This window comes from Daucus carota, chromosome 7 (genome assembly GCF_001625215.2).
Source record: "Daucus carota subsp. sativus chromosome 7, DH1 v3.0, whole genome shotgun sequence".
In the NCBI taxonomy this organism is placed as follows: Eukaryota; Viridiplantae; Streptophyta; class Magnoliopsida; order Apiales; family Apiaceae; genus Daucus; species Daucus carota.
The window spans coordinates 27,717,344-27,789,432 of record NC_030387.2 but is presented as its reverse complement, the minus strand read 5'-3'; the positions used below and the strand labels follow the sequence as shown (position 1 = coordinate 27,789,432).

The following is a 72,089-nucleotide window of genomic DNA, read 5'->3' as shown; positions in this document are numbered from 1 at the left end:
TATCAAAGATGCTGTTCAGAGTTCTGAGGTTGTGGCAGGTACGCTTTCTGTCAACAACATCCATGCTAAAGTGCTATTTGATTCTGGAGCTACTAGATCTTTCATATCTGAATCTTTTGTTGGCAAGTTGAATTGTGCAATTGAACCGTTAGTTGAACCCTTATCTATCATTGTTGCTAATCAAGAACAAGTATCTGTTAGAAGTATTTGCCCCCGATGTACGATAGAGATTTCTGGCTTTAGTTTTCCTGCTTCCCTTATACCTTTTCGATTAGGAGAGTTTGATGTTATATTAGGTATGGATTGGTTAGCAGAAAATGGTGCTCAAATAGACTGTAAGAAGAAGAAGATAATCCTTAAGTCTCCACAAGGCAAGAAAGTAGAATTCAAAGGGCAGAAACAAACCAAGACATTTTTGACGATAATTGAAGCTAAGAAGTTGTTAAGGCAAGGTTGTGAAGGTTATTTGGCTCATGTAGTTGATAGATCTAAAGAGACGCCGAACATAGAAAGCATTCCGATAGTTAGTGAGTTTCTTGATGTATTTCCTGACGATCTTCCTGGATTGCCTCCCGACCGTCAAATTGAGTTTTCTATTGACTTAGCACCCGACACGGAACCAGTTTCAAAGCAACCGTATCGAATGGCACCGGCAGAAATGAAGGAGTTGGCCAAGCAATTGCAAGAATTGTTAGACAAAGGAGTTATAAGGCCGAGTGTATCCCCGTGGGGAGCTCCAGTTCTTTTTGTGAAGAAAAAGGACGGAAGCATGAGATTATGCATCGACTATAGAGAATTGAACAAGTTGACAATCAAGAATAGGTATCCTTTGCCTCGAATCGACGACTTATTTGATCAACTCAAAGGAGCAACTTACTTTTCGAAGATTGACTTGCGTTCGGGATATCACCAATTGAAGATTAAGCCGGAAGACATTCCAAAGACAGCTTTTAGAACTCGGTATGGGCATTACGAGTTTCTAGTTATGGCATTTGGATTGACAAACGCACCAGCCGCCTTCATGGATTTGATGAACCGTGTATTCAAGAAGTATTTAGACAAGTTCGTCATTGTATTCATCGACGATATTCTCATATACTCGAAATCTGAAGAAGAACATGCTGAACATCTGAGGATAGCTTTGGAAACATTAAGAAAGGAGAAGTTGTATGCAAAGTTCTCAAAATGTGAATTTTGGCTACGAGAAGTGCAGTTTTTAGGGCATATTGTTGGAAGTGAAGGTATTCGAGTGGATCCAGCAAAGATAGAAGCTGTGATGAATTGGGAAAGGCCAAAGACCCCAACTGAAGTGAGAAGTTTCATGGGATTGGCCGGATATTATCGAAGGTTTGTGAAAGATTTCTCGAAGATTGCAGTACCGTTGACAAGATTGACTCGGAAGAATGAAAAGTTTGAATGGACCGACAAATGTGAAAAGAGCTTTCAAGAGTTGAAACAGAGGTTAGTCACCGCTCCAGTTCTAGCTTTGCCAGATGATCAAGGAGATTTTGTTATCTACAGTGATGCGTCGTACAAAGGATTAGGTTGTGTCTTAATGCAACACGGGAAAGTGATAGCCTACGCGTCAAGACAACTCAAGCCACACGAACAAAGATATCCGACTCATGACTTGGAATTGGCAGCAATTGTGTTTGCTTTGAAGCTTTGGAGACACTATCTTTATGGCGAGAAGTGTGAAATATTCACGGATCACAAAAGCTTGAAGTACATTTTCACGCAAAAAGAGTTGAACATGAGGCAACGAAGATGGTTGGAATTGATTAAAGACTACGACTGTACGATTAGTTATCATCCCGGAAAGGCGAACGTGGTAGCAGATGCGTTAAGTCGCAAAGAAAGGTTGAATATGTTGACTATGGCTCAAGAACTATCACAAGAATTCGAGAAGATGGGAATTGAAATTCGAGCTCCAAGTGCACCTACAGAAATGATTTGTACCATGACTTTTCAGCCTGAATTGATGGAGAAGATAAAGAAATGCCAAGAAGAAGTGATGAATGAAAAGATCAATGAGTTGACCGGAGAAGAGATTTGTACTCAGAAAGACAATCAAGGAATCTTGAGGTTTTCATCAAGAATTTGGATACCAAATGTGGAAGAATTGAAGAATGAAATCTTGAAGGATGCTCACAATTCAGAATTTTCTATTCACCCCGGAAGCACAAAAATGTACCAAGATTTGAAGCAAAACTTTTGGTGGCCAGACATGAAGAAAGAAATTGCTCAGTGGATCAGTAAATGCTACACTTGTCAAAGGGTAAAAGCTGAACATCAGAAGCCAAGTGGATTGATACAGCCGTTAGAGATACCAGAATGGAAGTGGGAGCACATTGCAATGGACTTTATAGTTGGATTGCCAAGGACGAAATCTAATCATGATGCTATTTGGGTAATCATTGATCGATTGACCAAGTCGGCTCATTTTCTGCCAATCAACGAGAGATTTTCAATGGACAAGATGATTCACATGTATTTGAAAGAGATTGTTACTCGTCATGGAGTTCCAGTATCTATTGTGTCAGATCGAGACCCTCGTTTTAACTCGAGATTTTGGAAGCAATTTCAAGAACATTTGGGAACCCGACTCAAGATGAGTACTGCCTATCATCCACAAACGGACGGACAAAGCGAGCGTACAATTCAAACTATCGAAGACATGTTAAGGTCTTGTGCTTTGGACTACAAAGGAAATTGGGACGAGCATTTGCCTTTGGTTGAGTTTTCATATAATAACAGTTATCATGCCAGCATTGGAATGCCCCCGTACGAAGCTCTTTATGGAAGGAAGTGTAGATCTCCGATATATTGGGATGAAGTTGGAGAAAGAAAAGTAATTGGTCCAGAATTGATCCAGCAAACAAAAGAAGCAGTAGATGTGATTCGAAGCAGATTGATTGCAGCTCAAGATAGACAACGAAAGTATGCTGACCCGCACAGAAAGGATGTTGAATATGAAGTAGGAGAAGCCGTTTTGCTAAAAGTGTCACCTTGGAAAGGAATAGCCAGATTCGGAAAGAAAGGGAAATTGAGTCCAAGATTTATTGGTCCTTTTGAGATTTTAAGCAGAATTGGGAAAGTGGCGTACGAACTAGCCTTACCGCCTCAAATGCAGCACGTTCACAATGTTTTCCATGTCTCATTGCTTAAGAAGTTCAACCCCGACACCAAGTGCATTATAGAGAATGAACCAGTTGAGATGGAGCCCGATTTGTCTTATATCGAGCAACCGGTTAGCATTCTAGATAGAAAGGATAAGGTGTTAAGGAATAAGACAGTTCCTTTAGTTAGAATTTTGTGGAGGAATCCCAAAGTTGAAGAATCAACGTGGGAATTAGAAAGTGATATGTTAGATAAGTATCCTCATTTGTTTACTTAGATTCTGGGGTCAGAATCCTTTTAAGGGGGGAAGGATGTAACGCCTGTAATATTTGACTTATATATATTACAGTATTTCATTTTGGTGATATATTAAATTTCGTGTTTTAATTGCCAAAATATGTGAATTTGACTCGTTTATCGTTACATGACTTCCGTATATCGTTAGAATGTATTTATATGACTTTCTGTGAATAATTCTCGCTACGCGATTAAATAATATTACTAGTTGCGACGGTTTTGACTTTATATTAATAAATGTGATCGTTGCCGTTACCCGATTAAATAATAGTAAAGATATATGCGATTTAGTGATATTTGATAAATTGCGAGTAGCCGATAAACTTTAACTTGTAAAATAGCGTTTGGTGTATATATTTTTCTCGAGATTTTACGTGTATTATATTCGTGTTTTATATTTATGTGAAATGTGACTATTAGAGCTCTACTTGTAATATTTCTTTTAAAATTCATTTCTTGTCCAAAATTTGTGAAAACTATTTTATTAAACTCCTAAAATCTCATATTAATTGTGATATTAATTTCATGATTTATAGATTTGTACTTTATTTACTAAAACTCTTTCTTTTAATACTTTTAATCATACTTTTATTAATTATCAAATGCCTACTCTACCCTTGCATGTTAGTATTTTGATGTTATATGATGAGATAAGGCTATGTATAAGAAACTCTAGTGATGCATGTTGAGTTATTTGAAAACCGAGTGTTAAGCTTTGGAATTTGAGTTTTGTACATGATTTTGAGTAATGCATGCCATGTTCTAAGTGTTAAAATGATAGTTTATGGTGTGCATGATGATATCTAGTAGTAATCAGTAGCTATTATGTGAATACCATGTTGATATACTCGAAAATTTGCTCATATATGCTCCCTGAAATTCTGCTCTGTTTTTGCTCTACAAATGCCTCGGGTTTATGCTTATATGAGGTTGGATTTTGTGATATCTTGCTTGGAGTAGCTAGTCAGTAGGTGCATGTATATTGTAGGGTAGGATTTGAGGCTTGGTTTGTTGGTTTGTGGTGTTTGGAGGGTGTTAAGGTGGAAGGAGACACACACACACCATGGCAGATTTTTGCACCCTAGAAACCATGAGAAATAGATGTGTCATGCTTAGGCCCTCATAGGCCCAAGTCTCCTGGAGTTGGGACTTGATGTATACAAGTCTCCAGTAGCTTTAAAAGTCACAAAAACCATCATTTACATAGATGCACACACACATTTCAGAGTACACCCCAGAACAGGGCACAATTGTGTCATTTGCACTTTTGAGTGTTAAAAACCTTGTCAATGATGAGACCCTCATGGGGCCTTGATTTAGATGAGCTTAGGGAAGTATTAGGAAGCTATTTGAGTCATTAGTTTGGTGTAGTGAGTGAGTTTAGTGAGTCTCAAGTTGTTAAGTTCATGGCAGTCCCCACAGCAGAGCAGGGTGCTCTGTGCCAACTTTGTTTAGAGGCCCAAGGAGGCCTGAGCAAGGCCTTAGTGTCATTCCAAGTGCACAACTTAGATTTAAGTCTTAAGTATCCAGTAGAGTCACAATTTCACCAAGGCACATAGTGGAAACACTTGTTTTTGCCAAAACCCCCAAGAGGTGCCAAACTGCCAAGGCAGAATGGTCACTTTGGTACACTAGTTTTTAAGGACCCATATAGGCAAGACCTTTGAGTCATACCACTTCATAATGTTAGTTTAAGATTGTGTCAACCTTTAGAAATTGGTTTGGAGTCAATACCCTAAGTGGAGATGCCTCATTTCCACTAAAGAACACAAGTGTCACACATGGAGTCACATTCTAGTACCAACTTAGGGTGCATTGCATTTTAGTGTGTCATCAGTGAGGCCTTGACCTCATATTGAGTTCATGAGTTAGTTTTAAGTCATATTAGAGAGTGCAAGTTAGTTCAAGTCAAATCACTTAGTGTAGATGCATTCTTTTACCAAGGCACCCAAGTGTTGCCAAGGTAAGCATATTAGTGAGTCATTTAGGTTGCACTTCACTTGTAAGTCTTGGGAGGTGGGGCACAAGTGTGCCTTACTATTAATTTGTTAATTGGAGGTCAGTAGGGTATAGTTAGGAGGTATTGGTCTTAGACCTTATGTGCTACTTGATTAAATGCTTAAGTGACTTAGGTGTAGTTAGAGATTCTTAAGTGATAATAGTTAAATGATAAAATGCCATGCTTAACTTGTTATGTGCATTACTTGATGAATATGTTACTTGTTTTAATTAAGTTTAAGTGTATATTTAATATATATGTATATATATTTATTTATATATATGTATATATATATTTATACGCGAAAGGGTAGTTAGTGACGAGGATACTATTAATTATAGGTGCAAGTAGGAGGCCAGGCAAGGAACCCCTAGAAGCATCTATACAGGAGTTTAGTAAGCTTTATCCAGGCAAGTGAAACTCTTCCTTTATACTTGCTTTATAATTGTATACCCTGTGAACGTTGAATTACTGTTATTTAGGGTTGAATTACCTTATTACCCCTTGTGATCATGACTTTGGATTCCAATAATACCCTTAACACATGAATTACCTTTTTCATATGTTATTACCCTACACCCACATGATTATGCTCCAATAGTCCTTGATGAATAATGAGAACTGATACCCCACATTAACCTGAATTATCTCATTTGGAACCCTGATCTTAATAACATCCTTTACTTTTGAAAGATCACTTGTATTTTGAAAACATCCTTGCTTATAACTTGTCTTTGATCAAGACCCCTTCTTTTGAAAATGATTTGATTTGAAATGACCTTAAAAGGAATTGGATAATAATTTTATATTAAGACTGAGGCGCCAGTCAATTATTGCAGCATCAGTAGCGGGGAGCCAGATGTCTGTTTATGGCCAATGTGTGCCGAGGATCCTCCCTGGTTGAATCACTTTATGTGGTTCGGAGCTTGGTGTGGGCTGATCACCCCTCAATGCTCGTAGCGCTGTGTGTTTCCAATTCCAATAAATTGATATCCCACATTGCACCTTTACTTGTGTTTATACCTTGTGATATCCGTTGTTGCTTTTGCACTTGATTATATTGCATATTGTGAACTGTTTTATTTACTGCTTTCACTTGCTGAGCTTTTTGCTCATATATATTGTTGTTGTTATAACCCTTCAGTGAAACCCGAGAATGGCCCGATTCAAGCAGACCGCTCGTAAGACCACCTCAGGCAACGGGATTGCTTTCCGCCATATGATGGGACAGGTTGGGAACTCGTAGTTCCCTAGTTAATTTCTTTTAAGTTTTTGGGATTTAAAAACTGTAGTATGACTTAGACTTAATTTGGATTTCTATTTGGGATTGTAATAACTTTAGATGTTGTTCATACTCATTCCTGGTGATTCCGGGATTGTGGATTAGACTGTAGATTAATCTTTATAACTCTGTAGTTTAATTATATATATCGATATGCATGCTTTAGTCGGTTATTTAAGTTGGGTCCGTCACAAGTCATCCTTGTCAAATGGAGGTACTTTGATTCTTAACTTGTGTGTCGACATTGTTATCAGATAAAATTACGATTGTACGGACAGCTAGCTTTTCAGATTGGTTACGGATCTCAGATCTGTATATCGATCAGCGTGGCTCTGGTACCAATTGTTAGGTCCAATCAGACGTAGAAGGGGGGGGGGGTTGAATACGTCTTACCAATTTCTTCGATTTAATTTAATTGCGGATAATTCTGTTTCAGTCCATGTTAAATCAATCGTAAATAAATAACTCCAGCAAGTCGGGGAGTATTCTTGTATTAGAAATAATCCTCGGGTGCTACAAATTCCAACACAAGTGTCGGCTGCAGAGACTACAATCAGTCTATTACAAACTCTCGATAAAAACGATATTCTAATTTAACTCTCGAGAATGTGTATAGTGTGTGCACTTACAAAGTGTGTAGTTGTTTTCAAATGAAAACATCAACCTCTATTTATAGGCTTTCCAACAACTAACCATGGTTAACGAGTCCGTCCTGGACGACTTGAGTTCGTTCGGGATGAATTCGATTTATAAAAATAAATCTAACTCCAAAACACCAAAGCTGCGCCTGTAAGTGGGTGGTCAAAGTTGGCGCCCCCTTCAGTAAAACCTTGCGCTACAGTGTACCATAGTTCACAGTAGAGAAAAGAATACTTAGAACAATTTCTAAGTATTCAACTGAGTAGAGGAAGTCAAAGATGGCGCTTCCTTTAGTCAAACCCTGCGCCATACACTGTACCACTGTATGGTGACTTAGAAGAATTATAAGAAAGTCAATTGTTGCGCCTTCTTCTCGGTCAAACATGGCGCGACATCAGTGGTAACAGATATTGAGACTTAGAATAATTTCTTCTAAGTTAAATTACTGTGTCATTGTCACTTGGAGTCGCAACCTTTGACTTAGTCAAAGTTTGCGCTCCAAGTTGAGCTAGTATGGACACATTGATTTGTACTTAGAAATAAAACTAAGTATGTTTACTGAGGTTGACCTTGGTCAAACATTGCGCCGTGTACCTCTGTAGTGTGTCTAGTGACTTAGACAAAACTCAATGTCTTTCCATTTTGCACAAGAATTAAATATACATATATATATAATTAATTGTGTTTAATTAATTACTTGAATTATTTAAATTCAAATAATTCACAATTAATATATATATATATATATATATATATATATATATATATATAATTAATAAGTTCTTTGGCAATATATTCTGGAGCAGCTCGATTGACTTGATCAATTAATTCGTTGATCTAATCCACTGAATACTTTCGTACGTTCTGACGTCCTGTGCACTGGTCTGGTTCACGAACGACTCGAACTGAAATGATTCCTTGAATCCTTTGTTTGATAATATACTTGATCAGTCATTCCGGGTTAGATGTTGCTTCGATAAATTTGATTATAAATAATCAAATTAAATATACTGGAATCTTCTGGTCTTTGATACTTGATCTTCAGGCAATCTTAATAGCAGAAACTGATTGTGATTTATTCTTCACTGAGGCTTGAACATGTTAATGAACTTCTTCCAGTGGACGGATGCTTGTCTCAGATATCTTGATTGTCTTTGTCTGTTCGTATCGAATCTCCAACCTGTAGATTCCTGTATAATACTTACGTATTGTTTCCTGTCTTTCGTTGTGTTGAGTTATCGTAATTACATTTATGTTACGTTATGCTTTACATCGGGAATGACGGCTTGTTGTCTCTGACCGGAAGATCCACCGGCTTCGCCTCTTGTTGAATCCCTGTAACGTGAGGCGAGAGTCGGAATAAGTTGACTAGCACGAGCCTCGGGGAATCCAACAAGATAGTCCTTCTTAGGCTTTTTGCCTTCGGGAACTCCGGTTGCTGACAACCACCATTCCAGGGGTTCGTCTCTATCCCCTGTTTGTGTAACCGACACCGAAATGCTTTCTAGAATAGAAGCATATCGTGTCTACAGAGAAATGTGCATCAATCAGTATATTAAACAACTTAAAAAGTAAAATGGACATTGAAACTTTAAAAAAAAAACACAAGACAATCATTTAATTACCGCTATGGCCATTGCAGCCGGCGTGGTATACACGGGGTGCTCGGGATCACTTCCAACCCTTGTATGCGTCCGGTTCCATACTTCAATGCGAGTTGGATTCTTTCCTCGTTCTTTCCTTTTCATTTCCTTCCAAAAACAATTTAAATCATCAATATAATATATATGTGAATTAAATCTTAATTAAGAAATTAAGGTGTGTATGATAATAGATATTTATATATACCTCCTTCACTTTATTAAAAGACCGGGCACCGGCACTATGCAACCGCTCGATGTTCTTGCGGTTCGTAGATCCAACAAATGACCTATGCAAGTGCCCCTCATTCCTTTCCCAATAATTTAATAAATCCTTCCAAAAAAGTTCGGACCAATATCCAGGTCTTAAACTCAGTTTTGATTTTCCGCTTTCCTTTGATTTTTGCTCAATATTTGTCTTGAGCTCATTCAACGTCCTCTTTATTGTGTTCTTGATATGCTTCTCAATTATATTTTTTGCTTCGGACCGGCTTTGTCCTTTTTGTTGCTTGAAATATAACTACAATTATAATAAAACCAAGATAAATTACATACATATGGTTAGACTATTTACACATAATACAAATAAATTAAAAAGCATGCATACAAATCACAATGTGATCATAAGAAGAGTAGCTTACATTAAATTCCTCGACTACGTGTTTTAGCCATTCATCATCATATTCAACAATGTCGGTGAACGTGTAATGTCCAACCGGCCACCTTTCACGAACAATAGCAAGCAAAGTCTTCTTTGCTTGATCATCTTCAATACTACCAAAATGTGAAAAAAGATTATATGTACATATATATGTATGTCAACAAAATTTAAACAAGTGCAAGATACAGATATATATATAGATATACATACATATATATATATATATATATATATATATATATATATATATATATATATATATAGGGTCAAGTTCCGTGGAGACGCAGCTTATCAAGAGACGAGAGAGACGCATCTACAGCCGTTGATTCCATCAGTACTCTAGCAACCAATGCAGGGGCACGCCGGGAAAAAAAAGAATTATACACGAATCTAATATGGAAACATACGATCTGTATACGTCCATTATAAGGCAACGTTAATATGCTACTGATTTAGAGCTTCAATCATGGATTTTATAATTTTGGAAGCTATGTAGGTCTTATTATATGATACATATATAACTCAGAATCAAGAACAGAAGCATCGAAAAGCTTTTCAGAGGTTTTTGTAACAGCAGTGTCAATGGAAGCTAGCATGGGCGAACTAAGGTTTTGTTCTTGTTTTTGATCTCATCGATTCACAATATTTTCAGGAATTTTTAATAGAACACTCTATAGAACCCTAACTTTTGATTTCTCTGTCTGGTTCAGGCATCAGAACGATAGCGAACAGTTGCAGAACACGTCGATGTCAATTCATCCTGAAGTTCATATCTCAAGGTTAGTTGTGCTTCTTAAACTCTTTTCAGAATCAACTAAGTATGTAGTTGTTATTTTTTCTAAAAATATGACGTAGAACACCAACAATTTTTTTGTTCTTGATGTTTTTTTTCCTCAGACACGACAAGTCGATTGTTAGAATCAAACCTAGTATGCTTGTTCGTGTGTTGTCGTCGCTTTCTGATGATCAAAAATCATGGATTTCTTCAACCGGCTTTGATTCTATAATAAGTTTTGAACTTAACGAGTACCCCGTGAAGCTTTCTGAATATCTGTTATCATCTTTTGAACCAAATCCTTCGGTTTTAAGGATTAATGAATAAATTTTTGAGATAGGCGAGGAAGATGTACATGAAATCATGGGTTTTCCTCGAGGGCTGGTAGACGTCGATTTTGTTAACAATGTATGTGTGAAAAAAGCTTGGGCACAAAATTTTGGCCCGGCAAAACAATGTTATCAAGTCACTGCTACCGAACTTTGCAACTTTATTATTTCAAACAAAGCTGCTGATAATCAGTTCAAAATGAACTTTATGGTTTTGATTAGCAATGTACTGATAGTGGGGTCATCAACTCCTTACGTGAACACGCACATGGTTGAATTTGCTGGTGATTTCGATACTTGCAAGAAGTATAATTGGTGTAGGTATCTAATACAATGCTTACAAGAACAGTTTGTTATCTAGAATCAGAATAGGGAGAAGAGATTCTTCAAGGGTTCACTTGCTTTCCTCATGGTTCGTGTTATTGATCTGTTGTTTTACTACAAAATTTACTTGTAGGGTTTATTACACCTTGGAAATCATTGTTGTCGTGTATTTTCAGTTTTTTTCCTTTGAAAGGATTCTCGGTAACAACAAGCTACCCAAAATCCAACCATCATTCAGAAGATGGCCAAACACTATAGTGTCTGGCATTACTTTGGATGATTACATTCTTCAAGAAACACATGGGGTCAATGATATTGATGCTGTTGTAACAAATGAGAAGGTAAGAAATTTACAATTTGAATAGATTTTAACATCTTCCCTGTGACTGTCAATTATTTAATTTGTATTTATATTCTTTAGGACAATATAGATGATAATTTGGTCAATGGGATAATTCGCGCTGTATGTGCAGACATTAAGAAGGAATTCGAGGGTGATCTTGATGCTACACCTCAGGTTACAAACGAATGTTCTTTCCTTGATTCGTACTTATTAAAGTTTAAATCTGTTAAAATTTTAACCTAGATTGTTTTTTAAAACAGATTCCGATATCAAACCTCAAAGAAGCATTGGAGGAATATAGTTCAAAACTAGACAACTGCATGAAGAACTTAATATACATTTATGAACAATACCCAGAGAGTGAGATTGTTAGGTTGATGAAAACTAGGTTCATTGAAATCAATGAAAAAGCAACTGGTTTCCTGATCAAGAACATATTCCATGGAGATTTGAATAAAGAAAATTCACTTTCAGAAAAAAACGATGAAAAATATGTTGGTCCGAGGAACAAGTCCACATTATTGTGGAGTCTGGTGAATTCTGATAAAGGAGATGACAAGTAAGAACTTTTAGATGATGTCATTCTTATATGAGATTTGTTGTATATAACTCAATGACAAATTTTTTAAATTTTTTTACAGCATGATTTTTTTTAAATGTAAGTCAGTGTTTGCATGCAAGTTAGATTCTCAGTCTCTAAATCCTGGAGAAATGGTGTTGACATCTATTATCGATGTCTAGAGTTGTATATTAAACTTGATGTATGGGAATCCGGAGAACTCTTCAGTGAAGCGGATGTTTTGCTTTACTTACAATACTGTATGATTCTTGTACATTATCTCTGTATATTCTAGTAATTTCTTTTAAAACAGTGAATATGTAATGTTCATTTGCTTATTACCTTTTGTTTATACAGTTTGGAATACTCAATGCAACCACAAGTATTCCTTTCGAACGGCTAAACCAGGTTTTCATGGAGAACATGGACAATGTACTGAGCCTGTATAATGTTCGTTTAAGTGATCTAAGCATGGTACTATAAACAATTTATTCTACATCTTTTTGATTTTATAACTATTTTGTTTCACTGACATTTATGTTCTTGCTAAATCTAGATCTTCTTCCCCATGATTGCATTAAACCATCACTACGTTGTTACGTATGACTTACGTAATCCGAGTATGGAAATTCTGGATAATAGGAAGTCAGATAAAACTTTGAATCAGTTATATGGTGATCAGATTCACAATTTGGTAAATACTGAACTTGTCCATTGTCAGTTACTAATTAAAATTTTTCACAAGTATTTTATTGTCAGTACACCGTTTTTTAATCATACAATTTTTCTCGCACTATTGTTGGTATTCAGCACAAGCACTTCTTGCTCTACCTGAGGACCAAAAGGAGTATAAACCATATGGGTTATGTTTCTATCTTGCCAGAACGTCTTGTTATGGATTGGCAAACTGTTCATAATGATGTGGATTGTGGTGTTTTTGCTATGCATCATATCGGCTCGTATTATGGTGGTGGTGATTCAGGCTGTAAAGATAGAATAATTTCCGAGAGTGTAAGTAACGTATTTATGGTGTTCTTACGCTTATTCTTTTCTGAAGTCCTTTTTAACATTTCTTTTAAACTGCAGCTTAATCAAATGACCCAGCTGAACGATATCAGACAAGATATACTGCACACTATTCTAACATCAGTCCATAATGAAAAAAATAGTGAACTTCAGAAGATTGGAGATATTTTTCATGCAGTTGGAATGGGTGAAAATTAGAACAAATCTGTTCTTTTTTTTATTTGTTTCACACTATGTTTTAAGTTTTTGTGGAATTATCTCGTGTTATTTCATTTATCTCAAAGGTTTGACGTTCTGAACTAAATTATTATGGATAATATATGTTTTTGATAGTAATCTCGTTGTTTTACTTGTTGATTCTTTTTTGGTTCCAATAGAAACTAATAAAATATGATGGACAAAATATTCATCATTTATTATATCATGAAATGAGTACGATTGATTCAACCATGTTCGTTCTGGTATTCAAAAATATGTTCCTTTTAAAAAAACTTAGTTCAAAGAATCATTTTCAGTAGGATGTGAGACGATTTTGTAAAAAATTTAAAAACCTGGTATTATGAATCAATCGTAAGTTTTCTGAATATACTGTTAAACTGTTCTCGTTTATCTCATTTGTTTCCTTAATGGTATTCGAAAAACTAGAATATTTTGTTTCTAAACACTGTGTGGGTATAGGTAATGGAATATAAAAATAGGTACAACATTACTCCTTTGACAACGAATCTTTACTTGAATTAAATTTTTTTTAACAAAATCATTAAAACAACCTAACCCACTTTCTTAAAAAAATTATAAATATCAATTTTGATGATGTATAGAGTTTGATGATATGTAGAGGTAAAGTAAATTTTTTTGGGATTATTGGAAGGTTTTTAAGTTTTTCTTAAATGAATATATGTGGCATAAATCACTCATTTTATACATACATAAAATATCAAAAGACTTTTGTAGACTACCATGTTCATTAAGGGTAAAAAAATTAAATAAGACTAATACATACAAGCACAAAACATTTATCGAGAAAAGGAGAATCTTGAACTTTTTATGGATGAACCAATGACAGCAAAAAAGTTTGATTTTTCTAAAAACGCAGCAGGCTTTTGTTTATGGAACAAATGAAGATAAAAACCGAAAAACCGTTCTTCGGTACCAGAACAAAATAAAATATCTCAAGAGATCAGTGTCATAATCACGTTTTATTTATTTTCTAAATAGATTCACGAAGAACATCTTCCGGAGGGACTAAGGTCGGATCCTTGATTTCATCCTTGATAATCTCAAACATCCAGTTGCGTTTTCTTGAAATCATTTTGTAAGTATATAGCAGGCGCATCCTCCTTATTTGAATTTTCTGTTGGTGCTATATATACAATGTAGAACAAAAAATAAAAAATAGATAAGGTGTAAGTTGGAAAGAATATGAAAAATAATATGAATAAAATTGCTAGTGTCTTACACTTTCAGGGAAAAATTTGGACTCCCAGTTGCGCACACCTCCTCCGAAATATGTTTTCATATCTCACATTGCAAAAACACCACAGTCAATTCCATTTTCTTTGGTTTGCCATTTCATTTTAAGACGCTGAAGGATAATCTTGGATAATTGAGCAGCTTTTACGTGGTTTTGTTCTTCCATGTATTGGCCAAAATGCTTTTGCTGATAGATTAAAAGAAATTCTGTATGTCTACATTCGTTTCAAAAGATTAAACAACCAAAATAGAAGTTATATTTCCACAAATCTTACCAGAACCATAAGTTGCTGACCATATAAATTCTTTAATGGTCGATCTGACACTCTGTTGTCAAGGACTTCAACAGTTGGATTCCTCATGTTGAAAAAAACAACATAGTAATGATTCACATGATGTATCGGGAAGAAAACCTATAAGAACACATTTTTATAACACAAAACCAGTTCAATAAAATCATTATCAAAAATTTGTAATCTATAACAGTACAGACACTGAAAATAATTACCAAGTCATAATTACCAATCTTCAACTTATATGTTGCAAAAATATGATCCAGGTTCTCTGCAAATGTGTTGTATTTTTTTTCTATAGAAGCTTCAGTGAATGCATTAAGTGTTCCAAGCTGAACCACATAAAGATATTAAATCAAAAAATTTGGTAGATTTTAACAGCATCAGAAATTCAATAAATAAAAAGATAGAATAATCATTCAAACTAACTGTTGTTTCTGTGTAGCAAAACAATCGGTTTGGGGATGTTGGAGATTTCAACTCTTCATTAAAATTAAGATAACATGACCATGCATCGATTGCTGAAGTCATAATCATCTCCCCTTCTTTCATGGACTGGAAATCAGCTTTAAAACACATAATATCTTCCCATTTGAATAATATTCGACTGCATTCAATAAAGTTAACAGAAAATTAAATTCAATAATGAACTTCGCAGTAAAACGTTAAAAATTCATCTTACTTTGGATATTCCTCGTTGTCATGTAACCACCGCCATACATCTGTTTCTTCCCTGCTGTAATTCTTTCCATTGATATTTGTTATCCGATCAACATAAGGTGACTTGTGTATATTAGAAATCTTCCTATCTCTCTCTGTTTTCTCCAGTCCCAGGTGATTAACATCTTCCATTCGTGTTATCTCATTATTTAAACCTTGTTCAGGGATATTGACGTCGCAACCTAAGTCAAATGTTGGTATTGTTGCATCAAGTTGTACTTTAAACAAACGTCCATCACCAGGAGTCTTCAAATCTGCAGACGAGCAATTGTTCTGGATGTTAAGAATTTTGGACTGTGATTCCATGCTTCTGAATAGTTCTTTTCTGGATTCAATACTCCTGTCATTTGTGCAAACGACATTACCAACAAGTGCACAACTGTTCACATCTGATTTATTGGCATTGCTGTCAATTCCTGTATTCTGATTGGATTCTCCACCGTTGTATTGCTCTTTAGATGCCAAATCCTTAATTAGGATCTTATAGCTTTGACTTTTTAACTCCTTCTCCACAAACTCACCAGCTCTGACAATTAACTCAACAAATCTTTTCTGTAATGTATCAACAAGGTTGTTTTTTGCGAACAGCTCCTTTGAGGACAACATATACATGATACACTTCCCTTGGATGTTCTCATATCCAATAATTGATGTTTCTAGCTCATTGAGAATAAATTGAGGAATCTGATTAAGAAAAAATTTAGGTACAGGACTAGTTGTTTTTCATATTATATCGAATTAAGGATTAGAGGATTTTATATACCTTTTGCCCCGAGATCTCTTGTTTTTCTAACGATTTCAAGAAAGTATCATGTGGTACTTCAACACTGGGATTCTGTCCATTGATCAAATCATTTAAAAAAAAAATATTTATGTCAGACATATAATACAATTTAAATAAAAAATCATCATTATTCTAATACGGACTTAAACAAATGTAAAAAATTGAATATATATGCCATCAACCTTCCCCTGTTGTCCTTCCATAGACGAATGTTTCTTGGGCAAGCAATGATCTACAAGCATGTTTGCTTCCATGTTATTTTCTTCAATTGAATAATTCCTATCACACTGCACCTCATCTTCATCGGATATTTCTGTAGCAACCATGTTCCATGTATTGTCCTGTGTTGACAAAAAAGAATTCACTTTAGAATATTAATTGGTTACACACATATAACAAATTCAACAACTGTAAAGCATAGTTTCAAAAATTTAACTAGATCACCTCATAACTGCTCTCATCGTCCGAGTCTTTGTTCCTTAGAGGTAACGCAACACGACCATTAAAAAACGCCGGGAGGGTTCCTGATGCCAATTCTGAAATCTGTCTATCAAGAAATAAATAGTCCGACCATCCAACAAAGGTTGGTTTCTTTCGCCTTACCTGCCGCTTGCCGTTCACAACTCGATCAACGTACAAGTACTGTGAGAAGAATCTTTCTCATAAACCCAAAAAACATATATATAAATCAAACTAAACTTAGAAACATTTGTAATAATGTTATTAACTTACAACAAGCATGGGAAGTGATCCGGTGAAATACTTGCTATCTGGTTTTTCATTCCATGTCAAAACAGCATCTCTCAACTGAGCCACCAAATAACTACACCAGTTGTAGTTACTACACTGGTCTAAGTTTCCCGAGAAGCCTAGAATATTTTGCTTAACGTATGGGTTTGTTGGACCTTCGATGAGTATATTGTACATCAAAACCATAAAATTAAGCTTAAACAATCTGTCAGCTTGATTGGAATTCTTTATGGCATCATAGACCATATTTGCTGTAACTTTCCAACCATGTTTTATATATTCCTTAAACTGATCTCTCCATACATCCTCTATGTGCGAGCTACGAATCACTTGAACATTATGACCACCAAGTGGAAGGCCAATAACCTCATTTACATCTTCCTCTGTAATTGGTATAGTGACATTGTCAAACACCAGGGCTGACAGATTGACATCAAAACAAGATGCTATGTGGTAGCACAATGCTTGAGGATATTGATTCATTCTAAATGACAACAAAGAAGAAAGTCCTGTTGCCTTCACCCATTTCTTTTGGATTGGGGAAAGAGAACGCACAGCATCAGCAAACACTTTTGGTTGATACCTCACTAGTAACCAATGTTCGAAATCTTTTTTGTTTCGTTTTCTCATTCTAGGTCTTGCTCGTGCTTTTTCTTTCAGTTGTTTCTCTGTAATCTGAATTCAAATATCACGTAGATAATTTATTCATCCATGGTATATATAATGCGGAAAAAACTGTTAAAAAAGGTTAGTGTGTCTTACCTCTATAAATTTTTCAGTCTCCATATCTTCTATTTTTGTATCTTCACTTTGTAGGAGACATCCTTCTTGTAGTTCATCATTGAAAAGTTTCTTCGGCTCAGATCGTCCAGTTGTGAGATTCGATCCCAAAATTGTAATTTTCCTTAGTTCAACCTCCTCTGGAGGTGTTATGATCCTTACTTTCTTTTTGGATGGAGTTGTATTGTTATTGAAGTTCAATGAAGAAGAATTCTCTTTGTTTTCATCGCTGTGTACAATAACTCTTCCACGTTTGAGAATTGAACCTATGTAAAGGTTGAAGTTCTTTAATTAACTAAAAACAGTTCAAAAATTAACACTTGCATACCAATAAAACTTTAAAAACCTGAAAGAGATAGTTTGCTGTTAACGTGAGGGGCATCTTTCAAACTCATACGTCCATTAACAGATGTTTCAATTGGTTGATCTCGCATAACATTCGGAACTATACTTGATAGTACTTCACGTGTAGCTCTGTAGGAAGTTGCAGGGGAAAACACCGTAATTGTTTTGTTATCCTTGATCTCGTTCTCCATTTCGAAAATTCTACACATAACAAGAGATTGATAGAAACACCATGTAAACGAATATCAACGTGAAATATGATTAGACTACTAAAAAAAGTAAAGCATACAATGAAATACATGTCTTCGTTTTTACCTTGTCTAACTTAAAATTTCAGAGAGAACACTCCAGATGAAACTATTTCCGAAGTTGTGTAACTATAGACCAACTTGACTGTTATACAAAAAACAATCACCCGTGATCATAGCTATAATACGATTTTTTCAGAATCGATCAGTTTTATTATAAAAGGTAATAGGTCTTCAATCCTTTCCTGATGTATTACTTTTCAGTAATAAGTGATTCCAAATATGATTTAATTTAGGAACCTTATCATTCCTAATTAAAGCAAATAATATGTATCAGTTATGTATGGTCAAAATTCCATAAAAAAGAATTTTGTAATCTCTTCGGAGTAGTTGTTTTTGTTCACAAAAAAGTCTAATTATGAATTTAATGAAATTAAATAGGATGAAAACAACTGACGAACACATTAATATCATTTAACAATTCGGTTTAAATTCAAATAAAAAATTAAAGATCTAATGTAATCACACAAATTAATTAATATAATTAATAGTATATCTTATCAGTTAAAATTATGTAAAACAATTCCTCGTGACTAGAACCTTTCTTTTTCGGTAAAAATTTGACTTTAGTTTATCTATCAAATCTTTTTCAGGAAATATTTATATATAATCCTTGTTATTCTGATTCATACAAAAAATAAAATTTTTCTAGAGGTTCAAATCACTAGTATGTGGAACGGTACATTGAATATGCAAAACGTTCATTTAAAAGCAAAAACAAGATTGTTTTAAAAACCATTTAGACAATCAGATTGGTTTATTTTATACTACAGACAAAATCAAAATTTTTTTATTTGCGTGGTATTTATAATCTTGATTAATTTTTTCTTTAACTACTTAATATGATTTAAAAATAATATGAAAATTTGTTGTAATTTAATTTATGTAATTCAATTATTTATTTTTTTTGTTTTGTATGGCAATTTTGACAATATAAAATTATTTATGCTTATCTAAGGTGTTCCTTTAACTTATCATCCCATGTTATTGATTATTTTCTCGTTTTTAGATTCTTTATTATATAATAGTCAAAAGAAGCCTCTATCAATGCATTTCATTGTTTTAAATTTAATAGCACTCCTTTTCAGATAGATGATATAAATACTCCTCATTAAACTATGAACAAAAAATAATAATTGTCCCGTTAAAACAAAAATTGCAACACACCAAATACCTTCTTCTATTCCTCTTTTGTTTCTAAAAGAAATATCATCCTCCGCGGAACTCCTAAAAGAACTTTACCAAACTTAAAACAGAACAAAGCTTCGGGAGGAATGGCGAGGAACTTGCGTTCGTCCAAGGCCATTGATATAGGTACAATAACTATTGAGCTTTATATGTTACCCAGTTCAGTTTTTTTTGTAGCATAGCTAATTTGTCTATATTTTATTTCAGCAAGTCCGATTGATCCAAAGAAGCTTAATGACGATCAAGCTGAGCAGTACTTGAGGTAATGAGCTTGTTGTGTGTAGGTAATTAACTTGTTAAGCTAAAAGATGTTGTCATCCTCTTCGTATTTCTTCATCTTATTAGGCGTTTGTGGCTATTGCTCGGAAGAGAAAAAGCAAAACACTGTCTCTATATAGATCCACTCGTCATCGAAGATTACCATGACAACATAAAAGGAAGGGAGAAAGTGTTGAGGTGTATGGTGAAAAATAGGTTTTTTGAGAAGAGATATGTTTTTTCCCCATATGCTTGTGGTAAAGTACTAACTTATATACAAAACTGTAATCGATTATTTTGTACTCTTTCTTACTAACTTAATTGAAAACTTTTTTTCAAGAATCACTGGGTTTTAATGATTTTCTGCAACCCCTGTAATGATCTCGAAGTAGAAATCGAAAAACCGACCCTTATCCTCCTTGATTCTTTAAAGGATTCTCTTACTAAAAATGTTGTAGATTTCATCCATGGGTAGTGTTTTCATTATATATGAGTACTTTTTTCTTTATATAATCTTACTCCTTTTGGCATATTAATAGAATAGCATTTTCTTAAAAAATAGGATGTTGGTATGTCTTTACAAATTTGCTAAGATTAACTGTTCAGCGAAGATTGTGAAGAAGATTCCTGTATTAATCCCAGAGGTATCTGTTATGGATCGAAAATCGAGGGGTGAGCTTTGTGCTTTTTGACTGATCTCGCAAGTCGGAACTCAGACGGGTCCTCACGCGGTGCCTACGTATCTTCAGCGGGGTGAAGAATCAAGTCAAAAAACGTAGTTCTATTTTGGAGGGGTAGAGCCCTTCTCAGGGTTAGAGACTGATTAGAAGTAGGATCCCTGGTGTTAGAGTCCTAGTAGAAATAGGTATTTGAGTCAGAGACAGGATAAGACTGATCTCTGATCCTTATCTTGAGCTACTGGAGTTTATCTAGGACTCTAGATAGTTATCCACGAAATTCAGAGTTCTTGTAGGACTCTCGGAGTCCTGGACTCGTCAGCCAGACTCCTAGTAGGACTAGGATTCGAGTTCTGGGCCCTGACCGGGCTAGGGGCTCGTGCCTTGAGTTTGGGCAGCCCACGTTTCTCAAACATGGATGCCCAACGGGCTTTTTATAACCTCAATCTGCTAGCCACGAATTTTGGGTGATAAACCCAGAATTCGGGCCTTATATTCTGGCCTTTAATCAGACCTGAGCTCAAAATAACCCAACAATTTTTAGGTCCAATTTCGGAGCCATATCAGTATCTAAAAGTGCCGAATCATACGTTTTTGTCTTTTAAACAATTAAGAAACAAATTGATTAAACAAAAATCTTTAAGCAGGTCCTGAAACAAAATGATGACAAGAGCTGTGGATTCTTCGTGTTGTTTTATGCAACAATGTTCTTAAAAATGTGTCCACCAGTGTTCTCTGTGAAAGATCATTATCCAAGTTTTGTAAGTCCTTTTTGGTGTTTACTTATGTTTTTGATCTGATGTAACAATGTTCTTGATAAAATAGTCCATGCTATCCTATTCCAGATGACGAAGAATTGGTTTTCAAAGAAAAGAATTGAAGAATTCCGCAGATCAGTCATCAGCATTTTCTCAAACATATGTACGGTTTGCCTGTGAAGAGTAATAATACATGCTTTCTGCTGATTGAAATTTTTTTATTGCTGTTTTTTGACACCTGAATTTTTGTTTTTTCTAAGCCATGTTTGAATCCTCATCAACCCAAGACTATACCATCCAGGTATCTAATGCAGATACACAATTAGACATGCTCATAGAGTCATTTGGTAGCAATTGTAAGTGTTTTCATTTTTTTTTTATGATTAAGTGTGTGATATGTCATAGTTAAATATATTACAAAAGTTTTAACATCAAACTGAAGTTTTTACAAGAACACTTTTAATGTAGCTTGTGCTCCTTTTCAACCTTCTGATGAAATTAATATTAAACGGAAGAAGGGGCAAACAGCCAGAGTTGAAGATTTTGAGGTGTGTTTTCTTGATATAATTTTCTACATCCAGTTTTTTTGTTTTCAAAAAATTCACATAAAATGCAACAAAAACAGGCTACTGGTATTAAGAAGCAGAAGAAAGTTTCCATGGAAAGTTCTGGAAGGGAAGAAGTTGAGATACAGGTTGAGAACAAGGCTGTTGAAGGCCATAAGATTTTTACAAAGCTAAGTCCTTCATTGTTCAGCAGTGTGGTTGAAAATTTAACTCAATCTCAGAGAGAATGGGTTACTAGTACAGGTTTGGGAAGTATTCTTGATTTCAAACTTACTAGTTATCCAAAGTATCTCGGATACGGTGTCGTTAAGAGCTTCGTTTCAGATGATTGTTGCATTTTGGTTGACAAGAGGATAATAAAAATCACTGAAATCGATGTTCATCGTATTCTCGGTCTACCACTTGGGTCAAGTTCTATACCTTTCGTTAACAGCCAATCACTTTCTAAAGAGTGGAGAAAACAGTACAGAGACATTAAGGGATGTTTCAGAGTTAAAGTTATAGATGTAGTCAATGCTCTGAAGGAATCCAAGATGGTTGATACGAACTTCAAGAAGAACTTCATACTGGTTCTTATTTGTTTTTTTATCCATGCACCGTCAAACTCTTATGTGAGGCAAAATTTCCTCGGTCTTTGTTTTGATCTTGACAAGTGTTCTAAGTACAATTGGTGCGAGCTTGTTGTTAGGTATTTGAAAGTTTCTTCTAAAGTCTGGTTATGGAACACAAAAACAAGATTCTACACAGGGTCGTTGTCTTTCATGCTGGTATGTTGTTTCAATTCTTCAGTTCTAAATCAGCAATTACCATGTTAAAAAACAATTTTTGTAAAAAATAATTTTTGCGTGGTAAAAATGTTTTCTCAGTACTTCTTTCTGGATACCTTCGTCGGACGAAGAGCTTTCCCTATAAACACTGGTCCCAGGTATGTATCATGGAACAACTACAATTTGGATACTCTCGAAGAAATCATGATCCAAAAAAGTTTCTTAACAAATGGAGAGCTAAGTATACCTGAGATCGACAATTCTGCACTAGAATCCTGCCAGAAAAAGGTTTAATAACATATTGCGTTTATTTTTAAAATTAAAATGATATCTGTTAAACAGAATATCACTCTGAAAACAACTATCTTTAAACTACGCAGAGTTTGTCTGCCTTTTCTGAGGAAGAAGATTATGACAAAACGCTATTGCCTGAGGTGAACGCTTTTTACATTTATTTACACCGTAGATAAATTATTCTTATTTATATGAATGTTTTGTTTTCTCAAATGATTTGTGTTTCTTCCTAAAGCAAAAAGAAACCACTGTGTCTTCAAAGGAGGACGGGGAGGAGCTTGTGCGGGACAGTCTCCCTAAGGTTCTTTATCATTACATTATAATTCTTTCAAAAAAATTTTGTCTAGTTTTAATGATCATTCCATCGGTATAATTTTCAGAATCCAGTGCGGGGGATAGATTGGATAAGCTCTAAGAACAAATGCCAGGGTGGTTCGAAAGAACAATTTGATCAGGTTTCGCGTAGTCACATCATTTTTTTGTTTCTTGAAGAAATCTTAATACTACGATCATGATCTAATGATTACACTATTCTCATTTTCTTATAAAAATTTACTAGAAAGTTAACATTAAATACTATGCAAATAAGGAATGTAAGACCAATCAATTAAGTTTTAAATAGGATGTCTAATTACCTTATTAATTCAAAAATACTTTATATGCAGGGAAATTTTGTTGTAATGGAATCTTTGTTACACTCATACCAAACACTTCAACAAACCTTCATCCTGCACATGTCATCAGCAACCAATGAAGCGAGAGGAGACTCAAAAATTGAAAGTATAAGGAAAGCTTTTATCGACATTAATGAAAAGGCAAACAAGTTGATGAGTTAGTTCAACCATTTGTTCAGGAAAAAAGCTCTGACTCTTCGATGTTTTAATCTGTTTCTTAGAATTATAACATTCTGGTATCGAAATTCGATTTTCAAGTTATTTTAGTTTGCGACATGTATTCTAAAAATTGCACTTGCTCCATCTTTTGGAAATCACATATTAACGTTTTTTGTGGCGATTCTATGTGCCTAGACGATTCCTTATTTCAAATTCAAGTTCCATGTTGTGTTCCATCGTTTAAAAATTTATCTTTAAAAATTCAATCTGTTTGATTTTAAAAAAAGGTTTTGATATTAAAATAAAATATTTTGTATTGGACTAAAAAAATTCCATGTTTCTTTCCCTAAGTCCTGTACTAATTTTTAACATCAAAAAGTTTCTTCTAGTACAAACCCCTTAATCTTAAAAAGATTGTTTAAAGTGATCCTATGCTAAACAAGGACAAAAAAAACCGTTAAATGTTTAAATATTTTTTTAAATTCAAATTTCAACAAATCATTATTATTGTTAGAATTAATATATCAAATGGGATTATTAATTTTTATCCAAGTTTTTATTTTCATTATTCTGTGTACTGTTCCAGACATTACTGAATCTTTGTCTTGTAATGACCATTTAGATTAGTCAGACATGGTTTACAAGGGAACAATTTGAAGATTTCAAAACTGCTTTGATTAAAGTTTTTAGAGATGAACGTAAGCCAAGTAGTTTGCATTATAATTACATTATCATCCCTTAATTTATTATTTAAATCTTAGTTCTTTTTTAATCTTAAAGATGAATACCAAATGGAAGCTAGTGAACATAGCACAGAGGACGAAAGACGTTTTGATTCTTGTATACTTGAGCTGATAAAGCAAATATGTGTTAACTGTGAGTTTTTCTGTGCAGTTTGAATATGTTACATGTCCTCGAATTCAATTATATTTAATTTTTTACTATTTGATTATTTCTTTTCAATTAATACAACAGGCAATCATATTTCATCAGTTGTTGGTAGTAAAGATTCAATGAATGTAGTCAGGGATTTAACGACAACCACTGTTTACGCAGTAAGCATAGTTAAAACTTTCACAGTTCCAATAAAAGATTTCAATAACAATAAATGTTTATGTTTGATGTTGAAACTAATAAAATATATATTCTTTTTTTACATAGTCCTGCACCGGTAAGAAAAGAAAGAGTAATGAAGCTGCCAACGAGCATTCTACTGTGGTGCATGAGGGAGAACATAAGCTTGTTAACTTAGAACACAGAATACATATGAAATTGAGTCCTGCTTGTTCTGTGACATGATTCAGAACCTAACTCTTTCGCAGAAAGAGTGGGTAAGGAGCACGGGTTTTGGCTGTGTTCTAGACTTCTCATTATGTGACTATCCAAGATATCTTGGATTCTGTATTGCAAAAAAATTTGATTTTCCTAATTGTTGTATGATGGTTGATGAAGCCACAGTAAAAATCACAGAGAACGACGTTCACTGCGTTCTTGGTTTGCCACTGGGAGCAAACTCGATAACCTTCGTGAACAGTAAATCATTGGCGACTGAGTGGAAGAAACAATTAAAGTTTAAAAAGAATTCTTTGAGAGTAGCTGTGACTGATATTATACAGTTGACCAAGAATTCTACTACTGTGGATTTAAATTTAAAAAAAAAACTTTGTTTCTGTATGATAAGCTTCCTGATCCAGGCACCATGTAATTCTTATATCCGAAAGAAATGATTGGGCTTCTGTTGTGATCTAGATAACTGCTCAAACTATAACTGGTGTGAGTTGGTAGTGCGAAGCCTAAAGAACTCAGGAAAATTCTGGTCAAGTGATGGTGAGACCAGATACTACACAGGGTCCCTTCCTTTCATATTGGTATGTTTCCCTTTTATTAAATGAGATGAATCTCATTTAAATAATATGCTAACAACTTTAAACAAAAATGTAGTACTTCTTTCTGGACTTTCACTTTGGACGGTGATTTTTTTCAAATGAAATACTTCCAAGATTTATCCCCTGGAATAGTTATTGTTTGAAGATGATAGAACAATATATGATATCAAATTCTCTCATAGTAAATGGAGAACTCCATCTGTCAAAAGGTCCAGATCTAAATTTAGAAGTCTGTAGGATTAATGTAATTGCCTTTTTTTTTATAGTTAATTAATGTATATCATGTGAGATATATATATATATATATATATATAAGATTTTTCGTTTTGCAGGGTAAGAAAGTTTTGGATGAATGCCCATTATCTGTGGAGATTCCGAATGTGAAAAAGAAAAAAAAGGTTGCATATTTTGACTTATTAATGTAAATATATAAATATCATACTATTTTCAGTTAAATAATCTAATTTTTTTTTTTCAAAGATGATGATCATTTGTATTACTACAGTACCATGATGGCATGAGAGGTCCTCGAATGTCTGAAAAGAGTACTGCAGATGAATATGATTGGGATACAATAAAAAAGGTATAAATTAAAAATGATACTGTAGAATTCCTTAGATTTTTCTACGTTATTCTTAAAACGTTTAGTGAATTTGTTAAAGAATACATTTGCTGGGAAGGAATGGAACACTACTGGCGTGCACCAAAATCAGGGGAAGGAATGGAACACTACTGACATGCACCAAAATCAGGTATTTGTTCTTGTGTGAAATGTATTAATTAATGTCGTAAAAAACCTAAACAATCACACATCGTTCATTTTCCTTGTATAATTTTGTGCTGTTTTTTATATGAACGAGCAATTGGAATCTACTTTTCTTTTTGGTATCTAGTATCAGATAATGTTGATAATGAGATAAACTTTTTGTTCTTATGCAGGGCAGAATCTCAGATCATGCAACCAAAGATCAACATGTTTTGAGTGGTGAAGAGAATATTATAAAGAATGATATGATTAAGGTAAGTCATGATGAGCAGATGTCAACTTTTTAAATTTATACCATATAGTGAGGTTCTTTGAACCAGCAATCAATGTTATCTATATTGTTCAGATCTTGACCTTTTTAAAAAACTTTTGCAGGATAAGTATTCACTACTTGAATCTCTTTTGGATTCATATCATTCGATCCAGAGTACTTTAATGTCCCATATCATATCTGCAGAGAAAGAAAGCAATAAAGATGAAAAGATTGAAGATATAAAATTCGCTTTCGTTGAACTGAATGATGAAGCTAATCACTTCATTTTGAACAGCGGTATAACCAATGATTGAATTTGACGCTTTTATGTAATTCTACTAATATTGTGGATCCCAGATTAATGCAAGTAGCAAAACTTTTGAACAGCGTTGTTATGGATCAAAAATCAAGGGGTGAGCTTCGTGCTTTTTGACTGATCTCGCGAGTCGGAACTCAGACGGGTCCTCACGAGGTGCCTACGTATCTTCAGCGGGGTGAAGAATCAAGTCAAAAAACATAGTTCTATTTTGGAGGGGTAGAGCCCTTTATATAGATGTCTCAGGATTAGAGACTGATTAGAAGTAGGATCCCTGGTGTCAGAGTCCTAGTAGAAATAGGTATTTGAGTCAGAGATAGGATAGGACTGATCCCTGATCCTTATCTTGAGCTGCTGGAGGTTATCTAGGACTCTAGATAGTTATTCACGAAATTCAGAGTTCTTGTAGGACTCTCGGAGTCATGGACTCGTCAGTCAGACTCCTAGTAGGACTAGGATTCGAGTTCTGGGCCTTAGCCGGGCTGGAGGCTCGAGCCTTGAGATTGGACAGCCCCATGTTTCCCAAACGTGGATGCCCAACGGGCTTTTTATAACCTCAATTTGTTAGCTACGAATTTTGGGTGATAAACCTAGACCTCGGGCCCTTATACTCAGGCCTTTAATCAGACCTGGGCTTAAAACAACCCAATAATTTTTAGGGCCAATTTCAGAGCCATATCATTTGCCCCCCAACTTTGGATAAGTTTCGTAGAAAATTTTCCAAAGTTTTAGAGCATCTCAGACGACTTTTCAAGCCTTTTCAATGATTTTTACAGACTTTACGAGTCTTTTTCCGGCTTTTCAAGCCTTTCCTATGAAGAAAATCGTTTCTATAGGCCACATCATATGTGTTTATAGTGCTCTCAAGCATTTTCATGTTTTTCCGGGACTCAATTCTATTTTTCTTGGAATTTTCATATTTGACTCCAACTTTCTAGAATTTTTTCAGAGTTTTTTGAGTAAAATCAGACATCTGGGTCGATTTGGGACATTTTGGGGAGCCCATGACGACCTTGGGGCTCACCCAGGTCGAATCAGGGTGCCGTGGGGCGCCCAGGTCGATCCTGGGGAACCCGGGTTGATCCTGGGGCGCTCTTGGGCCTTCCGGGCGCTCGTGGGCGCTCTTGGGGCACTGATGGGGCGCACCTCGGGCGCTCTCAGGCGTTGCGCGCCTTTTGGCATCCAAGTCGATTGTGGAGCTCACCCAGGTCGATTTAGAGCGCTTTTGGTACCCAGGTCGATCATGGTGAGCTCTTCGGGTGCTCTCAGGCGCAAGTCTGGCGCCTTCAGGCATTGGGCGCTCATGTGGCGCACCTCGAGCACTCTCTAGCTCCGGGATTTTTTAGCAGCGAAATTGATGGTAGAGCTCACTCAGGTCTATTTAGGGTGCCTTGGGTGCCCTGGTCGATCCTGGTGAGGTCCTCGGTCGCTCCCGGGACGCTAGTGGGGCGCAACTAAGGCGCTCTCGGGCGTTGGGCGCCTGTCGGGCGCTCTGGGGGCGCACTTGGCGCTCCTGGGGCGCTCATAGGGCGCTCCCAGGGCGCTTCTCGGGCGCTCTCGGACGTTGGGTTTTTTTGACACCCAAGTCCATTATCGACCTCACCCAGGTCGATTTAGGGCATCCTTGGTGCCCAGGTCGACGCTGGTGAGGTCCTCAGGCGCACCTCGGGCGCTCTTGGCGCTCCTGAGACGCTCATAGGGGGCTTCTTGCGCGCTGTCGGGCGTTGGGTGTTTTCTGACACCCAAGTCAATTGTCGACCTCACCCAGGTCGATTTAGGGCATCCTTGGTGCCCAGGTCGACGCTAGTGAGGTCCTCAGGCGCACCTCGGGTGCTCTTGGCGCTCCTGGGGCGCTCCTAGGGCGCTTCTCGGGCGCTCTCGAGCGTTGGGTGTTTTTTGACACCCAAGTCAATTGTCGACCTCACCCAGGTCGATTTAGGGCATCCTTGGTGCCCAGGTCGACGCTGGTGAGGTCCTCAGGCGCACCTCGGGCGCTCTTGGCGCTCCTGGGGCGCTCATAGGGCGCTCCCAGGTCACTTCTCGGGCGCTCTCGGGCGTTGGGTGTTTTTTGACACCCAAGTCAATTGTCGACCTCACCCAGGTCGATTTAGGGCATCCTTGGTGCCCAGGTCGACGCTGGTGAGGTCCTCAGGCGCACCTCGGGAGCTCTTGGCCCTCCTGGGGCGCTCATAGGGCGCTTCTCGGGCGCTCTCGGGCGTTGGGTGTTTTTTAGCACCCAAGTCAATTGTCGACCTCACCCAGGTCGATTTAGGGCATCCTTGGTGGCCAGGTCGACGCTGGTGAGGTCCTTAGGCGCACCTCGGGCGCTCTTGGCGCGCCTGGGGCGCTCTTAGGGCGTTCTCGGGCGCTTCTCGGGCGCTCTCGGGCGTTGGGTGTTTTTTGACACCCAAGTTAATTTTCGACCTCACCCAGGTCGATTTAGGGCATCTTAGGTGCCCAGGTCGACGCTGGTGAGGTCCTCAGGCGCACCTCGGGCGCTCTTGGCGCTCCTGGGGTACTACCCAGGCGCTATTAGGGCGCTCTCGGGCGTTTCTAGTTAATCATGGGCGTTTCTATCATGTTTATTATGATAGACCCCGTTGAGGTTGAATTAAGAGTTTAGAAGGCGTTAAAGTCGAGACTTGTTGTGTCTAGTTAGCTTAATGTGTAATCGAGACTAACCTTTTATTTGTTAAGTTGAACAATAATCACTCGGGAATATCATAATCCAATATCTTAACTAAGACTGAGCCTTGACAAGTATTTCAGGGGCCCTTTATAGGCTAATTCCATAAGAGGGTTCTACTAGACCTTATCAGGCTAAAGCTTGGAAGGATCAAGCTGAGGGCCACAGAAAGACCATAGAACCCCTGTTTCGAATTGATTCATTCATTGCATATAAACAAACACTCAAGGCAAACTTTGAAACATTAGATATGAATAATCCTCAAGAAGTTTTATTAAAACTATAGTAGAAGAGATAAATAACTAAAATCAACTAAGATTGAAACTAAATGGCAGTGGTCTATCGGACCTTATTTAATGGTTATCTACTTACTAAGACAATCAAACATAATAAATCTTCAAGTTGGTGGCGTGCCAACTCCTTGGAACCTCGACTCCATCCAGGGTCTGAAACTTGTACGAGTCGCGATTAGTGACACCACTGATTTGGCTCCATAAGCTAACTGAAAGACTTCAAGTCTTGAGTCTCCACAGACTTTTAGGTTCTTGATTCTCAGAGTTCTAGCTAGTCCAAGGCACGCCAATAAGGCTTCATATTCAGCCTCGTTGTTTGTGGCCAGGAAATCTAGCTTTGTAGAAAACTCAATGATGAACCCATCAGGGGTTTGGAGCACAAGCCCTGCACCATTTGTTTTTGAAACGTCGTCAAAAAGCTCATTAAGTTTCTCCTCTTCTTTGGGTTCCTCTACCCTACTCTCCTGCCCCCCGACTTCCTGGTTGTCAATGGTGCATTTAACTAGGAAGTCAGCCAGAGCTTGAGCTTTGATTGCCACCCCTGGCTTGTATCGAATGTCGAAATTTTCGAGCTCTACTGCCCACTTAATCAATCTTCCACTAGCCTTCGGGCTATGCATTATGATCCTAAGGGGTTGGTCTGTCAAGACTTCAATCTTATTTGTCCTCGGGACTTTGAAAGCCTCTCTCAGGTGCTCAAGTTGATCAGCTTTCTTCAAGCTCTTCACTAGCATATCATTGACATAGACCTCCATGGTCATCTCATTTAGATGCTTAAACATCTTATTAGCTAGGCGCCAATACGTGGCTCTTGCATTCTTAAGATCAAATGCCATAACCTATCCTGGTTTACCTCGGTACAAGGAGATGAGAACCAATTCCTTAATTGATAGAACCTGCCCCCCGACTCCCCGGGGTTTCAAGGCTGCAACATAACAACTCCTGGCCATTTTCTGGTCTCTTTTTTCTTCTCCTACCCCGTTTCTTGTGGGGAACTTGATTTTCAAGTGATATGTGGATGCTATGGCTTTAAAAGCATGCATCCCTGTCCTTCATAGGATAGCGTTGTAGGTTGATGAGGCCTTAATGACCATAAAGTTCAACATGTAAGTGGCCTGTCGTGGCTCCGCTCCCATGGTCACTGGTAATTGGATCATTCCTTCAATCTTGGATTCTACTCCGTTGAAACCATAGATCGGCATGTTGGACGGTGTCAACTGTGAATCAGCATACCCCATCTTTTGATAAGCATCATAGAAGAGGATGTCTACAGAAGCTCCATTATCAACAAGAACTCTCTTAATAGATGAGTTTCCAATAACGGGAGTTATGACCAACGGGTCGTCATGGGGAAACTTCACCCCTTCTAGATCAGAATCATCAAAGGTTAACGTAATCTCGGTCTTGGCCCTCTTCGGGGGTTCTCCAATGATACACATCACTTCACGAGCATAAGCTTTTCGTGAGTTACTAGACAAGCCTGCTGCAGTCGGTCCTCCAGAGATCATATTGATCACGGGCCCTCGAGGCTCGGTTCTCCTATCATGATCATCATTGTCCCTATCGCGACTATCATTGTCACGGGGATTCCTATCTGCATCCCTAGTATACCTGGCCAACTTGCCTTTCCGGATCAAAAACTCAATCTCATCCTTCAACTGCCGACAATCATCGGTCTTATGTCCCGTTTCCTTATGAAACCTGCAATACAAGTACTTGTTTCTTTTTTCGGGGTCAGTCCTAATTGGCTTCGGCCATCAAACTCCTCCCTCTTTCTCAATTTCCATCAGAATCTGACTCCTGGGGGCATTCAGCCTTGCATACTCAGTGAACCTCGAACCTGATTGCTTCTTGGTGGGTGACTTTTCACCATCTTCCCTTTTCAAATACTTGTTATCAGCATCATATTCAGTATCGTTCCCACGCTTCTTAGAGTCCGTGGTTGGTCCCTGGTTATTCTGGGATTTTCTCATGATTTCCTCTGCCTTAATATACTTCCCGGCTCTCTCTTGGAGCTCATTCATGTTGTCAGGGGCCCTCTTGGCTAGTGAGCGGCGGAAATTATCATCCATGGTTCCTTGTTGAAGGGCAATCATCGCTACCTTTTGGTCCAAATCCGGGACTTTGAGCGCCTCCTTGGTGAACCTATTCATATAGTCTCGAAGGGATTTGTTCCTGCCTTGGTGAAGGTTCATCAACGAGGCTGAACTCTTAGCGTGGGTCTTACTCCCAATAAACTGGCCTATGAAAGCTCGGCTCAAATCTCCAAACGAGGATATAGAGTTAGGGGGTAGTCGACTATACCAGTGTTGTGCCATCCCACTCAAGGTTTGGGGAAAGGCTCGACACTTAATGGCCTCCGTGACTGGTTGCAACAACAATGCATTCATGAAGGTTCATACATGATTCACGGGGTCACCCGTTCCATCATACGCCTTAATTGTGGGCAGCTTGAACTTTCGAGAAATCCTTGCTGCCATGATCTCCTCGGTGAATGGGGGGATCGGGTTATCTGGATCACCTGCAGCCAACAAGTGAATTCTATTCATACCTGCGTTCTGAGAGTTTTCAATCTGTTGTCGAGGTTCGGGCGGTGGCTGCCTGGCCTGGTGTGCCGCCCTGTCTCTTTTCAACTGAGCTATCTCATGTTCATAAGCTCGAATCCTGGCTTCGTACTCCTGGTCCATGGGTCGACGGGACTCGGGGTTGTTCTGCCTAGTGTTGTGCTGGGAGCCTCGGCCCTGATTTCCTTCTCTCCTCCTTCGTGGGGGAATATCATAGTCCCTCTCTGAATCTTCAGAGGAGTCGTCCGTATAAACAACATACTCATCTGTTGATCCTCTTGTGGTTGTCACAACGGTTGAGTAATGAGTCCCAAAATCAGTGGCTGTGGCCACAACATTAGTCAGAGGGGGCAGCGTGCCAAAAATCATAGGAATCGAGATTTGAGCAGCGGTGGTTGTGCCACTGCTAGCAAGGGTCAACGTGACTGGTGGTGTGGTGGTGACGGGATTCGAGGTTCCAGCGGTGACCTGAGACAAGGGTGGATCCTGGGTTGCGGTGTTGTCTCCGTTTGAAGGTGCATGAATTTCTGAGCGTAATCTGGTGGACACCATGGTTGTTGTCTTCTTCCCACAGACGGCGCCAAATGTTATGGATCAAAAATCGAGGGGTGAGCTTCGTGCTTTTTGACTGATCTCGCGAGTCAGAACTCAGACGGGTCCTCATGAGGTGCCTACGTATCTTCAGCGGGGTGAAGAATCAAGTCAAAAAACGTAGTTCTATTTTGGAGGGGTAGAGCCCTTTATATAGATGTCTCAAGATTAGAGACTGATTAGAAGTAGGATCCCTGGTGTCAGAGTCCTAGTAGAAATAGGTATTTGACTCAGAGATAGGATAGGACTGATCCCTGATCCTTATCTTGAGCTGCTGGAGGTTATCTAGGACTCTAGATAGTTATTCACGAAATTCAGAGTTCTTGTAGGACTCTCGGAGTCCTGGACTCGTCAGTCAGACTCCTAGTAGGACTAGGATTTGAGTTCTGGGCCTTAGCCGGGCTGGAGGCTCGAGCCTTGAGATTGGACAGCCCCATGTTTCCCAAACGTGGATGCCCAACAGGCTTTTTATAACCTCAATTTGTTAGCTACGAATTTTGGGTGATAAACCTAGACCTCGGGCCTTTATACTCAGGCCTTTAATCAGACCTGGGCTCAAAACAACCCAATAATTTTTAGGGCCAATTTCAGAGCCATATCAAGCGTTATACCCGTTTTTGATTCCTTTGAGAAGAACATTATCTAACGACTGTAGTCAGTATGTTATTAGATAATGATACTGCATTCGGAATGTTTCGGCAATGTATATTATTAAGTTATTTGTATGTACATTAAACAGGTTTAACAAATGTATCTTTGTTTTATTTCTCATAGCAAACTTAACAATATAATTCAGACTTATGACAAACATAAGTCGCTAAAAAACTGTTCAAAATTCTGGCATTCATATGAATAGTGTTCCTGAATTTGTTCTTGTTCCTGAACGTGCTAGCACACAATAGATTACAGCAAACACAAACAACTGGCCTGAAAATTTTTTTACTGACTCAGAACTTTAACTATATAGCACTATGTTCTCAGGACAAGTTTAATGTTAATTCTTCTCAGGACAAGTCCTTGAATCATGATAAGCATACTCCTGGCAAGTTGCACATTTCCTCATTTTCCTCTTGTTGCACCCAATTGATTTCTCTGCTCCTGATATGATTCTTTTCCTGTTGCCCTTGTTGTTGCTTTTGTTAGGATTCTGTATTGTGATTTCATTGACAACACGAGAATCTATTAATTCTTTGATCTGCTCTGAGTTTAATCGAGTTCTTGGTTTCTTCATTGTTATTCTTATGTGCTTCCTCATGCTGCAAAGTCCATTTTTAATATACTCTAAAACATCAGCATTACCAGATGCGTCGCTTAGGCACCCTTGGAACTCAAACCAACAGTCTTGTGTCTGCACACGCCTCGATAAATTTGTTGCATCTCTATCAGATATTTCTCCAAGTTCAAGAGTGCTGAAATGCTCAACTGCGTTCTTCAACCATCTGTTTGAGACATACTGTCGTGGTATGATTCTAATTCCACAAATACCAAGGCTGAAAAAGGCATGGGAACATAGATAGCCAACTCTGGTGAAAAGTGTGCACGAACATTCAATACTATGTGTATCGATGTTAACTTCAACCTAAAAACAGATTCATGGTGTTAGAAAATATTAAAACATGTAATCAATATTATATAATGCTAGTAAGTATTCTTCGAATAAAAATTCAAAAAAAATATGTACAAAACCTCAAATATCCTTGTTTTGTTCACTGGTTCTTGGATCTTTATTTTTTTGACATTGTCCAGACAAGTCATGTTCAATAGAACAATATCCATACCACCAGCTCTTATCTCTTCTTGAACCTTATAAAAAAGTTCCCTTGTGTAAAGTCTAATGGCATCTTTTTCAATCTCTCTGTCTGTAATTGTTTTTGGTGTGAAATCATCATAGTGTGTCAGTTTCTTGGCGTTGTTCCTTTGTTTTTCAATTGCACTCTGATAGCATATGTAAAACTCTGAAAGTGTATCACCTCGTTGAACGTAATTTCCAAAATAAAAATTAGAACTTTCTGACCTCGAAGTTGTACGCATAAGTCCTACCATTGGTTCATCATTAAAGTATGCTGGAATCCACAAAGATCTCATGTCAAACATTTCTTTTAGCCAAACATTCTCGTTCAAGTCAAATTCATCAACAGCATCTGTCCATCCATGTTCAAATTCTTCTGGCGTTATGTGATCTACCCAGATTTCTCGTCCAAGTTTGTCCATGAAGCCTGACTCAGCACAGAAAACAGTTCCTAGCTGCGGAAAAAACAATTGTAGAATAATTAACTTCTTTTACTAACAACCTGGCAAACAATTCAGACATTGATTATACAGATGTACATGTTTTATTATCCAAATTCTTCTAAGAATACATGAGATTAAATGAACAAAATCTAATATGTTATTTACCTTAGAAGGAAATTTTTTCATTATATGCCACATACAAAACCAATGCTTAACAAGAGGGAATGAAATCTGAAGAGCAGCTTTCATTGCTAGATCTTGATCTGTAATAATACATTTGGGATCCTTACCAAACACCTTCTTGAAAGATTCGCATGCCCATATATAGTTTTCGTTGTCTTCCCATTCAAGCAAAATCGCCCCAAAAGTCACACTCTTCCAGTGATTGTCTATTCCTACAAGAGGAATGAAAACCATGCCATACTTGTTTATCCTATACGTTGCATCAAAAGAAACTGCATGACCAAATACTTCATAGTTTTTCCTTCATTCACCATCTGCCCAGAATAATTGAGTGAGATGATTTGCCGAGTCGGTTCTATATTCAAATCTAAAACTGGAGTCTGAAGATTCTTGTATATCCCTGAATTTCTGTACAATCATATCAGCGTCGTGCTTCCCAATGTGTTGCTTAATATCCCTGGCAAAGTTCTTAAAATCAACAACAGTAGCTCTTACATCTTCATATGAACCGATCATTGATTTAAAAATGGTATACGCTCGTGAAGCACCAATGTTTGATTTCGACGCATCAAAGATAAATGTTTTGTGGAACTCGGTTAGAGACCTACTACACCTTAGGAATTGCATTCCTCCCTTTCCTGCAAAAGGGTGATTGTGCGATTCTGTGAACTTTTTCACATAAAAACCACCTAGTTGATGTGAAGCAAGCACAAAGTCTGCATGGCATTCACACTTTGTTGAAACTGTTCTCCTTCTCTTTTGGAGTTTTCTATCAGCATTTTTGTCGTCAGTACGTCCAGATCTTGAGCAAACAAAATACTTCTCTATAGTATTACCATCCTTGTCACTCCTTTCAGTGGAACGACGTACATCAAATCCAGATGATCTACCGTATTCCTTGTAGAAAATAAAATCTTGATCAAGATCACTAAAACGCTGATCAATGTAAGGTTTCAATCCCTCAGGACATTCAGGGATCCAATCTTTACCAAGCTCTTGCAGATCAACATCAAAATTTTCATCAAACCTATTGTGATCAAACACAGTATTGCTACAAGCATCTGTAAACAATAAAAGAATGAAACGTAATGGTCTAATCTCGTAGACAAGAATTCAGAAGAAAGTAATGTATTATTAAGATACATAGTTCAAAACTTTCGCGAAAAAGAAATCAAACCAGAATTCGAATGCACTTCAGTGTTCCGGCTAGTGTTCTCCATCGCGAAGAGCTTTCATTCGAGAGCAAGCAAAGAGACGATTTGTACAGAGACAACTGTAGCGACGAAAAAAGGAAATAGATTAATTCGAGGTAAGAATCAATCAAGGAGAGTGTTATTGGTAAGTTTTGTAATAAATTTTAGATAGATTCAAACAAATATACGTAGAAATATTTTTTTGTTTTAAAAGCTTCCGTATACTGCCCTTAATCATTATTTAATTGTATTTATACAGTACGTATAGTATTTGCTTAGATTACAAGATCAAGACTGATCCAACGGTCAGCATTCACGTCTCTCACGTCTCTCGCTTATGCCCCGTCTCTTTTGAACCTCCCCCTATATATATATAGATAAGTTACTACAAGTAGACTTACTATCCTCCTGAAATATTGATACGGATTTGTTTCGGAGGGACTTTTCCAAACAAACAGGCTGAATGGGATCGTGGCCTCCTAACTACCCTTTGTCTTGGAACTTCCTCTTCATTCGGATTCTCCCCGCCTTCATCCGAATCAGTTGGCTCATCACGTATAGCCAAGGTGCTAGACTTTCCTTTACCCTTCCGGGTGGAAGTTGTCTCCTTGGCTTTCCCTTTTCCCTTGCCTTTAGTTGTCTCCTTGGCCTTCCCCTTGCCCTTGCCTTTTCTTGCCATTAAGGCAATGATCATCACCACAAGGATGACAAACCACCACAAGGTGCCCTAATCAAACACCATAAACACCATTGGTTAGAATATGAATCAAAAAATAATCGACTTTAAATGGAAACCACAACCCCTTATGAATCAAAATGCAAACCACAACCCCTTAATTATATCACATAAATTTCATTCACAACCAATTATGAAAACCACAACACCTTATGAATCGACTCCTTTCTGAACATATAAACGCCAAAATGAATGAAACCACAACCCCTTATGAATCAAAATGCCAAAATACAAACCACAACCCCTTAATTATATCACATAAATTTCATTCACAACCAATTATGCAAACCACAACACCTTAATAATATCAAAATGCCAAATGTAAACCACAACCCCTTAATACAACCACAAAACCAAATTCCAAGCCCTCCTTATGAATGTGAGTACAAATATACACAAACTAAAACCTACAAAAATATAAAAACAAATAAAAAACAGAGATTTCCAAACTAACATATACAAATTAACATATACAAACTAAAACTAACATATACAAACTAAAACTAACATATACAAATATACACAAACTAAAACCTATCGTTTTCATTCTCATGACATAACCGACGACAAGAACTTGCATGTAGATTTCCAAACTAACATATACAAATTTTATATACATTGCATACATATAAAAGCTTGAAAACTAAACAAATTGAAGTTGAATAGAGCTCTATACTGACACAAATTTAAGCTCTATAACAATTAAACTTGAAAAAAGTTAGGATAGGGTTTCGGATTCTACCATTGAAGAGGATTTTGGAGAGGGTTTCCGATTCTTGATTCTTGCCGCGATTGCACTTGATTCTTACTGCCTTGAAAGAGTTTGGAGAGTGTTTGATTCGAGTTCTTGAGTTCGTCGGTGTTTGGAGAGGGTGCAACAGTGTTCGTGTGAGAATAAAAGAGGAAAGGGGGGCTTTTTTTTGTTTATATACTGACGCGACAAAACCGACCGGCCACCCGGTCGGTTTTGACTTGGAAAACGGTGCAGAACCATCAAACGACGTCGTTTCTGTCGCGCGGGTGTTTTAATGTTTCACGAAAAATTTCATTTTCCGCTTAATTTCAAGGTCGGTCGGTTTTATTGTCCAATCGGTCGGTTTTGTGTTTTTGAAAAAATATTTTCTTAATTTAATATTTTGTTTATATAAAGTATTACTATAAAAACGTTACAAAAGTGTATTTCGATTCATCAAAATCATATGATTCATCTATTTTTGAATAATTAAGAGTGAATGACGTAATTCAAAATAAGACTTCTGGTATATGATCAGTCTTCTGTTTAGGGGATCCGTACATATAAGAATGTTTTTTAAATTGTCTAAAAAATTAAAACATCTTAGTCAAGTTTATAATTAACATGTGTGACTTCGTAACGTGAAAATTAGGCGAACCGGATTTTTTAAAAATATATATGCAAACTCGGTCGGTTTTACACTAATGCGGTCGGTTTTCTGTCTCAGAAATAGAACAGTCGGTCGGTTATATTTGAAATCGGTCGGTTTTCCAGCTTTACCGAATGGTAACCTTGGTTGGTTATATAACAAATCGGTCGGTTTTCTGCTTTTTGAATGGTAATAGCGGTCGGTTTTAGTGTTAGTCGGTCGGTTTTCTGCGGATTTTAACAAAAAAAACAAGGTTTTGTTGTTTCCTTTCTCTGCCTTTACCTGTGACCAAACCAACAACCATCCAACAAACCAACAAATCAATAATCAATAATTTCATGAAAGTTGAAGTACTAAATTCAACAACATCATAAAATATTCAATTATATTAATCAATTTCATCAAATCCATCATCATAATCATCATCTCCATCCCCATTATTTTCATTCTCGTCATCACTTCCTTCTTCTTCTTCTTCATCCTCTTCTTCCTCTTTTTCATCTTTGTCTTCTTCTTCTTGTTCATCTTCTTCATGTCGAACGAACGGTAAGGAACCATATTGTGCAAAATCAACAAATATAGAGAATGCACTAGTAGCATTTGATCTATCTTCTTGATAAGCTTCTTCAATATCATTTGATATTTTGATAGATTCGCTTATCGGACGACTTTTAGACTTGACGACCGTAAAATATTTGCCATGTGGATTCAATACACTGGGAGCATAGTAAACCTGGGAAGCTTGACTAGCCAAAATAAAAATCTCATCCGACTTCAATCTTGAAGTAATATCTACGGTCACGACCCTATTTTTATCAATCACAACACCATTTCCGACAACTATCAAACCATATACATTTGAATAAATATACATAATTTCCTCCTCGATAAATAAGCTTGACAATTTCCTCCAATTGTCCATAATAATCACTATTGTTATCATGTGAAGTGCCCTTAACGATGACACCGGAACCGGAAGATGTTCTCGTACAAAATTTGTATCCATTGACTTTACAAGTCTCAAATGTCATTACCTGCATAGCCGGTCCCTCAAACAAATATTGAAGAAGAGGTCGGTTTACATCATCTCGTCCAACCTAAAAATATTAAAAATATATTGATGAAATAAATTCAAATTTCAAAGGAAATTGAAAAAACAATATATACCTTTTTCAATAACCAATCTTTAAATCGGGTCTTTATGTAACAATCTAATTGTTGAGGTGTTGTTTCTGGACGTTGACTCATAACACGATCTGTAAACCGCCTGAAATATATTATAATAAATTATCAATAAATTATAATAAATTATCAATAAATTATAATAAATTAAAATAAATTTAAATAAATTATAAATGATACCTTAGATAAGGTTGAATTTCTGGAGAGTTCAGAAGTACATATTCTTCTGCTAACTTTCGCTCTTTATTGGTCAAATAACTACTTCCCTCTTTACCAAGACATTCAATTGGATATTCAAAAACTTTTAATTTTTTGGAGCCATCACAATCAAAACGAGCTTCATTGCGACGTATTTTATTATGAATTGAGTCCGTGGCAAAGTAGAAGGAACAAAAATTAAAATCTCCTCTTCCATATATCGTTCGGCAATTGAACCCTCGACTCGCGCTTTATTACCAACCTTTTGTTTAAATTTCCCTAATAACCGTTCAATTGGATACATCCAATGCCAATAAGCGGGTCCTGCTAGTCTAATTTCTTCTGCTAAATGTATTACCAAATGCTCCATCGAATCAAACCAAGTCTGAGGAAAAATTGTTTCCAATAAACACAAAGCTCTAATAACCGATTTCGTCATTAGATCCAAATCGGATCTCGTAATCACGGATGAACATAATTCTTGAAAAAAATTGGAAATCATTGTCAAGGCATCCACAATTGGTCCCGGTAGAAGCTCGCGAATTGATAGAGGCAACAATTTTTGAAGGAAAATATGACAATCATGCGATTTAAATCCAAAAAACTTACACTCCTTAGCATTGCAACAACGAGATATATTTGAGACATAACCGTCTGGAAGTTTCAACGACTCAATCCACTGACATAGAAGTTTGAGTTGTTTTCTACTAAGAGAGTACGGTGCTTTTGGTTTTTTGCCATTTTCATCAATCCACAAATGAGGCAACACACCGAAGTGTTTACAATCCGACCTTGCCTTGTGGTGATCTTTTGACTTCTTACCCCCAACAATGGTAAAAAATATGTTCTCAAACACATTTTTTTCGGTATGCATGATATCAATGGAATGTCGCAAACTATGTGAAGACCAATAAGGGAGATCATAGAACATCGGGGCATGAGTCCAATGATGCTCAACCCCATATCCATCACTTTCTTTCTTTTTGTTAGTCTTTCCGGGTGGTGGAAAGTCTAGGCTATCAATCCAAGTTTTAACTTCCTCCCCGGATAAGCGTCCACGCCACAATTTTTTTTCCGAATGGTCAAACAAGCTACTCTTCTTACGCAATGGATCATTAGGTTCAAGAAAAATTCGGTTAGTGCCATGAAAAGAACATTTCCCAGAATGTTTAAACTGGACATGCAAGCTTTCCTTTCCCCGACCAACCACTTACCATACTCATGGCAGGAAAATCACTGATTGTCCACATAAGACATATACGGTCTCTTCATACACATGGACGGCGGAAGATTATACACAACAATTACCACGAGCCATACACTATATGTTTTGTTACCCGTATTCCCAAACGGGTTGAAACCATCGGTCGCAAAACCAAGTCTTACATTACGAATTTCTTGAGCAAATGATGGATATCGGAGGTCAAAATTCTTCCATTCGTCTCCATCCGCAGGGTGAGAAATTTCTTTTTCATTGACCTCTCGATTTTTGTAATACCTCATATGGTCGGATGTATGTGCCGACATATATAACCGTTGCAGTCGGGGAATCAAAGGAAAATGTCTTAAAATTTTTCTCGGAATTTTCTTACCATTTTTCCTTGATTTATCCAAATATCGATTACAACTACATATATCACACACAATTTTATCTTTGTCATCTCCATAAAATAGCATACAATCATTCTCGCACACATCAATTTTTTCATATTCCACCCTTAAACTTTTCATAACCTTTTTCATCTCATAATAAGAATCGGGTAATGTGTGCTTTTTTGGTAACACATCCATAATGATCTTAATCAAACTGTTGAAGGCTTTGTCACTACAATTAGATGCATTTTTGAACTCCAACAATTTTGCGGTAAAACTTAATCTTGTAAATTTTGTGCAACCGGGATAAATAGGAGCACCATTTTCAACAATCGCCTTGTAAAATTCTTTAGCACTATCATTAGGAGCTTCTTCAACATTAGTAGTACCCGTGGTATCATAAAATTCATGATTCGAACCGGCAAAATCATGTAACATGGAGTTGATATCAACATGATCATCTACTCTTCTACGACATTCTCGCGTTTGACATGATTTTCGCTTTTTACTTTTTTGCGAAACCTTTCCGTGCGAAGTCCATACCGTCACATCATACCCTCAGATATCAAATGAAACCGAACATCATCTACCCCTAACCAATTCAAATTTTTACAAAGCTTGCAAGGACATTCATCATACCTCCCTCCATTTTCAAGCTTGCAAAATTCAAAAATTCCTCTACACCTTCCCTATATTCTAAATTTAGAGTAATTTTATCTCGTTGCAACCGGTTACTAATCCAACTCCGATCAAGATTTGTCATCTACATAAATATATATACACATTACGTATGTATGAACATAACATATACACATTACAAATTATCCAAGAAATTTATATAAACAACATGCATACAAATTATTCTCAACAAAATAAATAAAAATCACAATGTGATCATAATTAAGAAGAGTAGCTTACTTTTTTTTTTTGATAATTCATTCCTTCCTTTCTTCTTCTTCTTTTTCTTCTTCTCCTTCTTCTTCTTTTGATATTTGATAATTTCCAAGCTTTGTTGTATAATGAAAGTGGAGAGTAGTTTTTTACTTTTAGCTCCCACAAAACCGACCGCCTGTCAAAAATAACCGGTCGGTTATGTCTATTTTAACAAAACGCTGTCGTATCACTGCTAAAACGCACCTACCTACCGTTTTTTAAATAATAAAATATACAAATGCCGGTCAAAACCGACCACCTGGTGGTCGGTTATGTCACAAAATAAAACCGACCGTCAGCTTCTGGTCGGTTAACGAGCAGTGCGCTATTTTCCCAGCAATTAAAACCGACCATATAAAACCGACCGATCAAAAGCGACCAACGGCTCGGTCGGTTTTATAGTACACAAACGACGTCGTCTCAGCACTTAGCCAAATAATTCAAGAATTAAAAATAAAATAATCAAAACCGACCGGCGTCGGTCGGTTTTATAGTACACAAACGACGTCGTTCGTCGGTGCCGCATAGCCTTCTCATGACTTAGCCAAATAAATCGAGAAATAAAACTAATAAACTCAAAACCGACCAACGGCTCGGTTGGTTTTATAGTACACAAAACGACGTCGTCTCAGCACTTAGCCAAATAAATCAAGAATTAAAAATAAAATAATCAAAACTGACCGAATAGTACACAAACGACGTTGTTCGTCGGTGCCGCATAGCCTTCTCATGACTTAGCCAAATAAATCGAGAAATAAAACCGACCGTCAGCTTCTGGTCGGTTAACGAGCAGTGCGCTATTTTCCCAGCAATTAAAACCGACCATATAAAACCGACCGATTAAAAGCGATCAACGGCTCGGTCGGTTTTATAGTACACAAACGACGCCGTCTCAGCACTTAGCCAAATAAATCAAGAATTAAAAATAAAATAATCAAAATCGACCACCGTGTCGGTCGGTTTTCTGGACTTGGTTATGGTATAAGCGGTCGGTTATGAGGTAATCGGTCGGTTTACTGAGTCACGGCAATGGTCACCTCGGTCGGTTATGAGTGTTGTCGATCGGTTTTGTGGCTTAAATTTTTAAAAAAAAAATTGACGGAACTGGTTTTATATCAGAAAACTCATAACAAATGCAACCATTTATTCGCAAGTCGTCTGATAAAAACCAGTCCCGTCAATGATAACTTCCCTAAAAAATTGTTTAATCTTCAAAATATTTCAAATTAAAAATTATGCTAATAACAAATTAAACTCACATGCTTTATAAAATCAAACTCAAAAAAATATATCATAATCAAATCAAACTCAAAATCAATTAAAATAGATGAGTAATAACAATATTTAAATCAAATTCAAAGTCCAAAATCAAATAAAATTAATCTTAATAATATTTCAATTTCAAAATCCTATCAATTTCCTAAGCAATCAAGGGGTATGAATGTGACAACCCCAAAATCCGGGGGTCTGGATTTGGTGCCACTAAAAGAAAATCATTTAAAAACCTTTATTTGCGGAAGAATGTAAAACAGATATTTGAAAATCTGGAAAATTCTAAAAGAGATTTAAATCAAAATCACTTTGACCCCCTAAAAACAGGATCGCTAATAGGTTACAGCATTGAAATCAGAAATTAAAACTTAAACTACATTATTAGTTAAACTTCGAGAAGAAGAGCAACTGATAACCAAATAAATAAATCTATTTACAGCAAAACTGAAATAAATCAATTCTAACCAGAACTACTCTTGTAAACATCTCCCTGGCAATCTCGCCTAGCATCAATGTTACGCGCAGCTTATACAGGTGACATCTCAATCCCTAGCTGAAAGGGTTAGAAACAATAGCAAGAGTGAGCAAAAATGCTCAGCAAGATAATAAAAAAGGCAAGAGCCACAAGATATAAGTTCTTTTGAATGAAATCAGAGTAGTTGAAATAAAGCAAACTTTTGAAGTAAATCATAACAGTTGTAACTCAAAGATTAGCACAGCAACAACAAAGGAAGAATGAGCAACTAGAAGGCTCAACAATATATATATAAAATGCTTAAATGTAAAGCATTAATAAGTGCTATCCTTCTGGAAGTAAAGAGATAAGAAACAATAGTATCCAATGGAAAACAAAAGAAATATTAGCTTAAGTAATCAAATAATAAATTTTGATTGAAACTTCCACTGACGGGTGTACTATCACAGCTGATCAGCCCGTGTGATAGCACGGGATCACACTTCGTAGAAGCATGTCCTAATTCACAGGTACCAAATATAAGGCAACATATTGGCCTTTGGCAGCAAAGTATTATCATATTTCAATAATACCCAAATAGCCCTTCACTGGACCGCCGTCCCGTCCTCTTACGCAATCACCCAATCCATAAAAACGTTTTTCTTAAGGAGTTGAATCAATCAACTCTCTTGTTCAGCAAACTCGCCATTTCACATGGTCCGGAGTAATCCCAACAATTGATGGCAACATAACTAGAATAATTAGTTATATGCTTATTATGAACTCAAATTTATATTGTATGGAGTATATCTGAATAGGATAGTTTCTCACTATCTATCTTGAAAGTAATTCAAGGATTCTAGTAGAAAGATTACTAGAATGTAGTGAATTCAATCATTATTTGAGTATCTGTATGGTGTATTTTATAATGGAATACACGACAATAATTATATTCCAAGCATATGATATTCTATGAATTGAAATACAGAATATAATAGTTGCATTGGCAATAATTAAAAGTTGTTGAATAGAATCACTTGCCTTTGACAGAAATAGGTGACACACAGTCGCCTACTGCAGGTTCCTAGATTGGCCTCAATCGCTAATTCTGAAATGACTATAATCTATTGGACTATCTTACGGCACAATATCGCCGTATCAAAATATTTCTGACTTGCATTGCCATGCTATTTCCTTGCTTCTGACAATCGTTGATGCACGCGTCTCAAGAGACTATATATTAAAGCAATGTAATATTTCAGTCGAGAGCAATCCAGAAAGTCGTCAATTCGCAGATCGAAATTATATTACTACCCCTCGTGATATAATTATATATTATATACAAATAATATATATACACATTGTGTCAAACAGTTGACCATGTAGTCACATCAGCACGTATCAATTAATTTACATGCTTTAATATTCATATAAATATTAACATAATCTAGTCATTCTTGTATATAATTTTATAACTGATCATATACAAACATTTATCAGATCAATAACATATCTCTGGATAAAACCAAATCTGAATTACAAGTCCAATTGTAATTCAATCACATATCAAGTCAACTCAGAATCTCATCAAACTAATTTAATAAAATGATATAATTTTGGACATCATGTATTTTAAAATTGAGCAATTCCCAAATCAATAACACAACAATTATTGTCCAAATAATATGCTCATAAATAGATTCAATCCGGAATAAAAATCAGTTTTTGGATTTAAATAAATGTCTCCGTAGTTTAAATAGAATCTATAACAATCATCAAAGTTATGACAATAAACACGTATTATCTTAGTAATAATAATACAATTTGAAATTCCAATCATAATCCAAATATTTGGATTTAAAATCTAGATGTAAGGTCGTAGAGCATCACATATAACTAACATATGACAAGTCATATAGCACGTATCATCTATCGATAGCAATATATAATCAAGAATTCACATTATTCAATATCAAGGACAACCTTTATTCATCATTACTCGAGACAGAAATAGAATATAATTTAATTAATTATTGATCATCAAGATTATTAAAAGCATCAATTATCATTATTATTATCAATTGAAATGATAATAATAATAATAATACCGATATTAATAATAATTCAATAATAAATAATTAATTAATAAAATATCTATCTCTCCGCCTATCTGGTTCGGATGTGTAATCCATAGCCGGATTTCTGGCCATATGAATCCACTCCAACTACAACTGGTCCGGCTAACCATCAGCATCCCATGCCATTACTTCTTTTTCGAAATTCATAAGTCCCAAATGTAATCCTTCGTTTATAACTCAAAATCTTAGCTGCACTATGTCTTCGAACAACCAAGGCTCAGTCCCGCCTTCCCCGTAACATTTAACAACTACAAATACCATCAGATTTCAACCCAATCAGAATCATAACCCTCACCAATCTCTCACTGTCACTAACTCCCTCGCTTACCAATACTCGTCGAGCACTCTGCAATAACTCACCTTGCCAGCGCCTCATAACCCCACCTTATTTCTCCACCCATTGCCATATGCAACTTCCAGGATACATAACAATTGACACATACACAATGCTTCAATTCAACCCACCATCAAACCCCCTTTCCCTTTTTCTTCCGGCCGCACCATTGTGGGTAATCAACACAACACATTCAAACCCTTCCCCACACTTTCAGCCTACTCTGTTTCTTGTTATCTCTTCACCTTCAACCATCAACTGCTCAGCCAATCACCACCACAACCTTCTCCTTCTCGACTCCAACCCCTCTCCGTTTAAAACCCCAAAACCAGCCCCTGCAGCCAAGCTTTCACCATCATCCTTATTTCATTTCCAATCAAACACCACCCCTACTCCATTCCCAACACCAACACATACAAGGCTGCACTCATGGACCCATTTCACTACCTTCAAACCCATACCTCTCAGCTACTCCTGCAGCAGATCGGCGGCTCGTCGCCGCCTTCACCTGCGTTCGGAACCCAGCCCACGCAACAACGACATCGAATCACCATCCCTCTTCAACCAAACCTCAATCAACATCTCTGTTAATACCCCTTTCCTTCATCTTCTCACCTCTGTTCATACCAACAGAGTTTACAGACCCACCGCCATGAAACGCCGCAAACAGCCATCGCCTCCGACTCAATCACGACTCTTGTAATCAAACCCAGCAGCTCCTATTCACAATCAACATATCAACCAACCACCGCGAAACTACCAACCCCAGTCACCGATTACAACCTCCTTCCGTCCCTGTAATCCAACCTCGCCGTCCACCTTATCTTCTCCGAACTCGGCTCCCCCGACCGGCTCTAGAGTCGCCCATCAACCAACACCACCATCGCTCAAACACCCACACAGGACATATACATACACACATAATCGTACACCAGAGAAATCGAGGTTAGCCTCTCGATTTGGCTGTCATTCAATCAGTTTGATCGAAAAGATCAAACCCTGATCCCCAATCTCTCTGCTCTCAATTCCGCCGCCTCTGTTATCCAGGGCTATGCTCTGTTTTTATATGAACGCGTAGCAGCTGTGTGTAGACAAACGCAGCTACTTCCTTTTATTCTAGTTTATTAGTATAATAAATTTAAACTCATATTACCACTAAAACTCACACAAAAACTAAATATTAATAATAATATATATTTAAGGGTCCAACAACATTTCCCAAATCTAAAAATAAAAATATCCGAATTTTCTACAAGCCCCAAATATACAATATTTGTAAAAAGAATATTTATAAAATCTTTTCTCTATTTTTACAAATAAAGCTCACATCATTTTAAAGTGCAAATAATTAAAATAATCATTTGCAAGTTTTCAAATATTTTTGAATCCGACAAAATATAAAAATACCAAAATTAGAATATTTTGGTAATTAAAATCCGACAAAACTTTTGGTCCAAATCAAAATATATATTTATTTAAAATCAAAAGAAAATTTTGATTTACCAAAATAATAAAATAATTCAAAACTGTAAATCCACAACTCACACCAAAAATAAATAATTAACATTTGCACATAACAATTAATCAAATAATTTAAATCTCACCAAATTTTGAAATAATACAATCATTCACATAATTGTAATAAGTCATATAATTGTTTTTGAAAATCCAACAATTTGGAATAAAATATAATATTTTATTCATGCTCTTTAAGAAAATTAATAACAAATTAATAAACAATTAGAGAAATTTCCGAGTCATTACAATGAATATTGGGAGTGTAACTCATAGAATTCAATAGAAGGGTAATGGGAGGGTGACTCTTGGGATTGTAACACTCATACAATTTAATGTAGAGACTTTTCAGTTGCTTAACACTTGTGCTATAAAAAGGGCTCTAATCTACCACAAATTAACTACAACTACTACAATCACAATCAAAATTACAATGGCAGTCACAATCAACTACAACAACAACACCGTCACAATCGATGGAGTCTCCTATGGCATTCTCGAAATCCCCGATGATATTTGGGTGGAAATGGATTGGGATTATAGAATACCAATCATGTTCATGCAAATGGATCACTATCTCGAACGGGAGCGGCTAGAGGAAGAAAGGCGGGCAGCGCTACGCAAGCAAGAGTGGATGATTCGCTTCGCGGGGATGATGACCGCGAAGTTGAAGCAACAAAAGGAGGATGAGGACAAGGACGACAAGGCGGGCAAGGGCAAAGGCGGGGCGGGCCCTTCGGGGATTTGAAGTTTTTAAAGTTGTTTTCAAGTGTTTTTTTATGAATTTTATTTAAGTATTGATTTATAAAGATGTTTACGGGGATGTTCTTATGAATATTAATGAAATGATTATATATTTTGCTTGAAAAACGGACTCCTTCTTCATTATCATGCATTCATGCTTACAAACTCGACTAAAAATCGAATTCAAAGAACATAAACAATTAAAGAGAAACTAAAATCAAAATCAAACTCAAATTCAAAATCATATACATAAAGAAACATATATATACATACATACAAAAACACATATATACATACACAAAATGCTAAAGAGAAACTGAGGGAGAGATCGATATACCTTTAAATTGAGATTGAACCCTAATTGAGATTGAAATCCAAAATCCAATCGAGACCGAACGGAGTTTAAAATCCGTATTCTTCATGTGCATTTTGTTGGCGGAGAGGGAGAGGTTAGTTGGTGGAGAGACAGAGAGAGAGGGGAGTATAGAGAGAGAGAGAGATTTTTGGGAAGAGAAGAGGAAGAAAATAAGTTGGGGAAAAAGAAAGAGAGACTAGTGGGGGAGAATCATATTAAGCAAAATTACGACTTAAAACCGACCGGCACCGGTCGGTTATGATATTTATAACAAAACGGTGTCGTAACCCCTTCTCTGACGAGTTTATGTAATCCATTTTCCACATAAATAAAAAAAATTATATGTATATAATAGGATTAAACGTCGTTGTTCAAACTCATTATTTATTTAAAAATCAATTAAATTTTCAAAAAAACATAATCGACCGACACGGTGGTCGGTTAAAAACCGTACACGTCAGCCGTAAAACCGACTGCTCTTTTCCTGGTCGGTTATAAAATGTCTGGACTTGCCAGCAAGACAAAAGGACGTCGTGCTGTGGCGTAACCGACCGATTTCTGCCGGTCGATTTTAAGTCGACACTTTTTTTTGGCGATCGATTTTATCCGGTCAGTTCTGTCATGTTTTTTTGTAGTGTTTACCGTTTTTTACACAACAAAAAACATTATATGAAAATGTTAGTTATGTACCCTATATCCAAAAAACCTATAAATGCTTTAGATATTATTTTGTTCTCCTCATAAAAATATCATGTAAGCAATATTACATAGTTAAGTAGCTATATTTTTTTCGGCATCTTCTTCCAAATGTATACAAAAATGCACAGTAGTAGGATCCCACAAATTTTCCTGGGCTCAATTGTACCTTCCACCACCACCCTAGCTAGTCTCCCCAAACGAGGACTGAGCTCTATCCTCTTTGTCTACACAGCAGCATTGGACGTGGCGTCGGGGACTCACGGTGACGTTCCACAACATCTCCTCTGCCCTCTCAGCCTTTGCTTTCCAAATTTCGGCCTGAGATTTGTAATGCGCTACCTGCTCTTCTAGTTCAATATTTTTCCTTTTACTGTTGTCCAATTCTGTGTTCTTGTTGTTTATGACCTCATTTAGAGATGCCAGCCTTTCTTGGAAAGAAGAAATCATCCTCATCTGTTTCTCTTTATGTATGATGGAGGCTCGCTCTTCTGCATGCCTCAGTATATCATTATAATTGGTACTCAAGTACCGGTTGCAAGTTTCTCTGATTTGTTCATACTGCATATATGTATCATGTAACAATAACTATGTGTTACAAAATTATTGTGACAAAAAGCCTAACCATTAACAAACATACATGCACAAATTAATAACGTGTGTATGTAATTGGTAAATTATTGTTTGTATAATTACCAATTTCTTGTTATTGCTAGGCCTAATGTGCTAACACAAAAGAAAAGGTTGCTAACATTTTTATTCTAGAAAGAAACCAAAATTAAAATATTTCAACTCTGTGGTGTGTACATATTATAGAAAAATACCATATTTGAGTAAAATATATTGAGCAAATATGTGTGTGTGTGTGTGTGGGTAAACACACCTGGGATTTGAATAATCTCTCAAAGAGATCTTCACGTGGTAGTGACTGCTCGTTGAAGTCCGAATGACCGATCATATGGGGAGCTGGAGACTGAGAAACACTCTGTTCGTTTTCATTCAGAAGAGTGGGAAAGAGTTCAAGCATTGCTCGATCTTTTGCTGCTACTGCCTACCTCCTGACAGGTGTTCTTTCTCTTGCCAGATGCCAAAGGAGCGACATTGCCCCCTACATTGACAAAAATTATAGGAAAAATGTTAAATAAGAGACTTCAAATATATTTTGTATTATGTCACACAAATAAAAATAACCATTATGTGTATTTATGTGCAATTCAGAATGTTATTGACCTCTTTTGTTGGTGGACTCCATTGATTACTGAAATGTTGGCCGAAGCACTTGGAAATATATGTTACGTGTGTGTGGAGAGCAGATAGATGGATGATTGGTAAACCCCTATCGATGTGTGTGTATATATATACATGTGATGAGTATATGTCTAATATTATAGTGTACAGAAAGGAAAACATTTAAGAGACGCAATTTATGTTCAGGAGAGGCCACACCATTTTCAGGATCATTGTAATTTTATCAAAAAAATAACTATATCAGCTAGTAAACCTATTTTCAAAAAAAAAACTATATCGGCTAGTAATTAATATAATATCATGAGAATAAACACTGAAATCAACTTAATCGTATATTTATTGATTAAAGAGTGATCAATGCAAGGAATGGTCTTATTTCAATCATTATTTTTTGTGAGTGAAATATATGGTCTTCTTTCAAGTATTTTTTTTTAGGGTGATTGTTATGGAACAGAAAACAATGGGTGTGAGCGATTCGTGCTTTGGACTGGTCTCTGTGCGAGATGCCTACGTATCTTCTGCTGGAAGAAGAATCAAGTCCAAAACGTAGTTCTACTTATGAGGGGTAGAACCCTTTATATAGGCGCTTCGTAGTCAGAAGTCGTATGGAAGTTCGATTCCAAGTATCAGACTTCTTATCAAAGTATACTTTGGTGCCAGAGATAAGACGACACTCTTATCTTTGGGTGTCAATATTAACTTAGGACTCCGGGGCGTTTATCCACGAGAGTTAGCCGTAGTGTAGGACTCAACTTCGTGGTTGGAACTTCGAACGGGCCTCGAGCCTGTATAAATCTGCTTCACGATCCATATACATATGGTTTGGGCCGTCATTGGGGCGAAGCGGAATTCAACCTGATTGAACCGGTTGCTCGGGCCATTATTGGATCAAGTCGTGACACTCAATTAATCCAATCCCTATTATTTGCCCCCAACTTTTGACAAATGTCATCGTAATTTGTCAGAAGTTTACAGTGATTTTAGTATCGTACATCATGTATTTTGTCGAATTTCTCATCAAAGTAGTATTCTCGGGTGTTCCCGTATTTTTTGGAGGCTTAATTCTATTTTATCGGAATTTTCATGATTAAATTCCAATTTTCTAGAATTTTTCGAGGCCTTTGGTAATTTTCAAAATATTTTTTGAGAATTAAATCTCAACTTTCTTGACTTTTCCAAAATTTTCGAAGTTTTTTCCAATTTTTGGAATATTCAGAATTTAATTAAAGAATTAAACAATTCTTTAATTGATCAATTGCTCTTTGAGTGAGATGTGTCTCCTGGGCGTGCCTTGCCACGCCAAGGAGACGTGTATACTACCACGCCTAGGAGACATGCCTCCTGGGCGTGGTTACATTAAGCCAGTGAAGACTGGTTCGCGTGATGCTTTCTTGGCGTGCTTAGGCACGCCAAGGAGGCATGTTATCTGCCACACCTAGGAGACGTGTCTCCTGGGCGTGGATGCATTAAGCCAGTCATGGCTGATGTCTTTGATGCTTCCTTGGCGTGCTTAGACACGCCAAGGAGGCATGTTATCTACCACGCCTAGGAGACATGTCTCCTGGACGTGGATTGGTAATGCCTGTCCTGGCTCGTCAGGTGGATGCGTCCTTGGCGTGCTTTGGCACGCCAAGGAGGCATGTTTGCTACTACGCTTAGGGGATACGTCTCCTGGGCGTGGATGTGTAAGGCCCGTCATGACTTGTATAAGTGATGCTCCCTTAGCGTGCGTCGCCACGCCAAGGAGGCAGGTACTCAACCACGCCGAAGAGAAGTGTCTCCTGGGCGTGGATGGATGAGGCCAACCATGGTCAATCAAGTTGATGCTTCCTTGGCGTGCTTTGACACGCCAAGGGGGCATGCAACCTACCACGCCGAGGAGACATGTCTCCTAGGCGAGGCTATGCATAACCTGTCACAGGTTGAAGAAGATAATGCTTTCTAGGCGTGCGATGCCACGCTCAGGAAACATAATTATGGTCAACGCCCATGAATATGTAGGCACTCTATTTTAATGAAATTATCATTTATTATCGATAAATGATATTTTTGCTCAACAAGTGAATATGCCCTAGGCGTGGCAAGCCCCGCCAGGGAGACGTGGTGCGTACCACGTGTAGTAGACGTCTTTTTAGGTGCTATGTAGTGTTATATGTTGTGGGCCTTAGTCTATAACCTGTCAGGCCCATATAGCTTATTTTTCCTTTAATTTTTCAAATGCCTCCCAGAATTCTCGAGATCCTTCTAGAATGGATTTGGTTTTTAAAATTTGTGGGCCTCCCGCCCTTGACATGGCCTAGTGACCGGCCCAAGGCCCATTTTACTGGTCGTAGCCTGTTTATCTTAGGGTTTACCGGTAAGTGAACCGGTTGAGGATTGTCTATATAATGTGTGATTTGAGAGTTCATTTCTCATTTCACACAAAAGTTTCCAAGTTCAAACCCTCTCAAACACTCAAACAGTCTCTAGTTTCCTCGAGTTTTTCGGCGAATCTTCAGGCGCATTTCCGGCCATCTTCAAGATTTTTCCCGTTTCCGGTCAACATTCAAAGTTCTTTCCAGTTTCCGGGCGATCTTCAAAGATTTTCCCAGATTCCGATCAATCTTCATCTCTCTTCATCAGTTTCTGGGTTTTCGACCATCTTTTCTTCGTAGATCAATGGCGGATTCTTCATCTTCCCAGCAATCTCAGCTTTCTCAACCAACTACAGCTCGTTCGCGTGCCAATCGAGGTAAAACATCCCTCGTTCATGCTAGTGTTGTTTGTCTTAGGGATTTGTTAAGTGAGTTCGGCCAAGCCTTTCCCAATCTACTTCACTTAGACGCGTATAAATTTCCTTCTAAGTACGACTAGAAAGACGTTGATGACATTGCTTATCTTTTTGGCATTAACAGGCCTTATAGGGCCGTGGCCCCAGGCCCAAATGATCGAGCCTGTTATCCCAAACCTGGGGCCATAAGAATTTATAAAGAAACCTTTTACGCGGGCTTCAGGTTACCTCCTCCTGAATTCGTTTTTAGATTATTGGCCGAGGCCCGCGTCTGTCCAACCCAACTCCAGCCCAATGGCTGGAAGTTTATATACTGCTTTTTGGTGCAATGGAGGAAACATGGTATCGAGCCTAGTGTTTCAGTTTTTAGATGCTTATTTAAGTTTGTGAATGCTCCCAACGACGAGGGTTGGGTCAAGATCCAATACAGGACCTTGGCCCGTAGCATATTTGTGTCGAGTACGGCCCCAGATTCCCTTCCTCACTGGAAGAAGCAATGGTTCTACCTCTATTTGGATGATGGGAATTGGGCCGACTACTTTTATTCGGACTTTAGTAGAGCCGAAGATGGGCCTGTTAGGTCCTTAAAATTGGGGGTGGAGGAAGAGGCCGCCATAACGATTTTAACTAGAGACTACCTCCACCATTGCTATGTGCTTGTTTCTGAGGCTTCGCTCCAGGAATATGGGCTAAGCGATTTGGGCCCAGAGGGTATTTTCTTTTTTTCCTTTTAAATTTCTGGGCCTATTTTACAAATATATATGTTCTGTTATGTGTTCTAACTTTTTTGGGCTTTTTGTTTGCAGCCAAGGAGAGATTGGGCGCGATTTTCGCCAAAAGGGAGAAGGCCGCGACGAAGGTCGTGGCGACTAAAGTTCAACGGGTCAAGCGGCCCAGAAAGGACGGGGCTCAAGAGGTCGTGGAGAAAATCCCGGCCTTTTTAACACCAAAGCCCACGGCCGTGGAGGAGGACCCGAGCCCATATGTGGTCCAATGGGGCCTCCTCAACAAGGACACCGTCGTTGGGGACGCAAGGGCCGCGGCTGAGTGGTCCAAAAATGTGATCACTCCCCGAGATAGGGCCCATGTTGTGGAGTCCTCCGAGGACCTCCAAAATTGAAATGTTGGGGGCCCAAACCGTGGCTACGGTAAAGTCCGAAACTTTTTCTTATTTTATTCTGTATTTTTATTTCACTCTTATTTCTCCCCCTTTTTGTAGAAAATTTTCTAACTTAGAAAATTTTCTTTGTTTCATCTTTCGCAGATGAACACCTACCTCCAGGCGGCCGTCCACAACCTGAAAACGGTGAGGGCGGAGAAGGCGATCGCGGAACGTGACCGTGATCGTTACTTTGATGCCTCAACCGCCAACTTCGAGTAGTTCAGGAAGGTGGAGGCTGAACTTGTGGCCGAGCAGGAGAAGGTGCGCTCATTGGAAGCGGAGTTGGCGAGGGTGCGCCAGGAGGCGATCGCCGATTTTAAGGCATCGCCGGAATTCGACGACCTCCTCGCGGCGGAGTACGACGCCTCCTTTTCCGAGACTTTCAAGTCTTGTTGGGAAAGGATCATAGAGGAGGTGGGGGCCCAAATCGAGGGAGTCACGTTGGAGCGAATCCCGGTTCCCAAATCTCCCGGAGAAGAGACCCCTTCTCCGAGGGCGGTTGTGGACCTTGGGGAGTCGCATCCAGTTGACTCCCAAGATGGAGAGGTCCCTACCGAGGATCCTATGATCGAGGACCCCAAACAGGCTAAGGAGGATCTCGGGGAGGATGCGGAGGCCCAAGAAGAAGCCCAGGACCAAGAAGCCCAGGAGAAGGAGGCCCAGGAGCAGGAGAAGGCCCAAGAAGATTTCTTTGACGATGGGCTTCCCTAGACTAGGCTTTCTTTCAGTCCAGCGTGGCTTATTTTGTAATTAATTATTCGAACGCTCACACCCTTTGGGGGTTAACTTCTTAACTTATTTATTTAAGTTAACTCTTATTTCACATCTTATCTTTTGCATATCGTGCATTTAACATTCTTTACTCAGAACGTTTTAAATCAACTTTTAAAATATGTTAAATAAACTCCTGATTTTCCAGTCTTAGAACAAATCCTTAGGATTTTGTCATTTATCCAACGGGGTCTGACCCTTGACTTATAAGTCGATGTGACATGTTTGAATTCTTTATCCAGAGCGACTTAAACTTAGGATTTTGAAAACATTCCTTGTGATTATGTTTAGTCCACAATCTAGGATGTTCAAATCATGTTCTAATGATTGTGTTTATCCTTCAGGGTAGATTTAACTTGATTTTCTGTCTTAGTATCAATTCTTTATTTCTCCAAACTGAAGGTTTTTTCTTTAAGAGAAAACATACGTAAGTTGATAACATTTGAGAAGATCAAGGTGAGGAATCCTCGGGACTTTATTAACATCATAGTAAAAGAGATAAACTACTCTCAAAATCAACCACATGGCAGTGGTCAACATGACCTTATTTTGTGACAACTACTAGCTTCTACTATCATAAGGTATATATTAAATATAATATATCTTCAAGTTGGTCGCATGCCAACTTCTGGGGACTTCCATTCCTTCAAGGGTTTGGAGTTTGTATGAGCCATGGCCCGTAACAGCCTTAACTTGATAGGGACCTTCCCAGTTGGGAGCCATCTTTCCTTTGGGGCCAGCCCCAGAGGCTTCAATCTTTCTAAGCACTAGATTTCCTTCTCGAAAGTATCGTTCTTTAACTCATAGGTTGTAGTAGTAGGAAGCTCGCTTCTGGTTTTCCACAATCTTAGCATGAGCTTCATCACGGATTTCATCAATCATATCGAGTGCTGTTCGCAAAAATCTACACGCAAGCGCACGTGATCATAAGTAATATATTTGTTCGTTCCCACAGAGACTGGTGAATTAAGAATACGCACCTATGCAACAATGTATGAGTAATTTTCACTGCTAAGACAATTGACAAGGATGTGTTCTTTTATACTAATAACTAAATTTACTAATCAAAATCAGAATAGGAAAACACATGGGATTCTAACTTCATTATCGAATTCATCTAGAATTGAAATTACTGATTAACATGCGACTGCTGATCGTAATCAGACAACACGAAGGTAATACATGCCAACTCTCGTTGCACACATATCATACCAATCAAAATCCACAATTAAGACAGAAATCTCATGGACACCAACAAAGCTCAGACCCTATATCTCTATAGCGGTAGTGTAAGCAGAGAGGGTTAATAACAGGTCATCTATCATGATTACACAGGGTGATAAAAATAGTTCAAGTCTACCACAAATTATGTTTCATTCACATAATCCTATGTTTACATGGCATAGTTCTAAATTCAATCATCCACTCTCGCTTCAGAAAGAATTAACAAAAAACTTAGAAGTTAGCTACGCTCCTAAGAAGAATAAGCACGGCTCATGCAAAGAAATCAACGTATGTCACAAAATCAATCAATTAATATTCTTTACTAGACTACATCGATAAGTCCATTATAATCCCATGAAGGCGGTTAGTTCATAATCGAACTAGTCGACATCATGGGTTCTGATGAAAACATGATAAATAAAATACGAGAATTAAGCGGAAGAAAAATGCTTGAATTAATAATAAAGAACACAACGTTACAGAATTGATGTTCACGATCTCGCTCGAAACTGTCACTTCCTCGCGAAGAACGATCTATTACAAAACTGATAATGTGCTTGATTACAAAACTAACTATGATATTGTTCTCCTCTAAAAACTACTTCTTCGAGGCTAGGGTTTTACACATGAGAAATTAAAATACATTGACCAAGTCAACCGGGCCTCGACCGCTGCTAAAATCCATCAGAAAAGCTTCAAAAATCGGCCCGGGACACTTCTGTTGGGCGCGGCCGCGCTAAACTAGCGCAGGCGCGCTAGTGGGACAGTAGCTAGCGCGGGCGCGCTAACATCTAGCGCGGGCGCGCTACTGTCTGCCACTGGCAGCCCTTTTCTTCGTTTTTTAGCTCGTTCTCGCGTGCATGCCCTTCCTCGCTCTAGTACCACTTCCGTAGGTGATCACGGTTGCATTTAGCACATGCAACAAGCCCTTTAAACCCCTAGATAGCTCTAGTGGACGAGTGTGTTCTCGTGAGGGTTTGTAGAAGATGTACCCACAAAATCCCAAGTCGTGATGAATCCACAATTCTCCATTCTTGCAATTAATGCACCAAAAACAACCTAAAATGATAGAAAATCACTTCATCACCTCAACTCGTGACCTGCACAGAAAAACACTAAAAACACATCAAAAGACACTAAACACTTAAGTACAACCAACCAATTTAAGTGGAAATGAAGGCCTATAAGTGTGTATAAATACCACTTATCACACCCCCAAACTTAAACTGATGCTTGTCCTCAAGCGTCAACGACACTATACAATAATACAATGCAATGCATGAATGCAACTACGTGATGCATGAGTGAACTATGAAGTAATTGCCTTGCCAATTATAATACCTCAGATTGTGCTAATGTTCTCGAATTTCACTTCTCTCGCTACTAAGTCAATTACTCTTCTATTTACAAGTGTGGAGTGCCAGTGTGTGCAAGCATGCTCTTTTATTGAGACAAGACAAAAACTACTACTCCAACAGAATCCCAATCAAGAATCGTAAAAGTTTAAAACTAACACCCCGTCACTCAAGTCCAACTAAAAGCCAAGGTCCCAAAGAATGTCCACACCCTTCTATTTTATTCACTATTTTTTTTTCTTTTTTTTTTATTGGTGATTAATTGCTCGGTCTAAGGTCAGAGCGCTTCGCAGTGTAAATGCGTTACGAACACCACAAGACTTCACACACCAATTATTCACTCTATTCTAGTGGTTTATTTAACCGTGCAATGGTTGAGATCCCTAAAGATTTATGCACTAGTACCCATGTAGCGAGCGTTGGGTCAACAATCCCAAACCACGAAGGGCTTTAGGTTGTTAGGCACAAAGTCCCCTCAGACTTAATTACTCGAGTACTAATGAGCTCAACCTAGTTAATTCTACCACTTATTTTTTTAGTGAATTTATTTACTACTCTTTTTTTTTTCTTTTTCTTTTTTTTTAGAAAGGCATATCTACTCCTCAGTTCCCCCAAACTTAAGAATTACAGACCTAAGCTGAAGGGTGCTCAATTCAATCCTAGAATTCAAGGAATTTCGTCTAAATCCTATCTCAAGAACATATGTGAATTACAATTTCCAACACAAGCAATTTCCAAGTACTAACCTCGCATTGCAATTGAAATTACTAATCAAGAACTACGCACATAACTCATCATAGGCAATTAACTTGGCTTAACTTCATAATTCATGCAAATACTCGTGATACTAACTACGACAATTACCACTAAACATGTAACATAAAAAAAATCAATGAAAAACACGTGAGAAATAATCAAAGCAAAATAAAATAAACGTGAACTACATGAACTAACTAACACATGCAATAGTAAACAAATTACAATAATATGCCCCAAACTTAAGATTTTCAATGTCCCCATTGAAAGCGGTAAAAAGGCTAGAGCACCCACATACCTACTCGGAGTCCGAGTCCTCCCCCTCCTCTGCTGGAGGTGAATCAGGTGGAGGATACTGCATCCCTGCTCCGAATACTGGCCACTGAACTGTGACCCCCTGTGCCTGGAAAGCATTACCAAGAGCCTGTGTCAAGTCAAACGCAAACCTCTGGTGGATGTCATGCATGGTGTCCATCCGTCTCGCTAGTCGGCGATAATGAACATCTCTCATCGGCTCGGAGCTCCTCTCCGTCTGAGAAGTACCAGCTCCAGAAGCTCTAGTCTGCTCCCTCCTAATAAATCCTGGACGTCCCCCTGGCATCTCATCATATAAGTACCCGAGGCCTCGAGGGTGGGGAACTCCTCCATCCCACTCCATCATCCGACTGATCGCCGAATGATCAATAGGTGCTGCTGGCAACTGTAATTGCTCGTTGGCTGGCCAACGAACACCGCTTGATCGACAGAGCTTCGTAACAATTGTGCCGTATGGAATGGCACCAGTGGTTCCTCCCTGTAAGAACCTCAGAATCCCCTGATGAATCACATGTCCCAGATCAATATACTTGTCCGAGACAATCCCAAAGAGCAGAATAGCTCTATCCACCGTCACCTCATGCCCATGTGAAGATGGCATGATGTTAGCACAGATGAAGGCGTTCCACGCCTTCGCATACCGGTTCAAAGCGGCTGCCGGAAAAGAAACATGTGCCGGCAAAGGAGGTGCCGTCATCTTCCAATTCGTATCCGGCACACACATATCATACACCAACCGCTCAAGATCAACCGGATCATCGTCAAACCGGCGTTTGGCACGCCCAATCCTCTCTACAACCCAATCTTCTTCATTACGGCGCTTGGCACGCCCCCCATCACTCTACGGATCGCCTCCGCACTATAATCCACACGGATTCCTCGCACCACCGTGAACCCATCGCGATTCTCCTTGGCATTAACATAGAACTCGCGAATAATGGCCAAGGGAACCGCCTCCGGAGCCTCGCAAAAAGACTCCCATCCCCTTTCTTGAATCATCCTCAAGAGATCACCATCTTCCGCCGTGGGTAAGAATCCCCTCTCCTTGACTATCGACTTATTCATAAGCCGTTGAAACTCGTTTCGTGCACCATCGGAGGTGAATTCAACCTCACCCATCGAGGAAGAATCGCTAGATGTAGGGGCTTGGGTGCTTGGTCCTTGTGATCTTCAGGCTCTTTTGGGTGCCATTGATAGAGATCTAGAGTTGCAAGAGGTTTGTGTGTAGTGGGTTTGAGAGATTTGATGGTGTTTGTGTGTATGGAGATGTATGTATATAAGTAGGGTTTATAGAATTAGAATAGGAATTGGAGATGGATTTTGTGTTTATATAGGATTTTGAGAGCTGAGTTAGGGTTATTGAGGATATATTTCGGGCTAGGCATGCAAAATTAGGATTGTGGGCTTTTAAAAACGGAAAATAGAATATTTTTGGGAGAAAATCGGGCTTCTGGGCAGACAGTAGCGCGGCCGCGCTAAGTGTAGCGCGGGCGCGCTGAGCAACTTAGCGCGGGCGCGCTGGACACTAGCACGGGCGCGCTAGTGTCTGCCACCCAGGGCCAATTTTTCTCGTTTTTTGCGTTTTTGAGGTTTACAACGGTACAACATGGTTCCAATGCGTGGGTTGCCTCCCACGAAGCGCTTGTTTAACGTCGTTAGCTCGACGTGAAGTCCTGAATTAATCCGATTCTGATGAAGTATCCTGTGGAGGATACCTCGTTCCATAACCAAACGAATTCCAAGTAACATTAACATCCAGTGCTAAGAATGCTTCAGCAAGAGAGTCCGTTAAGATATCAGCAAAGCGCCCGATTCGTTCTTCAACCGCGTCAATACGCCGGATTATCCTTCGGTACTGTGCTTCATTCAATGTTGAATCAGCAGGTGATTGAATTACAGATTGGCTACTCGCACTGGTAGAAAGTAGAGGGCAAGTGTCTCCACATGCATTAGGAATTGAGTCGGAGTGAGCTCTAATTCGGTGCCAATTAGTCATCTGAAGTTCCTGAGTGACTTCGACCGCTTCATCATCCTCTGATTCTTCCTCTTTTGGAATTTTCCACTTTAGGTCTCTGTGCTCAGCAGCAGCCAGGTTCTCTATCAGTTCGTAAGCATCATCGAAGCTCTTGCTCCACAGATTTCCTCCAGCTGCCACGTCTAACACTGCTCTACATTGACCATTAAGACCCTTGTGGAAATAATGAATTGCCATTCCAGGAGGCATGTCATCTTCATTGAGATTTTCGATAATCTTCTTGAACCGGTCCCAAGCTAAACAAAGATATTCTCCCGAGAATTGAGAGAATTTACTTTCGGTGTTTCTGATAGCTGATACTTTAATTAGAGGATAAAACCTGGTACAGAATATTTTCTCCAACTTGTTCTAGCTATTAGTAGTGCTTGCCGAGAGAGAGAGAAACCACGATCGTGCTACATCACGTAGCGTGAATGGAAAGAGTCTCAGCTTCACCAGATCCTTAGGTTCGATATTGAAATCCAATGCAATACTGAATTCCTCGAATTTCCTTAGATGCAGGTTTGGGTCCTCAAGAACAGACCCCCCAAATTGAATAGTATCCTGCAGCCTGAGAATGATTGATGGCTTAATTCGAATACCCCTGGCTGATATCGCTGGTTCAATTGTGTCAGCCTGATTATCATTGATTTTCAAACGAGAAAATTCATGTGACACCTCACCAACTGCTGTCCTTGCATAATCCATTGTTTCAGAATCAGAAGAAGAAGATGAATCAATTGTTTCCTTACGAGCTTTCGAACGTGTTAGCATAAACGCGACTCAAGTACCTGAAATAAAGAAAAGAAGAAAAGTGAGAAGAGAATAGAATCCTAGTCAGTGAATTTTAATGCACACTGATGACAAGTACATAAACTAATTAATTAACACCGAGTCCCCGGCAGCGGCGCCAAAAACTTGTTCGCAAAAATCTACACGCAAGCGCACGTGATCATAAGTAATATATTTGTTCGTTCCCACAGAGACTGGTGAATTAAGAATACGCACCTATGCAACAATGTATGAGTAATTTTCACTGCTAAGACAATTGACAAGGATGTGTTCTTTTATACTAATAACTAAATTTACTAATCAAAATCAGAATAGGAAAACACATGGGATTCTAACTTCATTATCGAATTCATCTAGAATTGAAATTACTGATTAACATGCGACTGCTGATCCTAATCAGACAACACGAAGGTAATACATGCCAACTCTCGTTGCACACATATCATACCAATCAAAATCCACAATTAAGACAGAAATCTCATGGACACCAACAAAGCTCAGACCCTATATCTCTATAGCGGTAGTGTAAGCAGAGAGGTTTAATAACAGGTCATCTATCATGATTACACAGGGTGATAAAAATAGTTCAAGTCTACCACAAATTATGTTTCATTCACATAATCCTATGTTTACATGGCATAGTTCTAAATTCAATCATCCACTCTCGCTTCAGAAAGAATTAACAAACAACTTAGAAGTTAGCTACGCTCCTAAGAAGAATAAGCACGGCTCATGCAAAGAAATCAACGTACGTCACAAAATCAATCAATTAATATTCTTTACTAGACTACATCGATAAGTCCATTATAATCCCATGAAGGCGGTTAGTTCATAATCGAACTAGTCGACATCATGGGTTCTGATGAAAACATGATAAATAAAATACGAGAATTAAGCGGAAGAAAAATGCTTGAATTAATAATAAAGAACACAACGTTACAGAATTGATGTTCACGATCTCGCTCGAAACTGTCACTTCCTCGCGAAGAACGATCTATTACAAAACTGATAATGTGCTTGATTACAAAACTAACTATGATATTGTTCTCCTCTAAAAACTACTTCTTCGAGGCTAGGGTTTTACACATGAGAAATTAAAATACATTGACCAAGTCAACCGGGCCTCGACCGCTGCTAAAATCCATCAGAAAAGCTTCAAAAATCGGCCCGGGACACTTCTGTTGGGCGCGGCCGTGCTAAACTAGCGCAGGCGCGCTAGTGGGACAGTAGCTAGCGCGGGCGCGCTAACATCTAGCGCGGGCGCACTACTGTCTGCCACTGGCAGCCCTTTTCTTCGTTTTTTAGCTCGTTCTCGCGTGCATGCCCTTCCTCGCTCTAGTACCACTTCCGTAGGTGATCACGGTTGCATTTAGCACATGCAACAAGCCCTTTAAACCCCTAGATAGCTCTAGTGGACGAGTGTGTTCTCGTGAGGGTTTGTAGAAGATGTACCCACAAAATCCCAAGTCGTGATGAATCCACAATTCTCCATTCTTGCAATTAATGCACCAAAAACAACCTAAAATGATAGAAAATCACTTCATCACCTCAACTCGTGACCTGCACAGAAAAACACTAAAAACACATCAAAAGACACTAAACACTTAAGTACAACCAACCAATTTAAGTGGAAATGAAGGCCTATAAGTGTGTATAAATACCACTTATCAAGTGCAAGTCTCATGCCTTCTTCATTGGCTTCGGGTTCATACTGCTGGACCCTTGAGGAAGTGTGTGTGATTTCAAGGGGCACAACTGCCTCAGCTCCATAGGCCAATTGGAAAGGGGTTGCTCCAGTAGAGACTTTACAAGTCGTTCGATACGCCCAAAGTATTGGTAGTAGTTCCTCGGCCCATGACCCCTGGGTCTTCTCAACTCTCTTTTTCAGTCCATCGAGGATTATCCTGTCCGTTAGCTTGAGGATGAGCAACTGAGGTAAAGCGTAGTTCAATTGAGTAATCTTCACAATAATTCTTGAACTCAGCATTGTTGAACTGGGTCCCATTGTCTATCACCATGATTCGCGGTATTCCATACCTACAGATAATATTCTCCCATACAAACTGAGCAACCTGTTTGGTGGTTATCTTGGCCAATGGTTTGGCCTCAATCCACTTAGTAAAGTAGTCAATGGCTACCAACAAGAACTTCCTTTGTGCACTAGCAAGTGGGAATGGTCCAAGGATGTCCATTCCCCACATGGCAAAAGGGATAGGAGTATTAATAGATGTCAACATCTCAGGCGGCTGTCGTACTATTGGTGCGAACTTTTGACAACGATCACACCTTTTCACATAATCTTGGGCATGTTTAAGCATCTCTGGCCAATAAAATCCAAGTCGGGTGGCCTTATGAGCCAATGCCCTTCCTCCCAGGTGTTGGCCACATACCCCTTCGTGAACTTCCCTAAGGGCTTCCCGTGCCTCATCCGGCCTTAGACACCTCAAGTAAGGGATGACAAATGACTTCCGGTATAAGATCCCCTCAATGAGGACATACTTAAGGGCCCTTACCTGTAACTTTCGTGCTTCGTCAGCATTGGTTGGTAGATGACCATTCTCCAGGTACAATTTGATTTCATCCATCCAGGTGGCTCCCGTGTCAATTGGAGCAACCAATTTTGCATCGATGCTTGGGGTTCTCATAACCTGATAATAAACACTTCCTGAGCATATCTCATCATCGGAGGATTCAAATTGTGACAAGGCATCAGCCTTAGTGTTCTCCTCTCTCGGCACATATTCTACTATACATTCTTCAAATAGTGCCATTTGAGTCTTTACAATCCTCAGATATCTAACCATTGTGTCTTCCCGAGCTTCAAACTCACCATTCACTTGGAAAACTACAAGCTTCGAGTCACCACAGACCTTCAAGTTCCTTACCCTCAGGGTTCTGGCTAATCCAAGCCCAGCTATTAAAGCCTCATATTCAGCTTCGTTATTAGTAGTTGGGAAGTCTAGCTTAAAGTATATTCCACAATAAAGCCATCAGGGCTTTGGAGCACAAGTCCTGCACCACTACCTTTTGTTTGTGAAGCCCCGTCAAAAAATAGTAACCAATATTCTTTAGGTTCCTTGGGTACTTCAACCTTGTCCTCCTGCCCCCCGACTTCCCCGTTGTTAATGGTACATTCAACGAGGAAGTCAGCTAAAGCTTGAGCCTTAATCGCTGTTCGCGGTTTGTATATATCGGATATCGAACTCCCCGAGCTCAATTGCCCACTTGATTAATCTTCCACTAGCCTTTGGGCTATGTATAACATTACGAAGAGGTTGGTCTGTTAAGACTTCTACTTTATGAGACTGAAAATATGGTCTCAACTTCCTTGAGGCCGTAATCATGGCCAAAGCAAACTTTTCGATTACCGAGTAATTGAGTTCCGCTCCATGAAAAACCTTGCTCACATAGTACACCGGTTTTTGAACTTTCAACTCCACTCGAACTAATACAGCACTCAGCGCTTGTTCTGAAACAGCCAAGTATACATACAAGATCTCACCATCAATAGGCTTTAATAAGAGAGGTGGCTCTGCCATGTACTTCTTTAGTTCTTCAAAAGCTACTTGGCTCTCTTTTGTCCACTCGAAGTTCTTGACCTTCTTTAATGCTTTGAAGAAAGGTAAACATTTGTCTCCCGACTTGGAAACAAATCTTCCCAAGGCCGCAATCCTTCCTGTTAATTTCTGTACGTCCCTTATGCTCTTGGGTGGTTCCATATCGAGGATAGCTTTTATTTTATCAGGGTTGGCCTAAATACCGCGCTTGGAGACCATTAGACCCAAGAATTTTCCGGAACCAACCCCAAAGGCGCACTTGGCCGGGTTTAACATCATCTTATGCGTCCTCAGGACTTCAAAAGCTTCTTTCAAATGTTCTAGGTGATCCACTTTATTCAAGCTTTTCACCAGCATATCATCAACGTACACCTCCATAGTCTTACCTATCAGATGTTTGAACATCTTGTTTGCTAGGCGTTGGTATGTGGCTCCTGCATTCTTAAGACCAAATGCCATAACCAAATAACAGAATACACCAAAGTCAGTGATGAATGATACCTTGGGTACGTCGTCTTTGTCCATCCGGATCTGATTATATCCACTGAATCCGTCCATGAAGCTTAGCATCTCATGACCAGCAGTGGCGTCTATTAGTGTATCTATCCTTGGAAGAGGGAAACAATCCTTAGGGCAAGCATCATTCAGGTCAGTAAAGTCCACACACATCCTCCACTTTCCATTAGCCTTCTTGACCATGACAGGGTTAGCTAACCATTCTGGGAACTGAAATTCCTCAATAAATCCTACTTCTAACAACTTATCGACCTCCTGTTTAATGGCTTCCTGCCTTTCGGGGGCGAAGTTCCTCTTCTTTTGCTTAATCGGTTTCCTATCGGGATTCACATTCAACTTGTGAGTCATAAATAAGGGATCGATACCTGGCATGTCGGCCGCTGTCCAAGCAAAAACATCACGTTTGTTCCTCAAGAATTTCACTAGCTCTTGCTTCAAGTCTTCATGGAGTAATGCTCCAACATAGGTGACCATTTCGGGTGCCTCAGTATATAATGGGATTGGGATCAAATCTTCGGCAGGCTTGCCTCTTCTTTCTTCCTCCTCTCGGACATCGAGGTCCTCTATGGGCAGCACTTGCCCCCAGTTCCCCCGGATCTCAGTGCTCCAGTATAACAACTTCGGGCCATTTTCTGATCTCCCAATTCCTCTCCAATTCCGTTCCTAGTTGGGAATTTAATCTTCATGTGGTAAGTGGATGGAATCGCCTTAAAAGCGTGTATTCCAGTCCTTCCAAGGATGGCATTATAGGTTGATGAGGCTTTAACAACCAAGAAATTTAGCATACACGTGGCTTGCCTAGGTTCGGTACCCATAGTTACAGGAAGCTGGATCATGCCCTCGATCTTTGTTTCCACATTGTTGAAGCCATATATAGGCATATCCGAGGGTGTCAGCTGAGTATCAGAGTACCCCATCTTTTCATATGCATCATAGAACAAGATATCCACCGAGGCTCCATTATCAACAAGCACTCTCTTTACAGACGAGTTTCCAATCACTGGTGTAATTACTAAGGGGTCATCATGGGGGAATTTTACCTTCTCGATGTCGACATTATCGAATGCCATTGCATAGTCAATTTTTACCCGCTTTGGGGGTTCTCGAACTATACTCATCACTTCCCTTGCATAAGCTTTCCTCCAATTACTTGAAGTGCCTGCAGCCGTAGGCCCTCCGGAGATCACGTTAATCACAGGCCCTCGAGGCTGGGTTCTCTTATCATCATTGTCTCTTCCACGACTGTCATTGTCTCGATAATTCTTGTCTCCATCCTTGGTAAATTTAGACAACTTGCCTCTTCGGATCAAGAATTCGATTTCATCCTTCAACTGCCGACAATCATCGGTCTTATGTCCGGTGTCCTTGTGGAATCGACAATATAAATCCTTGTTTCGTTTCTCCGGGTCGGTCCTTATAGGCTTTGGCCATCGAACACTCTCATCCTTTTCGATCTCCAATAGGATTTGACTTCTTGGGGCATTGAGCCTAGCATATTCTGTGAACCTTGGTCCGAGCTTCTTTTTAGCAGGCGACTTCTTATCATCATCCTTCCTGGCATATTTGTTCTCGGCGTTATACTCGGCATCGTTCCCACGTTTCTTAAAGTTGGTGTTCGGCCCTTGGTTATTCTGGGATTTTCTTAGGCTTTCCTCCGCTTTAATGTATTTCCCGGCTCTCTCTTGCAAGTCATTCATATTATCAGGTGCCCTCTTTGCAAGAGACCGGCGAAAGTTATCATCAGTGGTACCCTGCTGGAGTGCAATCATGGCTACCTTCTGATCTAGGTCTGGGACCTTCAAGGCTTCTTTGGTAAAATAATTCATATACTCCCGGAGTGATTCGTTTTTACCTTGATGTAGATTCATTAGAGAGGCAGAGCTCTTAGCATGCGTTTTGCTTCCAACAAATTACCCTATGAAAGCCCTGCTCAAGTCAGCAAACCAAGAGATAGAATTTGAGGGTAGGCGACTATACCAATGTTGAGCCATCCCACTCAAGGTTTGAGGAAAAGCGCGACACTTGATTGCTTCCGTGACGGGTTGGAGCAATAGAGCGTTCATGAAGGTTCGAACATGGTTAGACGGGTCACCCGTACTATCATAAGCTTTTATAGTTGGGAGCTTGAATTTTCTGGAGATTCTTGCACCCATAATTTCCTGGGTGAAAGGTGGAACGGGGTTATCGGGATCACCCGCGGGTAACAAGTGGATCTGATTCATAAATGTTTGCCGAGGGTTTTAATCCCTTGGTTCCGGAGGGGGTAACCTCGCCTGATCCCTCTTCAACCGTGCAATTTCTTCCTCATAAGCGCGGATTCGATCCTCATATGCTAGGTTCGTCATTCCTCGGGGCTCATTAGCCTCCTGCCTATGACGGCGTCGACGGCGTCGACGGTGTCGAGTATGATCAGTATCTCTTCTCCTTCGGGGGGGGGGGGTATCATGCTCTTGCTCCGATTCGGAGGAGTCGTAATCAGTTACGTGCACATAGTCATCACCTGTGCCTCCACGAGTGGTTTTTGTGACAGTTTAGTAATGCGTGCCGGCGTCGGTAATGGTTGCAATTAGTCGAGTCATAGGGGGTAGCGAGCCAAAGGTCAGGGGAGCTGTGGTTTGAGCAATGGTCGTACCGAGCGGAAGGGAGGTAGTTACAGGGGTCGATTCAGTCGAGACTCCGGTGGTGGTTCGACTGTGTGGAACATGGATTTCAGAACGTGGTCCGGTTGGGTTTGTCATGGTTGTTGTCTTATTCCCACAGATGGCGCCAAATGTTATGGAACAGAAAACAAGGGGTGTGAGCGATTCGTGCTTTGGACTGGTCTCAGTGCGAGATGCCTACGTATCTTCTGCTGGAAGAAGAATCAAGTCCAAAACGTAGTTCTAGTTATGAGGGGTAGAACCCTTTATATAGGCGCTACGGAGTCAGAAGTCGTATGGAAGTTCGATTACTTTAGCGTATGAGGGGTAGAATCCCTATTAGTGATGTATAAAGAATTATACCTGACAAATACTAACACTACTTTAGCGTTAAGTGTAATTAAACTCAATGTCTTAGAGTGGATTGCTAATTTAAAACAAAATTTTCATATTTTTCATATATTTTATTAGAACAAAGTAATTAAGATATGATTAATTAATAATACAAAAATCAACCAAACATTAGTTTAAGAATATAAAATAAATTTAACACAAAAAGTGAATTTTTATCGATAAAATTGGATAAATTTTAAAAAAATCATGGCATAAAAATTAATAATATATATCGGTTTTACATTATAGGCACACCTATCATATCTGAATGATACTCCAATTTATGATCATACTTTTTGATCTATAATTGGATCTATATTTTACCACTAAGTGGACATGGTCAACTTAAAGATTGTCCACTCAAGATCCAGAAGAATTCAAAAGAGTCACCAAAAGTTTAACACGGAAACTTAATTTCTATCAATTAATTTATATAAAATTGGATAAAGTTCAAAAAATAATGGCATAAAAATTAATAACAAATGTCATTAATATTAAAATAAATTAATATAATATTATGTCAATATCTACATTATAGGTGCACCCATCATATTTGATTAATGATACTTGATCATTCTTTTTTTCTATATTTAGATTTATATGATCAGCTAAAAAATTGTCACACTAAGTCCAAGACCCACAAGAATTCAAAAGAGTCACCAAAGGGTTAACTAGACCTCTAAACCTAAAAGCATATTGGCTACTTAATTTAGAGGTGGCTTTAGAAATTAAAAAGAGCTAGGTAGATTTTGTATTAAAAGTTTTGAAGACTTTCTGGTAGAAAATAACATAAAGTTAGATTTAATCTAACTTTAAATAAAGTAAGATTTGTTAATAGGGCAGTTGCCATTAGCTAAAACTCTTAGATGAAAAACTGGAAAATTTGAGTGAAAACTAATAAATACATAAAGATGATCTATTCTAATTATCACAAAATATTATGGCAAAATTCTTTAAGTATATCTTCTCGTGTGATATAGAAGATATATATGTGTGTGTGTTTTTTTTTGTGTGAGAGAGAGAATTAAAAATCAATGAGTTTGATATGTTTTAGGTATAACTAAATATGTCAGATATATCCCCTAAACCCAGTTGGTTCAAGATGAAGGAATGAGGATTGAATATAATGGAAATAGTTAAATCTCAAAGAATATTTTTAGTTGCATCAAACGTTTCACTTAAACTTTCTTTTTCAACTCTATTTGAATATGGCATATCATCATTATGCATGTACTATGAGGGAGCTTACTATATTCACCTCTTTTATGGTGATTAATGTAGGCACAACTATGCATATACTTAGTTGGTATATGTACTTAGTTCTAACATGTGATTTTCGTGTTTTATTTAATTTTAATTCGTACTCTGTCCTAATTCGATTTCTTCTTCATGATAAGGCGTGTTGTCAAATTTAAAAAATATATATGGCACTACTAGAATTCTGTTGATTGACATCATCCATTAGACATCATTAGCTACCGATGTAAAAAAGTTCTATCAATATCGGTCCAAGTAAAATCGAGATCTATGAATATTCATAAATAACTTTTTAATTCATCCAATATCCTTGTTTATAGTTTTTCACACAACAAAAAACATTATATGAAAATGTTAGTTATGTACCCTATATCCAAAAAACCTATAAATGCTTTAGATATTATTTTGTTCTCCTCATAAAAATATCATGTAAGCAATATTACATAGTTAAGTAGCTATATTTTTTCCGGAATCTTCTTCCAAATGTACACAAAAATGCACAGCAGTAGGATCCCACAAATTTTCCTGGGCTCAATTGTACCTTCCACCACCACCCTAGCTAGTCTCCCCAAACGAGGACTGAGCTGTATTCTCTTTGTCTACACAGCAGCATTGGACGTGGCGTCGGGGACTCACGGTGACGTTCCACAACATCTCCTCTGCCCTCTCAGCCTTTGCTTTCAAAATTTCGGCCTGAGATTTGTAATGCGCTACCTGCTCTTCTAGTTCAATATTTTTCCTTTTACTGTTGTCCAATTCTCTGTTCCTGTTGTTTATGACCTCATTCGGAGATGCCAGCCTTTCTTGGAAAGAAGAAATCATCCTCATCTCCTTCTCTTTATGTATGATGGAGGCTCGCTCTTGTGCATGCCTCAGTATATCATTATATTTGGTACTCAAGTACCCGTTGCAAGTTTCTCTGATTTGTTCATACTGCATATATGTATCATGTAACAATAACTATGTGTTACAAAATTATTGTGACAAAAAGCCTAACCATTAACAAACATACATGCACAAATTAATAACGTGTGTAT

At 38.3% G+C, this 72,089-nt stretch overlaps 4 protein-coding genes across 4 annotated transcripts; all 4 read right to left on the bottom strand.

Moving 5' to 3' along the window:
* Window positions 1-31,040: 31,040 nt before the first annotated feature.
* LOC135147955 (uncharacterized) lies at window positions 31,041-32,141 on the bottom strand. Its single transcript, XM_064082025.1, has 2 exons — window positions 31,752-32,141; window positions 31,041-31,646 (listed from the first exon to the last, which is right to left on the bottom strand). The coding sequence occupies exons 1-2, from the start codon at window positions 32,139-32,141 to the stop codon at window positions 31,041-31,043; spliced, it is 996 nt and encodes a 331-aa protein (XP_063938095.1).
* A 1,996-nt stretch (window positions 32,142-34,137) lies between these two features.
* On the bottom strand, window positions 34,138-37,430 carry LOC108194833 (protein FAR1-RELATED SEQUENCE 5-like). The gene is made up of 5 exons (XM_064082024.1): window positions 37,208-37,430; window positions 35,870-36,619; window positions 35,541-35,770; window positions 34,830-35,387; window positions 34,138-34,722 (listed from the first exon to the last, which is right to left on the bottom strand). Exons 1-5 carry the CDS (start codon window positions 37,428-37,430, stop codon window positions 34,138-34,140), a joined length of 2,346 nt encoding a protein of 781 aa, XP_063938094.1.
* Window positions 37,431-64,561: 27,131 nt separating this feature from the next.
* Window positions 64,562-66,409, bottom strand: LOC135147954 (uncharacterized). Its single transcript, XM_064082023.1, has 2 exons — window positions 66,059-66,409; window positions 64,562-65,653 (listed from the first exon to the last, which is right to left on the bottom strand). Exons 1-2 carry the CDS (start codon window positions 66,407-66,409, stop codon window positions 64,562-64,564), a joined length of 1,443 nt encoding a protein of 480 aa, XP_063938093.1.
* Window positions 66,410-67,326: 917 nt separating this feature from the next.
* LOC135147953 (uncharacterized) lies at window positions 67,327-68,589 on the bottom strand. The gene has a single exon (XM_064082022.1). It carries the CDS (start codon window positions 68,587-68,589, stop codon window positions 67,327-67,329), a length of 1,263 nt encoding a protein of 420 aa, XP_063938092.1.
* Between the last annotated feature and the right edge of the window lie 3,500 nt (window positions 68,590-72,089).

Bases quoted from the DNA above. Each gene is read 5' to 3' on its own strand.
- LOC135147955 (XM_064082025.1), bottom strand. From the start codon at position 32,141: ATGAATAGGTTCACCAAGGAGGCGCTCAAAGTCCCGGATTTGGACCAA. The intron at 31,647-31,751 runs GTTTGATGGCCG...GATTGTCGGCAG, and splicing joins AAATTGAGAAAGAGGGAGGA to TTGAAGGATGAGATTGAGTT.
- LOC108194833 (XM_064082024.1), bottom strand. From the start codon at position 37,430: ATGGCAAGAAAAGGCAAGGGCAAGGGGAAGGCCAAGGAGACAACTAAA. The intron at 36,620-37,207 runs GTTTGTTTGGAA...TATTGTTTACAG, and splicing joins GCCACGATCCCATTCAGCCT to ATGCTTGTAGCAATACTGTG. The intron at 35,771-35,869 runs GTGAATGAAGGA...TTCCTCTTGTAG, and splicing joins TCAATTATTCTGGGCAGATG to GAATAGACAATCACTGGAAG.
- LOC135147954 (XM_064082023.1), bottom strand. From the start codon at position 66,409: ATGGAACCACCCAAGAGCATAAGGGACGTACAGAAATTAACAGGAAGG. The intron at 65,654-66,058 runs GTAATCGAAAAG...ATATACTTTAAG, and splicing joins GAGCGGAACTCAATTACTCG to CTAGACTTCCCAACTACTAA.
- LOC135147953 (XM_064082022.1), bottom strand. From the start codon at position 68,589: ATGAATTATTTTACCAAAGAAGCCTTGAAGGTCCCAGACCTAGATCAG.